The sequence below is a fragment of the Tamandua tetradactyla genome, chromosome 25 (genome assembly GCF_023851605.1).
Source record: "Tamandua tetradactyla isolate mTamTet1 chromosome 25, mTamTet1.pri, whole genome shotgun sequence".
Classification (NCBI taxonomy): domain Eukaryota; kingdom Metazoa; phylum Chordata; class Mammalia; order Pilosa; family Myrmecophagidae; genus Tamandua; species Tamandua tetradactyla.
Genome location: NC_135351.1, coordinates 14,623,816 through 14,695,904, shown reverse-complemented (window position 1 = coordinate 14,695,904; position 72,089 = coordinate 14,623,816). Strand labels below are relative to the sequence as shown.

At 38.3% G+C, this 72,089-nt stretch overlaps 1 protein-coding gene and 1 long non-coding RNA gene across 2 annotated transcripts; both read right to left on the bottom strand.

Moving 5' to 3' along the window:
* Nucleotides 1–17,568: 17,568 nt before the first annotated feature.
* On the bottom strand, nt 17,569–26,776 carry LOC143668890 (uncharacterized). The gene is made up of 3 exons (XR_013168616.1): nt 26,355–26,776; nt 24,470–24,722; nt 17,569–22,732 (listed from the first exon to the last, which is right to left on the bottom strand). It is a non-coding gene; the product is annotated as an uncharacterized LOC143668890 (long non-coding RNA).
* A 5,691-nt stretch (nt 26,777–32,467) lies between these two features.
* TMEM170B (transmembrane protein 170B) lies at nt 32,468–69,648 on the bottom strand. Its single transcript, XM_077143638.1, has 3 exons — nt 69,486–69,648; nt 50,115–50,285; nt 32,468–40,303 (listed from the first exon to the last, which is right to left on the bottom strand). The coding sequence occupies exons 1-3, from the start codon at nt 69,580–69,582 to the stop codon at nt 40,173–40,175; spliced, it is 399 nt and encodes a 132-aa protein (XP_076999753.1). The 5' UTR covers nt 69,583–69,648; the 3' UTR covers nt 32,468–40,172.
* Between the last annotated feature and the right edge of the window lie 2,441 nt (nt 69,649–72,089).

Genomic DNA, 72,089 nt, shown 5'->3' with positions numbered 1-72,089 from the left:
GCTTTCTTCCCTCATCATGTTACTTGTGAAATCTGGTTTTCCCTAACTTTTCCTAACATTTATTTGTGATATCTGGTCTTGCTTCTTGAAGTGAGCAAATGTGCACACATATACTCTCTCCTTGCTTGCTTAACATAGACTTTTTAAAACAAATCATTTCAGAGTAATATCCTCATGCAAATGACATTTTGAACTGCCATTGATCATTTTACATGCATTAATCATGAGGATTTGCTATATACCTTTCTATCCATACATATTTCCTATTTCATTGTCCACACAAGTTGATTTCATATCCCCAAGTAAGTTCTCCAATTCCCTATGTATTCTGAAAATTCTTCCATTAGTGCATTGGACCTGTAGTGGAAGATGTTAATACCAGGTAAATGCAACCTGGAATTAGGCATGCATTGAACAATTATCAGTCATTTATTCCCCAGGTAAATTTAGCAGGGGACTGGGCAGGACACCCCTGACCCCTAAATGCCTGGGGGATTAGAAAACCAACATTCAGGCCAAAGTCATCCAAGACTAAATTCGCTATTTGTTCTGGAGCTGGCCTTTGGCAAACAGCACCTGTATGATTTTCCCTCAAGAGTTTCTGATGGACTCGAGATCCTTAGCAATCCTGTTATCTGCAGATTTCCTAGGCAGCTTCCATTTGGATCCCCAGTGCTTCTCTACCACCCAGAAAGTTTCATTTCCTAGATTGCACAGAAGCCCTCTATAAGGCCTCTCAAGATTGTGCTTTTCTGAAGTCTCACCTAAGCAGAGTGAAGATGCATCATTTTTTAAATTTTTGTACGCTGTGTGGCGGGGGGATCACATGTCATTCTTTTTCCATGTGAGGATCCCGTTCTTGCAGCATCATTTGTTGAATTTTGTTTGTTTGTTTTTGTTTGTTTGTCTTATGGGAAGTGCGTAAGATGCATCACTTTTTAAAATTTGTTTTCTGTGATGAGGTTGCACTAGTCATTTTAGATTGAATCTTTTTTTGTTAGATTAATATGGTAGATGCTGTTGGTGCCTTGCCTATACCCATGAGTCTCTTCCTTAAGCCTATTTTTTTTTTTTTTTTTGGACTCAGTAGGCATGAGCAGAACAAACCTGAAATGATGGAGAACCAATGACCCCAGAAATAGCCTTCCATCAATGATAGATGGAGAATTGGTAGATAGATACTCCAGCTTTCCCATCCCTCCTTTGGGCTAACCCTTACATAACACTGTCCTCTGGAGTTCTCCAGCAGGACTGAGCTCCAGTTGCCCATGCTGACAATTAGCTTGATAATGTACCATTAATTGACTTTCTTCCCCTTCTCTCCTTACTTTGTCTCTCCAGTTCTAGTGTTTTCAAAGATCATCTCCCAAATAAATTACCTCCACTTGAATCCTTATTGCATGGGATGCTTCTGGGGGAACCCAAACCAAGATAAAATGAGGCTTTAAGTAAATGTGATATGAACACTAGTACACCTGAGCTATACAAATACAGTAGAAGAGTGCACCGAACAGTCACGTTGGTGTTTCTGCAGAAATCTGTATTTATCATCAGCAAGGTCAGCTGCATTACTTTGGGGGGCCCAGCACAAATGAAAATTGTTTAAAAGCAGGGAAAAAAAAGTTTGCTAGAGGTACTCTAGTCTAAATCTTCTTCCTTTCATCTGCAGTCACTTAACTTATCATGGTGTTTTTTATTTGCTATTTAATGTAAAGAAAAATTAAAATTTTAAATTATTAGCATGCATGTTACTATTCATCTTTAATTGTGCTTTATCAGTTTCAGATGCATATAGGGGAGCATTTAACTTGTAGGCACAATCATCAAATTACATAATTTGTACCTTGTCACTTATGCATACGTGTGTATTTTGTTTTGGCCAGAAATGCTACACAAAACTAACGCAACCATTTTTCTCTTTTTTCTTGAAAAACATATTTTTCTCAATACACACAAATTCTACTGACAGTCTCAACCTTCACCTCACTGGTGAGTGAAAAAGGACTGAAAGGAAAAGAACTCTGGGTTCCCTATCTTGCTCTGTCTTTGTAGGACTTCATTTTCAGCGTAAGTGTTTGGCTAATGCAAGGAAGAGGATGAGTAAGAGAGGACATGATAGAGTCCCATAGGCACTGGTGTTTCTCAGAATAGCATTGCCTTCTTTACACATTCAAAGCACGTTCTGAGTCAATAGAGAGTGGCCTCTGGGAACTGTCCCCCCACATTTATTGAGTTGTAAACAGTACTCACTTTGGGTCTCTCTCCACTCCCATGCATCCTGGGTCTGATGGAATTCTGAGATCATGCAACATCATAAATGCCATATGTGAATGGGGCAGCAAACAGCAGATACACAGATTGCATGTACCTACTCAGCTCACGTACATGTTCTACCATCTCCTCAGACTTCACTCAGAAGACAAAATTTCAAAGATAAAATTATTATGGATTTCAACATCCTGATGGCAGAGTGTTAGACCAGGTATCTGGAACCTGTTTTAGTTTTTCCTGAGCTGCCACGACAAAATCACGTGATGGGTCGGCTTAAACACTGGGAATGTATTCACTCACCATTTGGAGGCTAGGAAAAATCCAAAATCAAGTTATAAGTAAAGAAGCGCCTTCTCCCCAAACTCGGTAACACCTTGGCATTGGCTGCCAGCAATCCTTGGGGAATCCTTGGCTTCTAGTTCTGCCTCACGTTCCATGGTGTCATCCTCTCCTCTCTTCCCTAGGTCCCATTGACTTCCCACTTCGGGCTCCTCCCTGTGATTTTCGCTGACCATGTCTGAATTTCTTCTGCTTAGGAAGGACTGCAGTAATCTGGATTCAAGCCCAGCCTCATTCGGTTGGACTAAATAACATCTTCAAGAGATCCTATTTATAAAGGCCTCATACCCGCAGGAATGCAGCTCAAGACCATGCACTTGTCTAAATCGGGGTACATAATCCAATCCACCACAGAGCGCTGCTGGGTGCAAGGTTCTAGTGTGGCTGCACACCCGCCCCACCCCCCACCCTCCCCGCCGCCCCGTGAAGCCAGCCCTGATCACCACGTACTGAGAGTGGAAGACCATGGTGTGTTGCACAACCTCAAGTTGGAATCAAGATTCTGCATTATAGTCATGCTTTGACCCAGCTTGTAGACCAGGGGCACAGCCCTAGGTCTCTGGTCCTTTTTGTAAAAGGAGTGTCTGGTACATGATAACTACAAGATCTTACTTCCAAAAGCTATCATTCTACGAGGTGGGAAGGGCTCCTTAAATTTGTTTCAAGCAAGTCTTATTTAAGATCTGGAATGAATTTAAGGAACACGCCTGCCCCTTTCTTGGTGGTTCTCCTAACCACACTGGTGTCACTTGGAAAAGGGAGAAAATCCTGGCGGCTATAGAATGTGTTGGCAAGAGCAAAATTCTTTCTTCATCTTGAGATAAATTCCATGTTTTTTTTTTCTTAGATGCTGAGGGTTCTGCGGGCTTTTCAATCAGTAGCTTAAGCATGACTACACCAACGGACACGCAAACACACACACACACACACACATTCCATTGACTTCCCTTTAGGCCCAAAAGGATCTCAACCCTACGTCAATGCAGGGTGGTCCATGGAAGCTGTGATGCAATGGACTTGCCTTGTGTTCTCTCGTTCCCAGCTGTACTCCCTGCACCTGCCTTCTCTGCTATTCCGCACATTTTAGGAATGTCTGCTGGTTTTCCTCATTGGGCCCATGGAAGAACATAAACATCTTGCCTTTTCCAAAGGAGACCTCTAGTGTGTGTGTGTGTGTGTGTGTGTGTGTGTGTGTGTCTAACTTCCTAGAAACCAGGACTGTTTTCTCTTGCCAGGCGCCACGGCTGGCCTTCCTGTGCAGAAGGTCATTTCAATAAGGACTCAGAGCTTAGTAAGTGGAGAAAAGAAGGTCATTTGCAGACAGGATGCTGGGAAGACGCCCTGAATGAGCCTTGCTGGGCAAGAGACGCCAAAGGGACCAAGAATGTGGGCCAGTCCCCCAGGAAGTTATTCATGAGCCTGCCCTGTATGATAAACAGGCAACAAAAGTCTTTTCTAAATAACGAAAATAACAATGCTCTAAATTCCAGAAAATCCTCAAACAATGACTGGACATTCCTTTCCCCCGATTTGCTTATTTGTGCACCAAGTACTTTCAAAGAAACTAGAAACTGGAGTTCTGACTCAGGTTTCAGACCAGGAATTAAGGGTGCAAGAGGGATGTGCTGGCAAAGCTTTGCTCCCCAGTGAAATTCCTCCTTTAAGGAGAGTGGGTCTCTCTTCTCCATGCCTGCCCGTTGCCCCTGATTCTTGCTGCTTTCAAGAACCATCTGAGACTGAAGGCCACCATGAAGTAGCTTTCAGCCTAGCCAGTAGTACAGAGTCAAAAGTGGGGAGAAGCTTCTGTGGTCCACGCGACCAAGAGGTGCAAATTGGTTGGGTTAGAAGGTGTTTTAACGAATAAACAAAAAAGACCATCCAGGGGAATTAGAAATATATATATACATGTATGTATACATATATAATCACTGTCCCCCACATTAATTGCCTTTTAGTAAGAAACATTCCTCATTAGAATTGCTAAGAAACATTCTTCATTAGAAGGGATAGAGACTCTCATTAGCCATTTTTCTCACTTGATTTGTAAAGTTGAACCTGGAGATTTATTGCAATTCTCCCTCCCCTACCCCACTCATACGCCAGACCCTCCTTTTCCTGCTGTTTTTTCTACAGCCCTTATGATTTCTAATGCTCTATGTCCTTTATTTAATATTGGTTCTTTATAACTTGTTTCCCACACTCCCTTATAATGGAAGTGAACAGGGCAATATTTCTTGTTGCTGTTTCCCTATGTATCCCAGATGCACAAAACAGTGACTGGTACATAGTAGAAGCAGAAACAATTGTTGAATGAATGAATGAATGGACCATCCTCATTTTCATAATTCAAAAGCACTGGATATTTACACAGCACCAGGGAACATTGCCAGTCAGCCTTGACCTGCATGGAAAGTTGGTATTGGCAGGTACTTTCTGGAGGATGGTGAGTGTAGTTCAAACTCCCCAGACACATAATTAATATCTGACAAAAGGGGGGTAGGAGGTGTAGAACCAACAGCATAGATTTTTAGATGGCTTTTATTTTTTTGCATGGTCAGGCACCAGGAATCAAACCCGGGTCTCCTGCATGGCAGGTGAGAACTCAACCTTCTGAGCCACTGTGGCCCTCCCCACAGCATTGATTTTAATTGGACAAAAGGAAGTGCTTGGATCATCTTGAACAAAACACCAAGGAAGACCATGGGCTCTCCGCCTTCCGAAGTCTTTAAAGTCAGTTATCTGAAGGGTAAAGTTTCCATCCAAGTCAGGCTGCACGGAAAGACCAGAATCTGCCAGCCCGTCTTTCTCTGAGTGTCTGTGAATTTCTCAATCCAGTCCAAGGGGCAGGGATTTGCGCCACCTCAACCCCCTGCCAATGTGTGCAATAAGGTTGGTTGTGAAGAGCCCCTGGGCATGGACCAAAGAGAGATGGGGGAGCGGGTTGAGGACACAAAACAAGCAGCACAACCTAAAGAGGGAGCTGGGTCACTTGCATTGGATTCTACCAGAAGAATCTTAATTCCTCAGAGCTTTTCAGCGAGGTTCATCTTGGTAACCTCCAGGTTATTTCTAAAATAAACAGAACTCTTATTTTTTTCAACTCTCTCCATAGACGGGTGGCAGAAGAGAGGCTGGGGTACATGGGGAGCAAGTTGGGGTTTCCTTGGAACTGAGACCTTAAATTCCATCCGGTTTCATAAATCCCTGTCCCACCCACCCCCATCATTGTGCTATCTGGACTCACCTCCTTTCCATTCAACAGGCTGCCTCTGTTTTAAGCTGGCAAGTGGTCAGGTCGATGCCGAAACTGCCTTTGGGTTCTCCATATAAGATGTATTTCTAGGGGTTGTGCATGTGGACCTCTCCTGGGCAGGAGGACCTCCACCTTCTTTGGGCCTTTTGGGGAGGTGAAACATGCCACAGATTTCTGATCTTTAAGACAATAACCTTGTTAAGAATGAGACCACTCTTATTTAGATCACAAATAATCAACTCATGACAGCTAAAAGTGAAGTCAGTGCAAACCTATTGATCATCAGCGAGAACTTGAAATTAAATTTGGAACTGAATTTGAAGAGGGTGAGTTCTGGTTTTCAACACCAAACCCAGAATCCAGTAGCCTCACTTCTGGTTTGGGACATTTCCCATCTTGAAAATGATGGTTATACAGAAGCAGTCAGAGGACAGGTGTTTCAAATCTAAGCCATTTAGCCCAAGGCAGACACCGATCCTTGTATCCAATTCTGAGATGCTGATCGTGAGTCCCTGGGTTCGAAACTCTAGCTGAGGGCTTTTGTTTGGAGAAGTCAGCAGACAAGCCTGGAGACCCTCCAGATACGGATGTAATGGCTTAATTAATTATTGCTTTAATCAGAAGGTTGAAGTTTCTTAAAGGGCAACTTCCTTTCCTTCATTTTTTTCATCCAGTTCACTGTTCTCAAAGCTAACTTTTCTGAGCACAGTTAGGCAGCTTTCCTCTGTTATGAGAGGGCGAGTGGCCAACTAGATCTTCAACTAGCTTTGTAGACTGTAAACAAAATGTACTCTCATTAAAGGAGGGAAATGAAAGCATGTGCAAGGGGGGAGAAGGCTGGACATTGGTATAGAGTAGGTTGACTCAAAGGTTAACTACGCTGTGAAATAGAGGCTAAAATGAGAAAGGACCTTTCCATTAAGCACAGTTTTCATTAGATGCTTGGTCTGCAAAGGAACAGAGATCCTGTGCAAGATAAGATCTCTCCCATGGCCCGCGGACAGCATTGACTTGGTTCACTGGATTGGAGTGAACTCGCCAGAAAAAAACTGAAGGGCAGGGGGGAAGCATCTGCTTTTTTTTTTAAAGAGAGTCTTACATGTAAAATTAATGTACCATGCCTTGTTTTAGAAACATGCACTCAACAGCAATCTCTCTGTTTGAAAGGTTACGATGGCTTCTTTCAAAGAACCACGACCCCCACCCCCAACCCTGACCCCTGTCCCAGCAACATGCATTAAACTGGAGATTGCTTCCAAATACTCCTCTTTGTCCAAGCCCAGGATGCATCGCTTAGAGCAAAACCTTGACAGTAGTTACTTTTCTCCTCTCTGTCAAATGACATTACTCAGCATGGATTTTCAGCTTTCAGTTTTACCCAGGCCTCCCCAGAGCTCCTTTTTCTGGAAAGTTTAAGTTTTCTTTGCAGAGCATTCCCTGGGAGACCGTAACTGTTTCCCCAGCACTGAAAACTTTACATTCTATTTCCAGCCTCTGCACATGATAACCCTTTTGTTCTACGTCAAGCCCTCATGCTGACACTGCGTCCTTCCTCCTTAATAATCCGCCTGTCTTTCTGTATATTTATCTCTGCAGGAATGTGGCTCCAAAGAAAGAAAAGGGTTTATTCCCTGCAGCCCCATTGGCTGTTTATGTCTAGAGAAAGCATTTGCCCCAGAAAGGAACATGTATACCTCTAGGCATCCAGGAAAACAAGCCGGTTCAACATCAAGGCAATCTAGTCAGGCACACTGGGAACTCACAACAGATATATTTTTTCCTTTGTTGGGGAACAGATGGTGCTCATGAGTACCCAGGCTTGAGTAGGGGTGAAAGGAGGGTGTTAAGAGGAAGAAAACAAGTGATGTTGCAATACCACTTTCTTCCTTTCCCAGGGCTCCCCTTGTACCCTCCCCTCTTGGGGCACTGAAGCTGAGAACAGGAGCTGCTTAACTGGAAGCCTCCAAAAGAGAGCTGGGGGGGGGGGGGGGGCGGGGAGTTCTGTTGCTGTAGGTGGTTTGGTGTGCAGCTTCCCAGCTAACCAGCAGGTCCTAGCTGCAGTGTTTTGATGAGTCCTTTAAGGTTGTGTTTACCCATTCCAAGTTCCTAAAATAAAGGGGATGCATTGCTTAATAGAATCTTCAAAAAGGAAGCTTCTGGAAGCTTTAGACTCAGGGGTAGAATGAGTTTTTATGCTATGATTTTTCCCCACAGAGTTTTTTAAAATACGTGTCAAAATTTAAAATGGCAAGTAAAGGGTCTGCAGTGTGTGATGGTAGGAAGATGTTGGGCTTTCCCTTGAACCGTTCTAACCAGGACCAGCAGAAATCAAATGAACACCAAAGCACAGCTTCAGAGCCATCCCGTGCTCTCCCTTTCCCACATCTCTCTCTCTCTCACTCACTCTCTCTCTCTTTCCCAGCTAATGTAAGTTATCCTGGTGTTATTGCTTTTACCAGGGGATCAGGTTTCTCACTGCAAACAAATCCTTTCTTTCTCATGGCTACACTGTGAGAAAATATCTCCCTCAACTCCATGGCCAGCCCCATCCAGCCCAGGTGATTGATGTCCTAAAGCTGAGCAATCCAATATCTTCTGTAGACATTTTGCTGTATTTATGTACAGTCTGTCCAGGCCCAGGTAGAGTGACCTATGCATTCATTTCTACCACAATGTTATGAGTCAGTTGTCTGGCCACTGCCTCAATTGAGGAGGGCAATTGCTTGATGACTCTGTTACTATTTCTTTGTCATGGCATGCTCGACAACCTTGGATGGCTAATATGTGCTCTGGCCCGGCTCTCCAGGGTGGGATACTGAAGTAGCCCCTGTACACGCACCTCTCAGAAAATTCCAGTGGGGCAGCCCAAGAGTTTGGGGACTCAAGTCCTGGCCATTGTCAACTCTGCTAACACTGAAGAAGAGCTGTCCCACACTGGAACCTCGCTGCTTTGAATGTTAACCCAGACTTGGCAGGGCCTTTAGGAAGGGTGTCAATTACAGGATGATCTCAGAAGGACATATTCTCCCACCACCACCTTCTCTCCTGACATAAGAGCTCCTTCTCCCAAGCTCCCTCCCCAAGAAGGGCCAGCCCAGTAAGTGACTGTAGCAGTAGAGAGATGGGGAGAAGCAGTCAGTCCTTCTATGTCCTTTCTCTATATCATTGTTCAAATAATTGAACAATGGAAGGTCCAGATTCAGGAACCCCGTTGACTTCTTCTGCCACTGGAAAAGAGGTCAATAGTCGTGGGGCTAAGGAAGCAAGTTTAGGATTGCCATATGATCCCACAATCCCATTACTAAGTATATACTCAGAAGAACTGAAAGAAGGGACATGAATAAACATTTGAGCACCTAATTCACGATTATGAATGAAAAGCATTATTCATGATTGCCAGTAGATGGAGATGGCTCAAGTATTCATTGATTGATAAGCAGAAGGGTGAACTGAAGTGTATGTATACAATGGAATATTGAATGGCTACAGAAAAGAATGAAGTCATGAGACACATAATGAGGTAAATGAACCTTGAGGACATTATGTTGAGCAAAATAAGCCAGAAATGAAAGTACAAATGTTGTATGGTCTCACCAATGTGAACTAACTATAATGAGCAAACTCTGAGAATTAAATTTGAAAGCATAGGTTACCAGGAGTTAGAAAGTGTGCAGAGAATGTGCAATTGATGCTTAAAGAGTATAGAATGTTCAATAAGGTTCATTGTCAAGGTTCAGAAATGGATAGCACAACATGGTGTGATAGTAGCACAACACTGTAAATATAACTAACAAAGCGGGTGGGAGTATGGTTGAAAGAAAGAAGCTAGAGCATAAAAACTGGGACTGTATAACTTAACAAAACTTAGAGTGGACAATGATGGTGGTTAATTATATCAATATGAGAGTTCTTACATGAACTAGAGCAAACACCCATCACTATTACAAGGTGTTAATAATAGGGTGGCAAATGAGAAAACATTTAATTAATGCAAGCTAAGGTCTATAGTCAACAGTAACATTATAACATTTTTTCATTAATTTGTAACAAAGGCACTATACAAAAGCTAAATGTCAATATTAGGAGGGTATAAGGGGTATGGGAGCTTTTTCTTCAGCAGTGAGAGTGTTCTCATATTGACTGTAATGGTGATGCATAACTATGTGATTATACCCAGAGCTATTGATTGTACACTTAGGATGGATTGTGTGGTGTGTGAATAAAACTGTTAAAATGCTGCTAGAACTCACCCAGGCTTCCACAGGTACCCGACAGCGCACTCATCTGCAAAGGTGTACAGGGATGAAATCAGGCCCATGCCTCCTTTAGCCATAGTCCTGACTCAGTCACATTTAATGACCATTTGTCACCTCTGCAGTGAATGAATGGTTAAATGCAAGCTACTGCCACAAACACTGAAGGGGATGAAAAACCAATGGCCCATGAGTTCTGATAACTCTAAGAAAAGTCAGAGAGTTTATTTGGTGATAATAATAATAATGTGTCATTACAGATTCACAGCACCGCGGGAGCACAAAGAAGGAAGACATGGCTTCCATTGCGAGGGGGGCAGAGGAAGTCTTCTTTCCCCTGGGCCTGGTGAGTAGGGTTTGAAGAAGGGATTCTTATCAAATGAACCAAATAAAAGGTCCTGCAGGGTAGCTGTTCAGCCTGGCCCATGGCCACTGCCTTTGAATTGCTTTCCTCTCTGCACTAATGATGATGTTGATGTATGCAGGAAGGACTCCTGGGAAGGACGACTATTCACAATATCTAATAAGTGTGTGTGCTGGGCTTAGCAATGGGAATGGATGAAACGTGAATGGCTGTGCAGCTGGACTGGTACATGCCCTCTAATATCATACCCACTTCCAAGGGTGCAGCTGGCAGTGGAGACGGGACCAAGAAGTTGGAGAGGTTTGGGTCTGAGGGAAAGAAGGAGGAGAGAGATAAGGGAGGAGGCCACGGTTTGTTACAATCCCTCTAATGTCTTTTTTCTCTCTTTCTTTTGGAAGGGAACCTTTTGAAAATTCCTATGAGTGTGTCTTATATTAATAACTGACTAAAGATACAAACTAATCATTGGCTGATTTTAAAAGAACGTGAAGATTTCAAAAGAAGGCCATGGAAAAGAAGTGCTGTGGATTGAATCATGCCCCAGTCCCCCACCCCCACCCCAGTGGTAGGCATGTTTGGGTCCCAACCCCTGGTCTGGTGGATTTGAACCCATTTGGAAATAGGACCTTTGAGGATGTTATTACTTCAGGAGTACCCAAACTGAGTGGGATGGGCCTTAATTCAACGAGCTGAAGTCCTTCTAAGCAAAGGAAATTGGGCACAGAAAGAGAAAGCCATGGGGGAGGAAAAAAACAGGAAGAAGGAAGTCGAGAACCCAGAAGAGAAAGGAGAAGGTGCCACCATGGGATGGAAAAGCCAAGAACCAAAGGTTGCAGACAGCCGCAGAATACCACTGTCTTCAAGGACAAAGTATCGTCTTACTGATGCTTTGATTTTGGAAGTCTCCTAGCCTCAAAACCATGAGCCAAGAAATTCCTGCTTTTAAGCTAACCCATTGCCTGGGGCTTGTTTTAGGAGCTGGGGAACTAAAGCTAGAAGGTTCTCCTAGGAGGAGGAATCTCCTGTGCAAAGCCTGAAAGTGAATTAACAGAATTCCCTGCTCACAGATGTGCTCCATCCTGCCAGGCACACACATGGGGAATGGATTGTAGGAGATAAATATGAGGTGTTTGGTTGGGTCAAATGGTGGAAGCTCATGAAATAGAGGGAGATATGTTATTTGAGGGTTCTTGAGGCAGGGGGTGATAGGACTAAAAACGTACTTCAAGAAAGCATCTCTAAGCAAAAGTACGTGGATTCATTGAATGAGGAAAAGACTGGAGGTCTTAGCTAAGAGGGAAGAATTAACCTGTATTCTAGATTCTGACTATATGAGTTATTTCATATCAATGGGTTACCAGGTGTTCTAGTTTGAAAGGATGTATGGACCCTAGAAAAGTCATATTTTAATCAAAATCTCATTTCATAAAGGTAGAGGCATCCTTATTTAACATTGTATGTTTGAAACTGTAATCAGATCATCTCCCTGGATGATGTGATTTAGTCAAGAGTGGTTGTTAAGCTGGATTAGGTGACGACATGTCTCCACCCATTTGGGTAGGTCGTGACTGGTTTATTGGAGTCCTATAAAAGAGGGAACATTTTGGAGAATGGAGATTCGGAGAGAGCAGAGAATGCTGCAGCACCATGAAGCAGAGAGTCCACGAGCCAGCGACCTTTGGAGATGAAGAAGGTAAACGCCTCCCAGGGAGCTTCATGAAACTGGAAGCCAGGAGAGAAAGCTAGCAGATGATGCCATGTTCGCCATGTGCCCTTCCAGCTGAGAGAGAAGCCCTGACTGTGTTCACCATGTGCCTTCTCACTTGAGAGAGAAACCCTGAACTTCATCGGCCTTCTTGAACCAAGATATCTTTCCCTGGATGGATGCCTTTGAGTGGACATTTCTCGGCCTTAGAACTGTAAACTAGCAACTTATTAAATTCCCCTTTTTAAAAGCCATTCTGTTTCTGGTATATTGCATTCTGGCAGCTAGCAAACTAGAACACCAGGGGAAAGAGTGGGCATAGGGATAGGGAGTTAACGCTTAAGTTGTTCAAAGTTCCTATTTGGGTTGATGACAAAATTTTGGTGATGGATGGCGGTGATGGTAGCACAACATTGTGGACATAATTAAGAACACTGAATTATATATTTGAATGTGGTTTAAAGGAAACTGTTACTGTATACGCTACTAGAATAAATTTTTTAATAGGACTGTACAACACAAACAGTGAATCTTATTGTAAACAATGGACTGAAGTTAATAGTACAATCATAAAAATGCTCTTTCTTGAATTGTAATGAGTGTACCACCCTAATGCAAGATGATAATAATAGGGTGGTATATGGGAAGTCTGTATTTTATGGACGATTTTTCTGAAACTTACAACCTTAATAAAAATATATATTTTCAAGAAAGGACAGGCTAGAAGAACAAGGGACTTTTTAAAGGAAATGACAGAAGAAGAAGGAAGGGAAAGAATTTGCAAAGTTGGAAGCAACATAAGGAGTGGGCAAAAGAGGGGAGTCAGATATGGAAACTTGGGGAGAGGAAAATGATGTGATATTTCCTGACTGGTGGCATGGAAGGAGAGGAGAAAAGATAAGTTCAGTTTGAGACCTTTGAGTTGGAGGTGCCTGTCTCTAGAAGATGCCTCCTAAGATGGAGGTCAAATTACAAGAGTGATCGGTGAGGAGGGGCCAGCAAACACTCCTTAGGTTTCATCTTGCCTCTGGCCCTCTGCAGATTCCTCCAGAACACTGTCCCCCAGCCTTGGATACCCTCTTTGGCAGACCTCCTTCTCAATGCCACTTTCTTAGGGAGAGCCTTTCCTCACCACCACCATCACCCCTGCTCTGATTTAGGTGTCCTTGGAGATGTCCTCATCATATCCTGTTCCTCCCTTCCAACACAGTGCTTACAACAATTTGTTGTTATCACTACTTTTATGGCTCCTCACCCAACCCATAAACTCTGAGAGAGCAGGACCAAGTCAGCCTTGGTCCTGCTGACTTGAGCTGACCTACAAGAAATACCTGCTGGGTGGATGAGAGGAAGGGAAGAAGGGAGAAAGGGAGTGGGGAAAGGCAGGGAGGAAGAGAGAGAAGGAAGAAGGAAGGGAGAAAATAGTGAAGGAGGGTGGGGGAAGGGAGGGGAAGAAGATGGAAGGGGGAGAGGGAGGGAAAAAGCTGAAGTTCAGGGAAGGCCACGGTGGCTCAGTGGCAGAGTTCTCACCTGCCATGCCAGAGACCTGGGTTCGATTCCCGGTGCCTGCCCATGCAAAAAAGAAAAGAAAAGATGAAAGGCTTAGAAGTGACAATTGAGACATCATCCTCAGAAATGACAAATGAAGGCAGTGAAAAAAGGACAAGGGAGAGTATAGACAGAAAACAGAATATGGGCCAACAGTGAGAAGTGAAGGAAACACGGGGAGCCCGTGGTGACAGGAGTTATAGCAAGAGACTGAAGGTGAGATACAGGACTCATAGGTTGTGTGTGAAGCCTACATTTTTGAGAAGTGTGACCACAAGAGGAAGGAGGAATATGTGATGGTAGCTCAACACTTTCTTATTTTCCCAGTCTGGGGGTCTAGGGAGCTGTGAGGCTGTTCACTGCCTGTGAGAAGAGGTCACAATACAAGAAAGAGAGATGCAAAGGATGGAGCAAGGTCAACGGAGATTGTAGGAAGCTTCAAAACCTAGGTCATGGGTAAAGGGCATTAACTTCCAAGAGAAAGAGACACCCACTGTTCCATAAAGGAGGAGAGGGGGACAGAGAATGGGGCAGGTAAAGGGAGCAGCAGTTTTGAGATGGTTGGAGTCCCCTGAATGGGCAAGGTCATTTGTTGAGGGAAAGGATCCGATGGGAGGGGGCAGTGGAGGTGGGGTGGGGTCTTGATGGGGGTAGGTTTGGAAATCCCTCTCTGGTTCAATAGGAAAGAATGTTATTATGCACCAATCTTACAATACAAGCACACTCCTTTTTTAACAGCTCAACCCTGAGTCTCCAGGGTAGTGTGTCTGACAAGAATTTCCAAGAAGAGGAAGAGACTTTGCGTCCATTCCAAGAATTGTTCTGAGCTGCATGGTCAGGCAGAACAGCAGGGCGGATAGAAGAGCCTGGAAGCGCTGATGGCTCCCACAGGATGCTGGCCCAGTCTGCCCGGCTTTGTGTGACCCCGTGCACTTTCCCTCAACCCTGCAGCCTGCTGCCACTGTCCCACCGAGAGTCTCCAGAGATGTGACCCCAGGAATTCCCTACATCACGGACGCAACTGCACAGGCGCTGGGAATTCTCTATTGTCTTTGGAACTGCTGACTAAATATTTCTACAGTAGAGATAGGCTTTTAAAATCAAAGTGGTGAGAGAAGCACTGACATGTCACCTGTGAATCGGTCTATTAGTCGATTGGTCTAACACTACTTTTTTTTTTTTTGGCATGGGCAGGCACAGGGAATCAAACCTGGGTCTCCAGCTCGGCAGGTGAGAAATCTTGACATTGAGCCACTGTTGTGCTGCCCTAACCGTACATTTTGATTCCTAAAACTGAGCAGATAGGTCACAGAGAAAGCAAAGGCAAAGGCAGAACTGTGCAACCTGCCACAGTAAAGACTTCTAGGCAATTAGATACTGGGTACATGGGATTTTAGGGTGGGAGGGAAAAGAAGACATACAGTGGAATCAGAAAACTTGCCTGCAACATAATTTTACTTGGAGTTGACTTTTTTGGGAAGGGGGGAGGGCAGTGGAGCATTCTGAGAAAGAACCTATTATCAGTGAGTTTTGCAGAGCACAGAGGAGGTTAAACTCAGAGTTTGCTCTGGCAAAGTGTAGCAGAACCAGATTAGGGTCTGGGATATTGGAGTGAAGTCCAGAGGTCTGAAAATTAAATGGAGTGTGGACCCCATGTCCTCACCTGCTCCCCCATCCTACTCTCACCTCCCACCAGACAGCTTCCTCAAGCTCCTCTCCCTCTCCGGAGAAGTCATGTGCACTGAACATGTGATATGCGCTGCCTCATTCCATCATCCCAACCACCCTGGGAGGGTATGCTTACAGAGAGGAAACTAAGGCAGAGAAATAAAGTAACCGGCTCAGAGCGGTACAGATGTTAAGTAGCAGAGCCTGGACTCAGATGCAGGTGAATAGGACCTGGAGTATGTACCCTTTTATTAGAGTTTGCACCACCTACCAGATCCTACTAAAAAGGAAAATAGGAAGGAAAGGAAGGCAAAAGAAGAGAAGGGAAGAGAAGAGAGGAAGGGAAAAGGAAAGGAAGGAAAGAGAAGGGAAGGGAAGGAAAGCAAAGCAAAGCAAAGGAAAAAGAAAATAAAACAATATAGGTATGAACTCTGCTTTCAGAGAAATTTATAATCTAGGTGTGAAGAGAAAATCCAAGCATGATGAGTCTGTGTTCCAGAGAGCCCCAAAACAAAAGAGCAGACCAGAAATGAGTTTGGTTTGTAGAAGATGCTCCGCTGGAGGGGTTCTTAAGAAATCACTAAAGAGGACATCTTTGGTTAGGGCTGGCAATAGTCCTCTTGTAGCTAAGCTCATGGGAGCTTAAGTGATAAGAGGTTGGTAATTAATAGTTGAACAAGTAAGCAAACAAAGGAGGGATTGTTTAAAAGTCAGAACAAACTTGGACAGTTTAGATGTTCTCAGATCCTTATCAACTCAATGATTCTATGGGAGTTGCTTCTTAGGATTCTGAAAACTCATTTCCCTGGATCTCAAAGCTGAGTCATACCTTATTTTCTAAGAAAATTTAGGAATGTCTGCCATTCCCCCAAGCTTGCCAGGGAAAGAACCAGAAACTCTTAAGTGAAGAAGATGTAGGCTCTGTGAACGAACCAGTCCCAGTTTCTCAAACTAAAAGCAGGTATGGACAAGGTGAGAAAAACCTACAAATGGCTTCGAATCAATCCCAACAAATCAGGGCAAGTTGGTCACTTTGCCTTGCATTTTAATAGGGTAGGCGAATTGAGTATAAAGAGTCTTCCTTCTCCAGAGTCTGGCTCTATCTTGAACTTCCCAGTCTATCCAAAGCTGAGTCACTGCCCCGTGCAGGTTGACATTCTCTTCCTTCTTTCCTCTCACTCTCAGCTGCCTCCTTTCAAGCGCCACTTCAAATCTCGCCTTCTCCCTGTGGCCTTAACTGAGTTCATTGCAGCTTGACATGCACAAGGAATCTGGCTGTCCAAGTCAGACCCTCGACGTCATCTGAGATTGCCCCGTTAACTGCCTGCAGCAGCTCAGCATGATTAAGTTCCCTCCCTCCCCATCATTCCACAATGGTACACACGATCCCCTCATTCAGAAGACATAATGAGGAACCCAGTTGACTCTGCCTGCTGAGCCACCATGGCCCATCCTCTTTCTTCTTTTTTTTTTTTTAACAGACTTTATTTTTAGAAAAGTTTTAGGCTTACAGAAAAGTTGTGCAGAAAGTCTATGTTCCTCTTCTCCACCCCAACAATTTCTACTCTTGTTGACATCTTGCGTTAGATGTGGTACCTTTATTACAATGGATGAATCAACGTCCATAGTCCCTGGTTTACAATAGGGTTCGCTCTTCGTGTTGGATTGTTATGGGGGTTTTGAGGAATGTGTAACGTCATGTACCTACCATTATATATCACACTGCCCTAAAAATGTCCTAAGGGGCAGCATCAGAGCAGGTTCCGCCGAGGTTGAGTCCCAGACCCCTCCCTGTGGTGGTGGCCGGGTCAGTGGCTGCAGCACGCTATGCAGTTCTACCCTTGGTCCTTCGTGGATCTCCACAGCTGCAGCCCCTAGCTTTCCCACCCCCTCAACCCCCTTTTCTCCAAAACTCCAGCAACAGAGAAATGTTGTCTTGGAGAAAGAGCAGCACTGTTCAGAAGCCATTTCATTTGTAGCATAAATTAAATTTAAATTGCATTCTATTAACTAACATGTGTGTATTTCTGTAAGCACAGTTATGTTGAAATAAACTTTTAGAAATAAAATGCCCTGTGCTCCACCTATTCATCCCTCCCCCCACTGCACCCCACCTCACAGCAACCACTGATCTTGTCAGTATGTTTTGTTTGTTTGTTTTTTGGCATGGGCAGGCTCCGGGAATCGAACCTGGGTCTCTAGCATGGCAGGTGAGAATTCTGCCACCACGCTACCATTGCAACACCCTCTTTAGTTTTGTATTTTCCACAATGTCATATACCTGAAATCATAAAGTGTGTAGCTTTTTCATACTGCCTTCTTTCACTTGGCAAGATGTATTTAATGTTCCTCCATGTCTTCTCATGGCTTAGTTGGCTCATTTCTTCTTCTTTTTATATTTTTGGTGTGGTAACACACATGCAACATAGATTTCCCATTTTGACCACTCTCAAATACACAGTTTCATGGTGTTGATTACATCCACAATGTTGTGTTACAATCACCACCATCCATTATCAAAACTTTTTCATCACCCCAAATAGAAACTCTGCATCTATTAAACATAAACTCTACATTACTCATCCTTAACCCCGCCTCTGGTATCCTGTAATTTTCTTTCTGTCTCTATGAATTTGCTTATTCTAATTGCTTCATATCAGCAAGGCCATACAATATTTGTCCTTTTGTATTGCCTTATTTCACCCAACATGATGTTTTCAAAGTTCATCCATGTTGTAGCATATATCAGGATTTCATTTCTTTTCACAGCTAAATAATATGCCATTGTTTTATATATCGTATTTTGTTTATCTATTGATGAACACTTGGACTACTTCCACTTTGGGGTTTTTGTGAACAATGCTGCTATGAATGTTGATGTGTAAATATCTGACCAAGTTCAAGACTTCAATTCTTTGGGATTCCTAGGAGCAGTATTGCTGGATCATATGATAGTTCTATGTTTAACTTTTCTACAGCAACTACACCATTTTACATTCCTAGCAACAATAAATAGGTCTTCCTATTTCTCTATATCCATGTCAGCACTTGCTATTTTCTGTTTTTCAAAATAGTCATTCTAGTGATTGCTAGGTAATATCTCATGGTTTTGATTTGCAGTCCTCTTATGAATAATGATATTGAACATTTTCTCTTGTGTGCTTATTGGAAATTTGTATATCTTCTTTGGAAACAAGTCCTTGGCTCATTCTTAGATTGGGTTGCTTGTGTCTTTGTTGTTGAGTTGCAGGAATTCTTTATATATTCTGGATAGTAAACCCTGAACAGATATATGGTTTCCAAATATTTTATCCCATTCTTTTGGTCGTCTTTTCATTTTTTTGATAGTCCTTTGATGCATAAATGCTTTTAATTTTGATGCAGTCCAACTTATGTGCTTTTTGTCTTTTGTTGTTTATGGTTTTGACTTAAAGTCTAAGAATCCATTGCCTAAATCAATGACTTCAAGGTTTTCTTCTAGGAGTTTTATAGCCTCAGTTCTTTTATTTAGGTCTTTGATCCATTTTTAATTCATTTTGTATATGGTGTGAGGTAGGGGTCCACCTTTATTCTTTTGCATATGGATATCAAGTTTTCCCAGTACTTTTTGTTGAAGAGACTATTCCTTCCCTACTGAATGAGCTTGGCTGCCATGTCCAAAATCAATTGAGGTTATTTCTAAATTCTCAGTTCTATTCTATTCATCTATGTGCATAGGCAGCACTACACTGTTTTGACTGTAGCTTTGTAATAAGTTTGAAACTGGGAAATGTAATTCCTGCAACTTCAGTCTTTTTTAAGATGCTTTTGGCTATTTGAGGCCCCTTACCTTTCCATATGATTTTTTTTTTTCATGGGTGGCTCTGGGAATCAAACCCAGGTCTCTGCATGGCAGGTGACAATTCTGCCACTGTGCCACCTTTATGCCACCTCTTCCATATGAATTTGATGATGGAGTTTTCCATTTCTGCCAAAAAGGTTGTTGTAATTTTGACTGGTATTGTGTTGAATCTGTAAATTGCTTAGCGTAGTATTGAATCTCAACAATATTTAGTCTTCCAATTCATGAACATGGTATGTCTTTCCATTTATTTAGGTCTTTAATTTTTTTCAGCATTGTTTTGTAGCTTTCTGTGTACAAGTCCTTTACATACTTGATTAAATTTATTCCTAGATATTTGATCTTCTTGTTGCTATTGTAAACAGACTTGTTTTCTTGGTGTAATTTTCAGATCATTCATTGATGATGTATAGAAACACCAATGATTTTTGCATGTTGGTCTTGCACCTGCCACTTTGCTGAATTAGCTTTTTAGCTCTAGTAGCTTTCTTTTAGATTATTTTGTGTTTTCCATATACAGGGTCATGTCATCTGTAAAGAGGGAAAGTTTTAGTTCTTACTTTCCAATTTTGAAATTTTTCATTTCTTTTTCTTGCCTAATTGTTCTGGCTAGTACTCCCAGTACAATGTTAAATCACAGTGATGAAGGTGAGCATCCTTGTCTTATTCCTGATCTTAGATGGAAAGCTTTCATCTTTCATCATTGAGTAGAATGCTGGCTAATATCTTATATATGTTGTTTATCATGTTGAGGAAGTTTCTTTTCATTCTTAGCTTTCTGAGTGATTTATTATCAAGAGAATTTGCTCAATTTTGTCAAATGCCCTTTCTGCATCTATTGAGATGATAATGTTTTCCCCCCTTATTGTATGAATGAGGGATATTATGATAATTGATTTATATAACTGCGATAGATCCCAGCTGGCCGCAGTGTACAATCCTTTTATGCTGTTGCATCTGGTTTGCTAGTGTTTTGTTAAGGATTTTTGCATCTATATTCACAAAAGATATTGATCTGCAATTTTATCTTCTTCTGATATCTATCTGGATTTGGATTAGGGGATTAGGGTGATGCTGGCCTCATAGAATGAGTTAGGTAGTGTTACCTACTCTTCAATTTTGGGGGAGAGTTTGAGCAGGATTGGTAGTAATTCTTCTTTGGCTTTCATTTCCTTTTTGGTTGCATCTGCATCATTTACCTACCAGCACATCTGATAGCTCTGCTCATCTTCCTATTTTTTCTGTCTGCTGGAAAACACAAAGTTGTAAAGTACCTACGGGTAGCATTTAAACTGAAATCTACCCCATATCAGAGGAAAGTCTGGAGTAGCTACAACATGGGGAGAAAGATATGCCAAAGTCCATGAGCTGTGTTGGGTTTTGTTTCTGAGAATGGTAATCTTCAGTAAACCATGAAGGTGTCCAGGGGTTCCAACTTGATGTGTATTGAGAACATTTTGAGAATTGAGAAATCATTCCACAGGTACATTCCAACTGGCAGGGGCCATGGTTATACCCAGTGCGAGAGCAAAGTTGGCCAGTACCATCCAACTCAGAGAGAGGAACTGCCTGAGTACACAGGATCCAAAATATATACACCACAAGCTCTGATATTTTGACCTCTGGCTTATCCCCCACTCCTTCTCTCTTCTAAGTATTAGTAACATAAAATTATTTTGATAATTTTGCCTTTTAAAGGAGATATTACTCTTACTAAAAGGTCAACCAGCTAAAATTACTTTCCTCTGATTTTCCATGTGCTTTTCTGCATGCTTTCTTTGCCTCTAGTCTTGGAACATTTTCCATCCACAAGGAATCATTTTCCAAGCACTTGTGCCAGTGTTTCTCTTCTTGTTCTTCCTTCTATGCTTTATCCCCTTTGGTCTTATCAGTAACTTACAGAAGGACAAAAAGAAATATTTTATTTTTCAAGAAAGAGAGAAACAGTTCTTTGACATTTTAAGCCACAGAGCCAAAATGGTTTTTTTTGTTTTGTTTGGTTTGGTAAATCTTACTAAAATAGTAAAGGCAGGGATCACTTGATTGCCCTGTGGGCAGGCTGAGTAACCATGTACCCACATAGAATAACATGAAGGGTACCCCAAAATGGTACGTGGCATTCTTATTAGCAGAATCACTTGTTTGGGCCAAAACATGGACAATCCCTGTTAAAAGTTCTCTACTTGGAAAGTCAGGTCTTCTATTTCTGTAGTAGATTCGACACATTCTTGAAAACCCAGCTCAAAGTTGATCTTCTCTGGATCATTTGCTCTGTCTTCTATATTCTCCTCACAACTAAGTTCTATCACTGTGATAGTACTTATTAATTTATAGGCACCAAAGAGTTTACTGAATGAAACGCACTAATCCGTAGGAAGTAACACATTTTTGTCATTCAATCCTGTCCAAGTTGTTCCCTTTGATAACAATTACTGGCCATTCTTTCACCAAACCTGGCAAGACAACAGGCAGCATCCCAGGGCAATGATTAGGGGCTGGGAGGGGAGGGGTGTCCCAGGGTGGGGTGCTGAGCCAGTGCGTTCCTGAGGGGCAGTATACTGAGAAGACATAGTGGCCCCTAAAGACCAATCTCATCTGCTTTGCAGTTATGCACGAAGCTCACCCAGGCTCACAAGATGTCAAATTATCCTCATGACCAATCCAACTTTCAACCTCTTACTACTTTGGAGGCAAGGAGAGTATTGTTTCGGTATTTTACAAATGTAAACTTAAATACAAAAAGCAGCCTGGTTTTTTTGTTTCAAAGTCTTCGTTGTTTTGAGGATATCTTTCAGCCCTAAAACAGCCCCCATGGGAATGTCTCTTAAGAATATAAAATGTGTGCGGCCAGGAGTGAATGGTGGAAAGCGGAGGTGACTAAGGTGTGGTTGAAAGTAAAAAAGAAGTTCTGTCTGTTTTTAGATTCCTTGTTGCAAGATCATTTCCACCCATAAATGCCTTCCTATTATCTCAGTACACTCCTCAGAGTTGGTTGAGCTGTGTAAAAACTATCGAGTCAAGCATTTCAGAGGAAAAAAAGAAAGGGCCGAGGAGGCTGAGATAGAGGGGAAGATACTTGCTGAAGGTCCCAATGCTTTTTAGTGGCAGAACCAGGACAAGCCTCTTCAAGGTTTCCTGTTGGCCCAAAGCCTTGCCCACCACCCAGTCTCCTCACTCAACAGGAGCCGAGTGCTTTGAACTCTTGCAATGATGCGTGCCTCAGTTCACTCAACTGGATCTCCAAGAATCTGCACATTTTGTTTATGCAGAAGTTTTTGTGTAAAAATCACCAAAGGGGTTGTCTTTGGCAATTGGCAAAGAAGCTGCTTAGTCTGTATTTTTTTTAGAGGCAGGGAGAAAGGGTTCTTGTTATTCTCACTTGTGATAATTCTGATAATTGGGTCACCCGGTCAGCAACAGAGACCAAAGTTCAGCTCACATTGGGACACTCTGTAGAATCCTCTCAAGGCTCCAGAGTCTTTCAGCAGATCTGGTAGGAAGGCAGCCACCAGGGATGTGTCATGCTGATTTCAAATATACCATAAACTAGAATCACCTGACTTGCTCAGCTTTGTTACTGTAAATGTCAGCTGCAGCTAGCTCAATCTAAAGGTTAAATTTAAAATATGGATATTTTATACATGTGTATATTAATGTATGTACAAATAGTATACTTTTATATTCTAACTTCATTTTTTTAAATGTCAAAGTTATAGATAAGTTGCTAGAATGATACAAAAAGCTCTCATACGCTTGTGCCCAGATTAACCAGATTTTAGCATTGGATCACATTTTCTTTATCATTCTCTCTATCTCTTTATATTTCTATCTATCTATTTGTCCATCTATCTATCTAGCCTTCATCTGCCTTTCTATCTTATCCATCCTCTAGCTATCATTTTATAATTCACTTGAGAATAAGTTATATACATCATTCCCCTTTATTAACTAAATACATCAATGTTAGCTTACGAACAAAGGATGGGAAAAAAAGAACAAAGACTGATAATCTCCTACAAAACCAGAGAGTAGTTATCAAATTCAGGAAATAAGGCTATAGTGTATTCCAAAACTCTTAGTGTAGTTTTAGGCTATATGGTGTTTTTAATAAAATGAAGGGGGAAAATATTTTATTCACTGTAGAGATAATGCTTGAGAAACTTCCCAGCAATTTACCCTAAGAACAAATAATTTGCTCCATACATTATTTATTGGCATAGATATTTTTAGTGTTGCTTAGTGCTTAGACTTAAAGCCTCTAAAGACATATTTATAAATCCGGGAAGACATTCTGGCCATCCTGCTGGTATCAAGTTGATTTGAAAGATCTGATGTTTCATTATAAATGCAATATCAGTAGGGAAGTCCAAGGGGAAAAAATACAGCCTTTAATAAAGATCTTAGCAGGGTTGGGGCTTCTGGGGCATATAAGAGTTAAAATGCAGGCTAGAAATGCTCTTAATGAAAATATTAACCCAGTCCTCATTAGACCAGGAAATGCACCATGAATAGGCCATACGAGGAGCCAGCAGCCCAGAGTCCCGGAACCAATCATAAGCTTCTATCCTGCCTCAAACGTTCCTCCTTTGGTGGGGGTGGGGAGAGGGGGTGCTGCTCTCTGCTGAGGCAGTGCATATGTGGGTAGTAATTTAATAATGAAATAATATCGTATCAATACCACCTATTTAGCAATACCAGTATTCTATGGATCAAATTGTGTCCCCCCAAAAAAGTCATATTCAAGTCCTATCTGCACATCCTGTGCATGTGAATTTATTTGTAAATAGAATCTTTGAAGGCATTTTTAGTAAAGATGAGGCCAAATTGGATTAGAGTGGGTCCTGATCCAAGATAGCAGATGTCCTTATAAAAAGAGGAAATTTGGACACAGAGGGAAAGAGAGAGAGACACAGAGAGACAGAGAGAAAGCCAAAGATTGGATTATGCTGCCACAAGCCAAAGAAATGCCATGGATTTCCAGTCACCCACTAGAAGCTAGGAGAGACATAGAACAGGTTCTCCCCTTTAAAACAAACCATGCATGGCCCCGTCGACACTTTCCTTTCAGACTTCCGCCTTCCAGAACTGTGAGACAATACATTTCTGTTATTGAAGCCAACTAGTCTGTGCTCCTTTTCACAGCAGCCCTGGCAAACCAAGACACCACACTCCACTTTTCCTCCTTTTTGGGGGGTGCAGGGGACAACCGTGCCCTATTAGGACTCACTGTGTTGAGGCTGTTTCTTCTCTATCTTTCCTCCGAGTCTTTGCCCAACTTCCTTTCTCTCCCTCTGCATTGGCTTTTTTCCTTCTGACTTGGAACCTTGAGTCTTTCCCCATGAAGCCCGTCCAGGGGTAGTCATCGTCGAGTAGAGAGGGCCCTACCCTCTGGGTCACAGGGCTGTGGCAGAGGTGCAGTGTGCTGGGGGCGGGGGGTCCAGAGATGAGTTACCAAAATGGCGAGAGGATGAGGAGCTTCTCTGTGGGGAGAACACAAGACAAGGCCATTGGTCCAGAGCCACATTGAGGTGGGGGAGGGTGGTTAAAAATTAAATGCATAAAACCTCACAGTGCAGAGATAGGGTAGGGATAGAAACAATAGATCAGGGGGGTAATGAACCAGTGTCTGGTTAGTCAGATCTATGTGTTAAGTGCCTTATGGTTTAAAAGTAACCTCACTGCAAGACTTTACTTTTACTTGCAGTGCCCTGGGCCCATCACGATCTCCTTTTTCCCAGTTGACTAACTTTAAAAAGGAAAAAAAGGAGAAACTACAAAGGGAATTTTTGTTCTCAAGCCCTGGGCAAAAACTGCCAGATCGGGGTCAATTGATTTCACCTCCTCAGACCAGGTTCTTTGCATAGGAGTCGCTGACCAGATTGTGTTTCAGGTGGGGGCTTAGGGCTTACTTGTTGAGCCAGCCCAGATGGCTACTCCTGTCTTTCAATAGCTAATGCCTTCCTCTGAATGAAGAAATGCTAGATAAGGGTCTTAGCAATCAAAGCACAGCAACTCAGGTTAAGAAGGAAAAATGCATTAGCACTCAAACTGAGCGTCTATAAAGGTTTCATGAACTAGGTTTGCCTTCCTGGAACATATAATTCCCAGAGGGTCCTAGGTCAGATAAATCCCAAAACCCATAGGGACCAGCCTTTCCAAGATTATCAATTAATTAATCCCCCTATTCTTTAGTGGGATTCTTTCTCAACCTGAAAAAGTCAAAACAGGCTTTGCCCAAAGATCCCTATAGACTGGGAGAAGGATTAAAAGAGAGGGAGGAGGTATAACAGAGAAAATGGGATGTAACAAAAAAGTATGGCTGCTGAATCACTAAATTAATGTTCCTTCTAGCCTCCAGCGTTTGGAACAACTAGAAGGAAAAAATCTGAGATGGAATGGTAGCCCATAAACTCTGGGATCTGTTCTGTAACTACTTGTTGAAGTGTGCTTTGAAAGTTATTACTTTTTCTTTCTTTGCTTTGTATATGTATTTCACAATTCAAAACAAAGTTTTTTTAAAAAGTGCATTAGCAACTCACGTCTCTGTGTCGTGGGCCATGGGACATTGCAAGTACAGGGAGTCTGCAAGAGGCAAGTAAGTGGCCGGGCAGTGTGCCCTGACCAGTGTTGCTGAAAAATGGGGCTGTTCATACTGCAGGTTAGATTGATCCCCAAGTGCATGGCTTTTTTATTTCTGTAGTGTTGACCAAGAAATAACGAACTAAGCTGCAAGGCAACAGAGGTGTTTATTTGGAGCCCTAGAATTGCAATTGGGAGAGCACACATTCAGGTAGCCACCCAAATTGTGTCCTGTCTTGGTGCTACCAGACATGGGTTTTTAAAGGAAAATTAGGAGATTACATAAATTGTTTGTGCTTATTGGATATTTGGGGCGCTGCAGATATCTTTCAGGTTAGATGGTTTGCTGAATCCTTTTTATCTTGTGGTTTGTTTCCTGTGTCCAGAAGCTTTTGAGGAATGCTGTTGCTTGTGGCTATGTATATTTTGGGAGTTTGGGCTATCTGGCTGGGATTTGCATAAAAGGAGTCTCCAGAATGACTTCCCCACTCCATATTAAATCTCTTAGCCATAGTAACTCTATTTTGTCTTACTTCTTTTTTACAGTAGCCATGTATGGTTCCAGTGCTAGAGTCATTTTACAAGTCTTGTATCATTTAAGTGTCACAACAATCATACGGCTACTAAGAGGCAAATGTGGATCCAGGATTCTGACTCGAAAGCCCTTCTTTCCACTATTACCTAGAAAAGAGACATTAAAAATGAGGTTATTAAAGTAGATCACAGTGCCCATCACTCACGGCCCCTCTACTTGCAGATGGGGAGCTGCTGTTTTTTCTTAAAATGTTCCAATGGTCTTCATCTGTCTATAAGATAAAATTCAAATTCATAAGCCAGGTGTCCAGGGCTCTTAAATCTGGTAACTGTTTCCCATATTACCTCACCTGTCTACACATACACATCATGCACATTTGTGTTTTTTTCCTACTTGCTGTACTCTTAGTCTATTTCTGCTCCACTACCTTTAGAAACTCATCCTTCAAGGCCTGTCCTTCTGTCTTCTTGTCATCTGTGAAGCCATCCCCTGCCCTCCCAGCCCCCAGAGTCTCTGCCTTTGCTGAATTGCTGCAGCATTTGGTCTGTGTCTCTCATTTGACATTTGCCAGATGCCACCTGGGATTTCCATAAGAGGGTCCCATTTCCATGAAACTTTGGAGACTGGACCTTGGAGAATGAGTGCCAGGCAGGGGGCTTGGGCCCAGGAAGCCCCAGTACATGCACATTTAGGCAGCACCAGGCATCCAGCCTCAAGCCTGACATCCTAGGGCCAGAGGCACCCAAGTAGAGTCAGGCAAGAGAAGGGACTAGAAGATCAGCAAACCCTAGGAAGCTGGAGAGGAGCAAGCTGGGCAGCAGCGATCGGAAACTTAGGTTAAAATTCAGATATCCTAACCCTGGTTCAGATTTATTCTGATGGGTCAGAGATCTGCGGGATTGGGGAGAGCAGGCAGTACTTTAAAATAGGCTTGGAAGTGCTTTCTAGAAGACCATAGATTTCTCTTATTGTTATTTACATTTTTCAGAGAATTGACGGGAATTAAGCAAAGTCAAATAGGGTTCTTAACCAAGGGTTTTTCAGCGCCTTCAATCTGCTTGTGTAAATGGTGAACTCCTATTCACAGGAATAGAAGGAAGGACGGGAATAGAGAAGGCAAGTATTGTCAAACTTATTTGGTCATGGAATTTTTTTGGGGGCGGGGTGGGTTGCACAGTCCAGGAATCGAATCCAGATCTCCCGCATGTAAGGGGAGCATTCTACCACTGAACCACCCGTGCACCCCTGGCCACGGAATTTTTTTTCTTAAGGGCCTCTCCCAACTAGTGTTCTTTAGAATACACATAATACACACTATTTGCATTTAGTCTGCCCATATTTCACTGTGGTATAAAAAGTGGGAAGATTGGGAAATCTGAGAGAGAGAGAGAGATCAAGTCTTATTTTACCAAATTTATCACTGAATTTAAAGCTAAAATTTTGATAGTTTTGGATAAAAGAATTAGTCCAGACTGTATTAGTAGCAAGATAACCACAGAATTCTTTAAGGTGCCCATAACAAACTGGAATCCTACCAAATGATTTGATAAATTTCTCAAGTTGACTGATATTTTCCAATATTTTATACTGAATGGATATTTAAGAATAAACCAATTCTTAGCTATTTTTAGCTTGTCCTTTTAGCTTATGGAAAAAGCCCTGCTTTAGTGACAGAATTTACTCTGAGGCTTATTCTTTTGGCACAGTTCTTTTGAAAAAATCATTATCTACTTCATTTCTGTCTTAGCGCTTTACATACTCTGCATGTAAAGAAATCCTTTGACACTTGCCTCTCTCTTTTAGAGAGTAAATAAAGACAAAATCTTTACCTGTGTGAGATGCAAATGCATTTCAATGATATGTATAACGTGATATTAGAAAAGCGATACAAATTTTAATGGCAACCAAAAATTCTTTTGGGGTTATTCACCAATTTATTATCTCTGCCTCTTGTCACCTCCATTGTGGAGAAGTTGACATACTGTCGGGCCCGTCTTTATTTATGGACAGCACTGTAATCTAAATTTCAGTTCTTACTTTTAATAGCTCCCCCAATAGTCTCAAAAACCACAAAGAGATTCCTGATGTCATGGGTGGATGTGTTTTTACTTGATCCTGATTCTAAGGCTAATCGGCATACTGTTCATTTTTTCCATAACACCGAAGACCTGTTGCTGCTACACTTCAGAGCCTCACTTGCAAATGTCCTTATGATAAGTTCTCTTTCTTTTTTTCTTGTTTGGACTCAAAATATCCAAGAAAGCTATGTTTTGTTTTGAATTGACAACTTTTCCTGTCCAGATGCACTGAATCACTTAAGGTGAAACAAGAGTCTCACTTTAAATGCTGTTTTATCAAATACATAGCCTGCTTAGTTAGGTTCGATCTTGGGAAACCTTAATTAAACATGGTGGTACACCTATTAATATGGCCATTCTATTCCCCACTGGGCCACAGCACCGATTACTGAAGTTTGTCAAATGTCAGGTTATTGCCAATATTTTAACTTATCAGTGAGATCTCATGTGAGTGTATTTGAGCCTTTCTGAATCCTCTCTAGAAAGCCCGAAGCCAAAGCACGGTGGCTTAGGAGAATGAGTGGGTCATGTGTGACCTGGGAAGTGATCAGTTTCCAAGTTTCTTTGAGGGCCCTGAGGATTTCCCGAATGACAGACAACTAGGCTGCTGTGGCCATTTCAAGTCTGCTGTTAGTGTTGGCACGTGCCCAAACGGCTCTTCAGTTCTCAGTAAAGGCCTTTGTTTAACCAAGTAAATGGCTTTGATTAAAAAAAGCTTTTGACCTTCCCCCCAAATAAAAACGATTGTGAGAATTGAGATTATAGCTATGAAAATGGTCTGAGAGTAAAAGCTGACTATCAACATTATTACAATCACGATCCTATCAATAATATAGCCTTTATGTTTTTGCTACAGATACTTGTAGGACAAACAGAAGTTATGGTTTAGAATTGAAATTTTCATTTCCTCTCATTCACTTTGCAGAACGTCCCCAACTTAAACAAGCATCAAATAAAAAATCTGGAGGTGGAATAAAGCATAGAAGTACAATGGACATGGTAAGTTTCAAGTTCACAATGCCAGTGGTACTGGTCTAAGAAAGTCTAAGGATAACAGATTTGTACAGATGGTGTCCCATTCAGAGTTTCAACTTAATTTCTCTCCATGTTTACTGGAGAAGAAATTGGTATAGAGAGATTAGATCTAATGAGAGGTCTCACATGCACAAGGGGTCAGAACTGGGAGAAGACCCAGGACTGATACCTCTCCCACTAAGTCAGCATGCACAAGGCTTTTGAAAATCTGAAATCTTTGAAATGTTGTAGTTCCCTCAACCTTGCATTGTCTCCCACCCCTGTACCTTCTCCTGTTTTCCATCTCTAAGGAAACATGTGTGTTGCATATCACACCTTGAAGTGATTCACCCATACCAATTCCCACCGAAATTAAGAAAAGAGACAAGAGAGGTGTCGTCTTGATGAAATTTCTTTGGCCCTCCTCTTTTCATCTCAGGTTCAGTTCTGAATTCTTTCTAAGACCTTGAGGGCAGGAGCGAGTATTTATCTCCATGCCTGCTGTAGACCTCACTATGTAATGAGACTTGAGTTTTTAAATCAGAAACTCTAGAGCTCAAAGACTCCTCTGATTGGAACTACTGGTTTCTCTCTGTGAAACAATGAACAGTAAATAAAGGTAGAGAAGTGCAACTGCAAGAGGTTCTGAGGTGGTTGATGACTATGTGCCCAGTTGACAGGAGAGTCACGACTATCCTTCAGGGAGACTTAATTTATGTTGGCTGCTTTGGCTTCCTCATCTTGCATGTATTTCGTTTAAAGAATGTGAGGAATTTGCTAGCTGAGCAAGTTTATTCATTCTGTTTTCTAACCAGGCTCTTTTCCACGGAGGTATGTAACTGAAAAATTCCCTCAGCAGGCTTTGATGCAAAATCAGCACATAGTTCAATGGGAGTTTAAACCTGAAACAAATTCTCTCTAAAAATGCTCTACGTTCTGTACAAAGAGTCTGGCTCGGAATTTGAAATAGTGGCATCTGACCTTTCTATCAAAGCTTGTAGCAAAATCTAGAACCCCATCTTTCCTCTATGTGTATACAATGTGAGAGGAAGAGGCCAATGGGATAAAGCAGAGCACTGGCTGAAAAACCAGTCCATTCAACAGGAGATAGAATCCCCATTTTACTGATAAGAATACTGAGGATCACAGAAGTTAACAACTTGACCAAGTTCAAATATTAAATGGCAGAACAGGAATTTAAAAACAAGTCTCATGGTACAAAAAGGCTGGTTGTGTTACGTCGGCACACTCCCTTTTATCCCAGCAAGTTGACCAATTATGTAACTAACTGTCACAGAGTATTGACTATAAATTAGAAAAAAAAAAACGTTATGTACATAGACAACTACTTTAAGAGCTGGAATGACTGATTTTAGAAAAATATATAAATCAAGGTCCAGAATAGTGATTTACCAAAATCATACACCTGATAGATGTGGTTCTGATTTGCAAAAAGCCCCTGAACACTGTTACCTTAATAACAGTTAGAAAGTTAAATTTGCTAGTGATGATAGAGAGACCCTTGATTTTTTTTCATGTATTTAAATTAATTTCCGTTTCCTATGGAAATGAGTCTGAAAGTACGTACTGAGTGAGTCTAGCTTCACAGTAAAAACGAATAGCCAAGCCAAAAGCAAGGGGGAAAAATAAAATAGAAGAACCACTGCCCCATCTAGTGATGAAACTCTCGCTTTGCAGGAAAACCACCTGATGTAATTCCATCTTGCAAATCAGTCCCTGGAACTCAGAGCCTGAGCAATTTTCATACTGGCCAGAATAAAAATATGCAATGACAATGAATAGAAAATAAGAGCACATAGGAGCAGTGTCATGGCATGGGTACTTCTGTTGACAATTCCAATTTCTACTCCTCAAAAATATGCCATAGGGTCTGTTTACTTTTCTCCTTGTACCCTAAAATTTTAGGTACTATTTATGAATCAATGAGGTTTCAACTACAATATACAGATGACATAAAGATTTAGTCAATGAAACTGAGGTGTTCTTTCTTCAAGTCTGTAGGACTCATTTTAGATCATAAAGGCTCAGCATAAGACCTAAATAGCTTTCTTCTAGGTTACCTCTTTGCTCTTGTAGGTAGCAATGAATATGAAATTCAACGCTTTCTTTCAGTACTCAGCAAATATCAAAATACCCAAAGATAATTTACCTAATACATAAACAGTACAAAAATACTGCATCAAGAACCAAAGATAATAGAATCAAATTAGAAAACCTCTTTGAAATCTGAAGATTTATATTTTGCTCAAGAACTTTTAAAGATTTATGGTCCGAGGAAATGCATTAATTTTACAATTCTTATTGTTGAATGAAAAACTTACCTAAACAAAGAAAATAGTTTTCAATTTAGTAATCACTTAAAATAAATGTAATTGTGAAAAAAAGAGCTTAATTCCATAATGCTTCCACCAATCTTTAAAATTAAGCCATCTTTATTTCAGCAGTTTATAACGTTTATAGCGACTGACTTGTTCAGTCCCAACCTCTTCTCAGGTAGGGTAGATAGCTGTACCTAGTTGGACACCTAGTACCATCCCTCAGAGATCACGAATAAAAATTCAAAATATACTTAAATTTGACAATATATCTCCTGAGTTTACAAATTTTCATAACTCTGTAAATGCTTTATCTTGTCTTGTTAGTAATGAGATCTTATCTCATTACATGTAAGAGCTCCCAGAATATTCAGTGGAATACAACAACATAATAGGGGAAACCCCAGGTAATCAAGTGAGGAAAATTGCAGCTCAGCAATCATTAGCTGTACGACCTTAAGAAGATTCTCACCGTCTCTGAACCTCAAATGCTTCATCTGTAACACTGGGATAAAGTGTATAACTTGAGGGATTACCTTAAAAGTTAAATAATAGATATGAGGTGTCTGACACATAAGTATTCAATAAATGAGTCATTTTAATTAAAAGTGATAGTATACCTTAAAAAAAAAAACAAAAAAAAAACAGAAATAAACTGCTTATGTGGCCTGGGACTGGACCTTGGCAAAACCATAAACTAAGTCTTCCTGTTCACCTTTTGAGCACGAGCACCCCCTCCAAAATCCAAATGGAAAACTGGCCCAGAAAAGAACTGACAAAAGGGTAAGAAGACATCTGAGCCTTCACCATGTGAACTGAAGAGATACGTCATTAAGAGTGAAACACCCATAAAGCTTTTAAAGACAGGTTTATTTATATATAAGTGCATGAAATTGAATACAGAAACTTTATTAAAATACTGTATATTACAAATTTTTAATCCAATAAATTCTGTGTAATGACATTTAAGTGCTGGATTCACTTTTAACAGTTCTTTTGTGTGTGTTAGTAAAGAGTTCACCCTGTATATTACAAAGAGGAGAGCAACATACAGACCTCAGAAATGGTCCTGTTACTAGACACTGGATGATATATTAATTGTGCATCTTTTTCTTTAAAGCAATGACTTGGAACCTAGACCTTGTTTTTGCAGACCCAACTTTCTATAATCAAAAATAACTTGCATGTTTATTGCTGCCCTTTGAAGAAAATGAGTGGTGAAAAATAATTTTAAATAAAGATCAACATCTCTGAGGCTAAATGAAGATGCTTACTGTGATTAAAATACTTAAAATTCACTGCAAAATTTCTGTTCTCCAGGAAATTTATGTTATATACACAATGAGATTTGTACATGAATTGGGAAATAAAAAATTGTTTATAAAATTAAAAATCAATAGTATACAATATTTACAGCTTGTTACGTATTATACATAAGCCGTTTTTAAAATAATTCCTCAAAATTAAATCATGTAAACATGCAGTATATACTCATACAGTGTAGTTTATAGTCTTAACAGACCGGGAAAACTATGTTCACATAATGTAGGGTACCTCATCAAATATGCTTCTGTTTGTGTGCATTATCCCTCCAATGTTCATTCTCCTGTCCTTAAGCATCACAGTACATAAAGTATTTCTATAGTAAAAAATAAATCCCTGATGATAAACATATTTCTAAAGGTTACATAACGGGTCTGCCCTTATACTACAATACAAACTCAACTATTACAGTTCATACTATAATCTCCATAATCTAAAAGAAAATCTTAAAATCCCACGTTTCATTTTCTTGTCTACATTTTCCCCATGTCATACTAACTTGAAAAAAAATAGAGAAAAATATCACATCATGAATGTAGTAATGAATGTAGCGTACATCTGTCATAATTGATGGCTAAGTAATTTCTACCATGAGATATGTTTCAATTACACCATTCCTAAACTCTTAATTTCAAGTCCAGGTAACATGTACAGTGCCAACACATCTGTACCAATCCTGAATTTAGGTAAATTCACTTTGCAAAACTATCTTAACTTTCAAGGTACAACAAAGGCATCATTTAGCTTTTAAAAACTGCACTGTGATTTACTAAATGATTCCTCAGTGGTCTGAGAGTTAACACAATTTGAAAGTGATCTTTAAATACCTATCAGGTAGATTATAGTTTTACTATTAAATAAAGACATTTTAACTTTAAGTTGATCCCCTCGCTCCAGATTGACCAGAGTCAGGGGCTAATACTTACGGTAAAATCATACGAATCTTATCAAGTTATATGACTTAAATGAAAAATCCTGTGGAATTTCCTGTTTGTTCATCCAGATGTATAGCAGAGTTCATGACTGAATATGTATCCATGTGTGTTTTCTGTGTGGGTATTACGGAGAAGACCAGAATTTTAAAAACTTCCACCATTGTAAATGCATCCAATATCAACTTTAACAATTAGACTATAAGTACAATTAGAATTTAAAGTAAATAATTTTTATTACTATTCGAAGAAATGTCTTTATTTGGCTTTCTATTGAGAAAACTTTAAAAAGGTTCCTTTCCAAAGAGACTTAATGATGATGTGCAAATTCTTTCAATTAAAACCAAAGGGAGAAAAAAAAAAAACCAAAGAAAACAGTAGCACTCTCAAATTAACATTCATTTAAACAGGGCTCTAAAAAAGTGATACTTTTTAGAAACTACTAATAAATAATATATTTAGAAGAAAAGGTTTACAGTTGTGGGATTCAGGTGATTATGCATTACAGTTTGTCCTACATATTTACGTAACGTTGCTCTCTAGTTTCAGTGAACATACCTAAACACATTCTTGAAAAGAGGACAGTACTGTTGTGGCTGAGGGTAGATGTAAAAGGCTGCAGTACATAATCTAAATAAGATGTAAGAGGTTCATGCTCTTTTGACCTGCCCACAGCATTTATTTTTCAATGAGATTACAGCTGCCTGCATAATCTTGGATGTTAACAATATACTCTTCTACATCAACACTTCTGATTCTATCCACAAACCACACATCTATTTAAATTATAAAAATATAAAATAGTGAAATTTGTGTGGAAAGGGGTGGAAGATTTTCAAGAAGCTGCTAAATTAGTTCTCAAAATCAATAAAGGGTTATTGTGTAATTTCAACATATGCAATGAATGAATGTAAAAATGTGAAGCTGGGTCCTCTAAGCTCAGGAGAAGAAATAATTGCAGTTCATAGTTCGGCACATTCAGAAATTTGAATGTTTCCACTAATTTAGTAATATATTAACTAGTACATCTCCATATCTTCTGAAGATATTCCATATATTAAGGATGACTTCCCTAGAAACAAATTCACAGATGTATTTTTAGACAGCTGATTCAGTAACACTTGGCAGTCAGCCTCTTCAACAACACTTAATTGCCTACACAGACCACAGATCCTTATGTGAGAAGAGCAAAATTGACCACCAAGAGAAAGATGTACTAAGATTTCACAGCAAGAAAAATATGACTTCAAAATGCTTTGTGGTAAGTTACATCTCACAAAGAAACATCATCTTGATTACCTCTGCTATAAAATGGTACAAAATGTTTGAAAATTTTTATTATATTTAATCAAACAATGTCCTTTTTATCCTGGTGAGTCTCCTTCCAAGATGCTATTTAAAAGGGTGGGAAGTTAAGAGAGATTATGACCATTTGATTTCTGGTCACTTTTAACCATTGAGGTCCTTACCCCAATTATTAAAGGGATAGTAATTCACCCAGTTACCCAGCAAGTGATGCCAAACGTCTCTGCAATCTATACCTACTAGAATTCCTTCAGTATTGTTTCCCCTTCTTCCCATCTTAAAAATAAAATACAGACTGTTTGAAGAGATTTTGATTGAGAATGAGAGAGAGAAAAAAGTGAAGCTGTTTGAGAATATTTCAGCAAGTACTCTTACCATCTCTTATTACCTCCTGAATTCTAAAATGGACATACATTTAAAATATAGTATTTCCTTTCAGGTTAAAAAAAATAGGGCTTAAGTACTGCTGGGTCCATGGAAGGAAGGGCTTGGGAGACAATGAAGACCCAGTCCTACTTTCTAACAAGATTGAGACTACACTGCAGAGCCAAAGCATAGGAGTGGCAGAAAAGAGATGGAGATATGGAGGAGAGAAGGGCTATATCTTACTCTTCCATCACTAAATAATCACAATAAATTGTAGATAGGAGAAATTCAATGAACATTGGCTACGGGAAGTAAGTAGGATAAGGTAAAGGAGTAAAGGCTGACTAATTACCCTTTTTCTATATTAACCAATGGTAAGCCAAACCCATAATTTAATCCCGTTTGCCCAAGCCATTTCTACTGCCACCAACTCCCAAAAATATTCTTGGATCAATATCTGATTTAGAAAATAGAGAATGGAAAGGAGATGAAGGAAGCAAGATCACTAAAGAGAATTCTTGGTTTCCTTCTCAAAAGATATGTATAGAAAGTGTGCAAAGGAAGAAAATAGAACAGAATCTTATGAAACAGATATTCAATTAGTATTGCAGGAAGTAATTTTTAAAAATTCAAATGACTATTGAGCCTTTACTGTTAAATATATACTGCTTTGCCATTCATAAATAATCCCATATAATCCTCAAAATAACCACCTGCAGCTCAGAGAGGTTAAGTAATTTACTCTAGATCAAAAAGTTTACAATTAGTGACCAAGCCTGGATTCCAATCACCATGTCCCAACAATTTTATCTCAATTTCTGAAATTTTTTTTAGTGGCTGCTCTTGGAAAATCAGACTGAGGGGTGGGAGGGGCAGGACTTGCACTCTCAACTAAAATCAGGACACAAAATATTGTTCCAACCTTTTCAAGATTTAAAATAATCTTACTAGCTCCTGGTGAACTCAAAGGCAGGGTCACATCTTGGTCATCCTTGTATTTACTTAAGAAAATTCTTGGTATACCACTTTGTACACAGAGCCAAAAAAAATGTTTACAAAATTGAATTTGTCGACATACGGAGGCATTAGCATGGTAACCCAACTTTTCTTCATATTAGAGATTCCCTAAAAACCTTTTCCAGTAACATTCTTTGACTTTAAATTACCCCTGTTCCTTACGTCACAAATAAATTATATACAGGCCAGCATATTTCTTTATTTCTCTCAATTAAAGAACAAACAAAACCCTTATACTTTTTTGGGCAATGCTGCAAATAATAAGAAAGCGTACTGGATAAAACTATAACACTGTTTAGTAAGCATTAAGGACCAAAAGAGGAATAGTTAGGCTGCAAACACTGAATACAGACATCATTAAGGTCCTCCCTTATTCCAGGCAACCAACTGGACTGTCCCATGGGGCAGATTATTTGTACCTCCCTCATTTAAAGATATTAAGCACTATTTGCAGCTTATAGAAGAACTGCTGACTAATTAAGATCTATGGTCATCTTTAAACAGTAGGTCAATTAATAATTAGTCTGGGCACACAGAAATCTCTTCTTTGGGGAAGTGATTCATTGTCAACAATATTTTACTAAATATATTTTTTTAAATAAAGGAATTTAAATTGCAGGGCATCTCCCCACCTCCTTCCTCCTTGCTCTTTGTGGCAAAGAAAATTTACTGCTAAACCACATACAAATTTCAAGAAAGAATAACCCAAATATATCAATAATGACTTTGTCATCCCATAAATACAGGCTCCCCAGCACTATTAAACCAAGAAAAATTTCCCCAAATTCAAAAATCTTAAAAATCCTCAAACCTATCTGAAAGATCATTCAACTGAACAAATCAAATTCTCTACTAGAATATGAAAGTGTTCATTGAATAAAAGCTTTCCAATTAGACTGTATTCATATATAGCAACATTATATATAGGTATATAATGATACATATATGCATATATATATAATTAAACGTTTCTTGTCTCCATAGGAAAAAAACACTAACTTTTAAAAAAACCTCAGCATACAAATAGCTATTAAGACAATTTCATAAATTCACACTACTCAATTGCATTTCAGAACATCAAAATGGTGACAGTTGCACAAAATCCCAATGGAATAAATGAAAAGAGCAAAGAATAAAAAAATCTGCCGCCCCCCAAACTTAAAAGTACAAACATAAACAAAAAATTCATAACTTAAAAGCAACTTGGTAATAAGATAACTGTAAGACACTTACAAACTAAATATTAACCATCCAATTATACCTTTATTCTGAGTTAACAGTAGTTTAAACCTCTTTGGTCCTTGCACTTGTACATGTAAGGTGTTTAAGTTATTTTCTGGTCAATGTTAGATTATGAACCATCTGTTCCACACTACCTTACCATGATAACTTTCTTAAATAATAAAATAATTGCATGTTAAACTTTTCATTTTGTAAATCTGAAACAGTTTCAACACGTCCTTGGTAGTTTCTTTGTCTTTCTGTAGAATAGCCACATAAAGGATGACCACAATTCAAATCTATTAGAAAAGGATAAATCAAACTGAATTGGAAAACTTATGCCTAGATTTAATTTGATAAAACATTAGGGATATAAAGAACATGTGAAAATAATTTCAGGCTTGCACAAGATAAAAAGAATAATTTTTAAGGTTTAACTCCAAAGATTCCAAGAATGCATAGTTGCTTATTGTATTGTTTTGTTTTGTTCTTAAACAAATTTCCAAACAACAGTGTGAAGTAAATCCCCAAAACTCATCATCCTGGTAAAAGTACCCACTCATCCACAAATCCACTTTGTTAAGTTGTTGATATACTTTGGTTTTTGATGGAGAAAAAGTGGCATGGGCACAATGAAATTCTTAAATCTGAATGGAACCTAATAAAAACTTACTTTTTACCAAGTCAGGTTATAAAACAATGAGGCTACAGTGCACAGATTATTTTTTATGGATTGTCCTTAACTTCATATTATCTGCAATGATTCTTCCTATGCGTTAACAGATTTATCATTGTACCCGGTACAAAAAAAATTTCATTAGGAGACAAACTCAACCAGGCTCTGCATTTTTCCTGCTTCCTCTATATTCTTACAAACAATTACATATTTCTAAAACCTCTCACACTGTTTCATAACAAGGACCTCTCAATTTCTAATAAATGTCATTATAAAGTCTACCTAGTAAACTTGAATAACAGAAAATAATATATAAAAAATTAAACAACTGAAACAAGTCAAATATACATTCAGTACTATATCGATATGCTGATTGATTTTCAAATTCTGTAATTATTTACTATATCCTCCAACTTCTATTTCACAAAAGTGTGATGCTGTCACATATCCAATGTAAGACAGTTTATTCTCTTCCTATGTAACATGTTATTTATCTATTAATGAGGCTCTTTTGTTTTCACAGCCTAATTTAGGCCACTCTTTAAATATACCTAATACTCCAAAATGAAAGATTGTTCATGTTCTGTCAAAATTCAAGATAAATGCAACAAGTAACATAATTCCACTGAGATACTAATTATAAAGATGTTTTGTCCATGAGATACACGGCACAAACTTTCTTTAGAAGGGTTATAGAATGCAACATGCATTTCAGACCTTTTTTCTTACAAAATTTATAAGAAAATTTTCAAATTATATTTTTATGACACACAATCTACAATCCATGTGTGTGACCCATAAGTTTTTGAATTATATAAATAGAATATTTATGCACGAGGGAAACTATTAAAAGGGTGTTAAGTCAGTGAAAATTATGCACCCTATAGATCTAATTTTAGTACTTAAAACTGTTTAGCTAGTTTCCATTAAGTATTATTTCCACATTAAATAAATTAAATAACAATAACGCCTAAACATAGGAAAGCCCTAAATCCCAGACACACTCAACATTAAAAAACAAATAATTTATCTCATATTGAATGATTCAGTATTCAGAACTCATACGGGATTTAGTTTTACAAAACAAAAATCTTACTATATTACCTGAATTCATGTCAAATATGTTCACAGCACTCATCTACATCTCTACTTGCAAATTGTTACATGATCAATATTTTAAAAAAAGGAAAACGTTTGGCACATATATCAATTCTTCAAAACGTCCCTGTAATTTAACACAACACTGTTAAGAACAATGATTTCAACACCAATGTTAACCTGATTGGCAGCTAAACAAGGTGCTTTTTCTTGTAGCTTCACATAGTGTATCAGATGCACCTTGCCTGGGACAGAGGCACGTAAGGTGCAGTGCAGTAGTGCAATCACTTGAACACCAGAGGGCAATCTTTCCACATAGCTCAAAGCTGTACGTTTTGAGCTGCTCATTTCACATCTTGTACAATTTCATTTCCACTCGTTAACGATGCCATTTGTAGGGATCCTACGCATCTGTATCCTCATGTGAAGTTAAGACATTCCAAAGAAACCTCAAAGCGTAGCGAGAATCCTTGAAAAGGAGATGATTAGTGTCAGCACAGTCTGTCCAGCGCCCCAAACTAGTGCTTCCAACGGGGCCATGTTCTTCCCAGCTACTCTGTAAATGCCCGCAACTGCTGCACCTACATAAGAAACAGGGGAGAGAAAGGAATAACACATAGGCTCACTTGAAAACACATTAAATGGCTGTAACTTAATATCTCTTCATTTTATTAAAGTGGAATAAATCATCACTGGTTCTCATTTTAAAAATTATGAAAGAGTTTCGTATAAATTGGTAAAAGTTTGGCTTTATTATAGCACATCTGAATCAGTTAATTGAAAAACAGATTTTTCTACTTAACTGTAAGACAGATACTGATATACAAGTAGCATGTTTGACATTAAATATGTTCATAATGAATGACTAACTCATTACTGTACCTCTCACTGGGGCATACAATTGGCCAGACGTCATCAGCATTTGTATAAAAAAACAACACAATATATTGACACTTACCCATGATAATACAGAAAAAGACTATACAATTTAATGTACTTTCTAAATTATTAAAGAAAAATTAATATAAAAAGTTACTTTTTCATGTGAGTAAAATGAATTGATATTTAACATCAAGTCAAATATCAGAGTATTTGACAATTCATTTCTCAATCATATATAAAATATTTATTGAACTTTTACATAAAGGTTACAACTATGAAGTTATTTGGAGACTAGTATTACTTGACATCTAATAAAAACAGAAGATAAACTTGACATCTGTTCTATGAAAAAATATTTAGATAACATGCTTTTCCCAGAATGAGAGAATCTCAGAGTCCAAAGAAGACTCAGAACTCATCTGGTTGAAGACTTCATCTTATTAATACAGTATATATAGTAAAAAATAATGTGGTAACTAAATGGCTGATTTTAAAAGTAATTCAGAATCATAAAGGAGGACAGATTTAAATTATAATTTGCCATTTCAGAGGCTGAATTGAGATGATCTTAAAACTATTTCTAAAGATAAAACTGGCTTCATAGAATAGTCAAACAAAAAGAAATAAGGAAAACAGAATTATTCCACGGTACTAAATTGACAATTACTTGACATAATAACCTATTAATAAAAATTAATTTAAAAAAGATTAACTTTTTAATTCACTTAAAAGCTCCCAAATAAAAGTTACTGAATTCCTCTATAAGAGATATAAGTCAATATTAAATAAAACTCCTAGTTTAGATTAGGTACCAATATTTACCTAATCAAGTAATATACTCATTTTCATAATTGGTCATATCCCCAAATGTTAGCATTAGATGGCATTCTTAAAAAATTTTTTTAATTCCTATACCTCCTTTGTTATAAGAAATGATGTTAAAATCACCCTGATACTTTTTTTTCCCAGTTCAGTCTAGATTTCCGTAACTATCTTCAAATTTAAAAACCACAATTTGGCCTTCAACTCTCTGAAGTTAAGTTTTCAGTATCGCTCCAAGAAAGAGAAAATCAAAGCAATTACTAGCTCAGATTGTCTGGGAAATGGCAGTCAAATCTATCAATTCAAACTTCCCATGACACTGAGTGAAGAGCCTGGGGTTTGGGAGCTAGACCCCTGGATTAAAACCCAGGCTATGTTATACCTGCCTCAACTGTAAAATGGTGGATGTGAAGATTAAGAGATTATACCTGTAAAGTGTGGTCAACAGGTTTCGGCTAGTAGTAATAATAGCAGTAAATGATAATTCAATAAATGGTGTTTAGCTATCTTTAAATAAAGGAAAGAAGGGGAAAAAAGTGGTGGGTGACATGGATGTGGAGAAAGCAGAACCTTAGGCACACTGCTTTTTGGAATGTAAAATGGTGCAACTGTTGTGTAAAACAGATGGTGGTTCCTCAAAAGTCAAACAAAGAACTACCATATGACCCAGTAATTCCACTTCTTAGGTACGTACCCCAAAAAACTGAAAGCAGGGACGCAGGCAGATATATGTATAACAGTGTTCACAGAAGCATTACTAACAATAGCCGAAAGGGGTAAGAAACCCAATTACCCATCTGCAGTTGAATGGATAAACAAAATGTGGCACATATACACAATGAATATTATTCAATTATAAAAATGAATGAAGTTCTGACATGTCGAGACATGGGTACCTTGAAGACATTGTGTGGGGTGAAATAAGTCTGACACAAAGAGACATAGATATTGTATGACTGCATGTATATGAAAATTCATAGAAACAGAAAGGAAAGTTCAGGTTATCAGGGGCAGGCGTGGGGTGGGGACTGGGGTAGGGAGCACAGAGTTAATGCATAACAAATACAGGGTCTCTGTTTTAGGTGATGAAAAGGTTTTGGCAATAGATACTACAATGTGAGTATGATTAATTTCACATATTTGTATGCTTGGGAACAGTTGAGATGGGACATTTTATACTGCTTATATGTTTCCACAATATTTTTTAAAAGTGAGAATGACTGAAGAGACAATGACAATTAAATGCAATACATGATCCTGGAGAGAATCTAATAATGGAGGAGAAAAGGTCCCAAAGGATATTGGAGTACTGAAAAAAAATGAAATATAGACTATATGCTTTATACAGATGTTAAATTTCTAGAACTTTATAATTAATGAGAATACTCAAGTGAATATCCTTGTTCTAAGGATATTAATACCTGAAAAAGTATTAAGTGGTAAAGGATCATGATGGATACAACTGATGTTTAGAAAATAGACATAGAGACAGAAATAGAATGAAATAACAAATGTGGCAAGAAGTTAGACGTTGATAAATGTGGGTATCTTGGTAGGAGTCATATTGGAGTTCTCTATATTGTTTTTGTATTATGTCGGCCACTGTCCCGTAAATTTGAAAACTATTTCAAAACAGTTATAAAAAAAGACTGAAAGAAGTTATTTGCAAAGTCCAAAACCAAAAGAAAGACCAGTAACTCTAACATATAAGAAATACCTGCAGTTTACTAAAAGGAAACAAGAACCCAAACGAAAAGCAAGCACAGAATTTGAAAAAGCAATCTGCAGAAAAGGAAACATAAATAGATAAACATAAGAAGAGTTGCTAAAACTGATTAGTATCCAGGGAAATGCAAATTAAACCAACAATGAGATGCCACTTTACACCTTTAGACTGGCTAAAATTAGACAGCTGTATAATGCCAAGTAATGGTGTGGATGCTAGAACATAAAAATCTCACTCCCACATCAATGTAAAATATTTTCATGTCTCACTCTTAAATAGTATGAGGGTTCTCATACATTTGTGGAAATCCTCCAGAAGAAAGAGAGGGGTACAAATAGAAATATAAGAAAAAGGCATCATGGGAAAAAGGATGATGGGAGAAGAAAAGAACTTAAAAGAAATACCCTTATTAATTGATATTCTTAAAGATAAGAGAAGATACTGCATCCACCAAAAAGAACTAGATGGAATGGAAAAGGATCAGAGAACAAGAAAAGGCTTTTAAAAATTAAGTATGATAGTTAAAATTAAATTACTTTCAATGGATGGTAAAAAAGATAAAGCCAAGGAAACATCTTAGAACGCAGAACAAAATAGGAAAAAAGTTCAGTCTTATAAGGTCACTTAAGAAAAACTAACATCTGGGTAATCAGTTTTCCATTAAAAGAGAAAGAGAACAGTAACAATAATTTCAACAAAGTAAAAAAGAGTAATTAATAAAAATAATACTCTTTCTCAATATGACAAAGAGCATTTCTGAAAACCCTACGACTAACATTCTACTTAAGGGTGAACACTTTCCCTCTAAGATCAGAAATAAGACAAGGATGTCTACTTTCACCACTGTTACTCAATAATGTACTAGAAGTTCTTGCTAGAGTAGTTAGGCAAGAAAAAGAAATAACATGAATCCATTTCCTTTCCTTCTGGAAAGGAAGAAGTTAAACTTATCCTATTTACTGATGATATAATCCTATATACAGAAAATCTTAAAAAAAAAATCCACAAGAAAGTTCCTAGAGCTAATAAATGAATTCAGCAAGTGACAGAATACAAGCATAATACCCTCAAATCAGTAGCTTCTATTTATAAGCAATGAACAATTGGAAGCAGAAATCAAGAAAAAAAAATCCACTCCCAACAGCAACTAAAAGAATCAAATATCTAGGAATACATCTAACCAAAGATGTAAATGACTTGTACACCGAAAAGGATAAAACATTGCTAAAAGAAATCAAAGAGATCCTAAATAAATGGAAGGACATTTCATGTTCATGAACTGGAAGACGAAATATCGTTAACATGTCAATCCTAACCAAAGCAATTTGTAGATTTGATGCAATTCCAACTAAAACTCCAGTAACCTTCTTTGTAAAAATTCAATCATCAAAGTCATACAGAAAGGTAAGGGCCCAGAATAGCTAAAGCTTTCTTGAACAGAACAAAGCTGGAGGAATCACATTTCCTGATCTTAAAACTTAAAACAAAGCCACAAGTAATCCAAACAGCATGACACTGGCACAAGGACAGACATATAGATCAATGGAATCAAACTGAGAGCTCAGAAAACCACCGTCCCATTTATGGCCAATTTATTTTATTTTATTTTTTGCATGGGCAAGCAGTTGGAATTGAACTGGGGTCTCCAGCTTGGTAGGCAAAAACTCTGCCTTCTGAGCCACCATGGTCCATCCGATTTTTTTTATTATTATTTTAAATATTCTTACTGACAAATAGTCACACACATGCAGTCCATATATGGTGTACAATCAGTAGGTCATAATAACATCACTTAGCTGTGTATTCATCACCATGATCATTTAGAGCATTTGCATCACTACAGAAAAATAAATAAAAAGAAAAATTTATATATCCCATACCCTTAACCCTCCCTTCTCACTGACCACTAGTATTTCCATCTACCCATTTATTTTACCCCATACCCCTCCTATTATATATCTGTTTATTTAGCCATATTTATTTACTCATCTGTCCACACCCTGGATAAAAGAAGCCTCAGACACAAGGTTTTCACAATCACATGGTTCACACTGTAAAAGTTACATCTTTATACAATTGTCTTCAAGAATCACTCACTCCATGGGAGAAAATATTTGGAAACCACATATGCAATAAACGTTTAATATCCACAACATATAAAGGTCTCCTTTAATTTAACAACAAAAAAGACAAATACCCAATTTAAAAAATGGCAAAAGACTTAAATAGACATCTCTCCATAGAAGATATATAAATGGCCAGAAAGCACATGAAAAGATGCTCAACATCATTAGCCATCAGGGAACTGCAAATAAAAACCATGAGATACCATTTCACACCGATTAGAATGGCTGCTATTAAAAAAATGGAAAATAAGCGTTGGAGAAGATGTGAAGAAAAAGGAACATTCATTCACTGCTGATGGCAATGTTAAATGATGCAGCTGCTGTGAAACAGTTTGGCGGTTCTTCAAAAAGCTAAATACAAAACTACCGTATGTGTAAATTCTAAGCATAGAACTACCCAGCAATTCCACTATTAGGTATATACCCAAAAGAACTGAAAGCAGGGACTCAAACAGATATTTGCACACCAATTTTCATAGCAGCAGTATCACAACTACTAAAAGATGGAAACAACCCAAGTATCCATCAACTGATGAATGGATAAACAAAATGTGGTAATCCATACAATGGAATATTATTTAGCCATAAGAAGGAATGACATCCTGATAACAAACAACATGGATATCATGTTGAGTGAAATAAACCAGACACAAAAGGACAAATATTGTATGATCTTAATGACATTAAACAATTAAAATAAGCAAACAGAGTCAGGATCTAGAATATATGTTGTCAGGGGACAGGATGGTAATAGGGAATGGGAAGTTAAGGCTTAAAATGTACAGGGTTTGTTTTGGGAATGATGGAAATGTGCTGGTAATAGATGACAGTGACGGTAGCAAAACTTTGTGACTACAAATGATAGCACTGAAATATACATTAGAATATGAATAAAAGGGGAAATGTTAGATTGCATATATATGCTAACACAATAAATTGTTTTTAAGAATCCATGGAACTATACTATACAAACATGGAATTCTATGTTAAACTATGGACTTTAAAGTACAATTATAAAAATGTGCTGTCATCAATTTCAATAAATGTTCCAAACAAATGCGAGGTGTTAGTGGTGGAGTGGTGTATAGGAATCTTGTATTTTATGCACGATTATTCCGGAAAGCCACAGTTTCTCTAATAAAGAAAAAATAATAATAATACAAGTCCTTTTAAGCATTCATACAACATTTTATGCACTAGCTCATAAAAGCAAATCTCAACAAATTTCAAAGTGCTAGAATCATACATATTATTTTCTTTGATTAGTAGCAAAATAGAATAAAAATCAATAGCAAAGGTTTACTTAGGGGAATAAACATGCATTTGGAAATAAAAAAACATTCATAACACCTCACAAGTCAAAGAAGATAGCATGATGTAAGTTAAAACTATTTTAGAATTGAGAGATAACAAAAACATGTAATAAAGCTTGTGAAATACAGCTCAAGAAACACTCAAGAGGAAAATTTTGACTTTATGTGATTATTTCATAACAGAAGAAATAAAAACGTAATAAATTCCATGGGGAAAAAAGGTATACAAGTAAGAAAACACTTAATATATTACTTATCTGTGATAAATATTTACATATTCATTGTAATGTACATAACATTTAACTAAAACAAATGATATAATAACCTATTTTAGGAAAGCTGGAAGAAGGGAAAAGGGTGTGTGATATAAAAGTAAATTCTTGGCCACATTAACAAGACACATATAATGTCTAAAATTGATACACTAAGAAATAGTGCAAGCACAGCATTTAGAAATATGGAGATAAATATCAAAAGAAATAGCTAGAACTATTTATAGTGGTTGTCTCTAATGAGGAAGATTAGGCTGACGGAAGGAATAAAACAAAAACTGCTATTTTTCATTCTAAGTTTTTGAGTTTTATATTTTTAAATTATACTTATGCATCACACTGTGGGGGAAAAACACATTTTAAAAATTTGATGGAACTACTCACAGCCAAGAGTGTAAGGAGGTATGATGACTAAATATTATGTGGTATCCTAGATGGTATATTAGAACAGAAAATGGACATTACGTAAAAATTAAGGAAAAAGTATGACTTTAGTTAATAAAAATGTATCAACACTGACTCAAAAATTGTGACAAAAATACTATACTAATGGAAAATGTTAATAATTTGATAAACGGCTGTGGGGTGTTTGAAAACTCTCTGTACTACTTTCACACTTTTTCTGTAAATCTAAAACTATTTTAAAATAAACAGTTGATTAAAAATTTTTTTTCCACAGAATCCATAAGAGAGCTGCTAAACTGGCTGATATTAGGTTCAGAATATCAGATAAGGAAATACATATGACATAAAATATACTTTCAGGTTCATAGAGGATCAGGAATGTAATTTCTTTTCAGAGACAAAAGCTCTCATGTTAATGAATTAAAAAAAATTTCCTGGAGATCAGTGATCATAATTTTCTCTATAACTCACTTTCTCCCAATTGTGATATTAACTATCATACTAACTAAAATGAAAAATCATTCTATTATGGAGATAAAATTGATTTGTATCTATATTTAGTCAATTTCATATTGAATAGAGATATTCAACAGCCATTTGCAGAACTGAATGTACAGCTATAAATATTAAGGTACTCACAACTTGCATCAAGAAAATAAATATATTAAATGTTCACATGGCTAGTTTTCTTAGTGCAACTGTTTGCAGGTCAGTTAGAAGAAATTAAAATGTTACTGCTAACCTGGGTACAGATTTTTACTTATAATTGTGTCAGATTAATATTTTTAAGAATTTTAAGATATAAACATTGCAATTTCTAAACTCACTGACTTATTTAATCTTGACATTATTGAAATAGGTTATGTATACACACATATCATTGGAGATAAATGCAAGTAGAACTATATTTCTCATGTTCTCTTTAAAGTTTTATAATAATTTATGCCAATAAATACATATATACACTCTACTTACAACTCTTAAATAAGTTGTTCCTTCTTCCTTTCATAATTACATGTGACCCACATAAAAAACACTGGCAGTCTCCTTCATGTCTCTGTGACACTAATTTGGATTTTTCTTTTTTTTTCCTTTGCATATGTCTTACTTCTACCCACAACCTTGACTCTAGTTCAGATCCTGGCCTCAAGTTAAGATTACAGATAATGACTCTTAATTCCTTTTCTCCCAGCCCCCTCCCCACCCCCTACTTTTTTCCTGCCCTCCCTCTCTCACCCATTATTTCATCCCTTCTTTTTTCCTTCCATCCATCCAACCAATAATTATCTATTACGTTCTATGTATTATTTTATTGTTGAGATGCAAAAGTTATGAGATGGACAACATTCCTGCTCTTTCAGAGTTTTCTGTCAGCTCTTCCCTTTACATATACTCCACATTCAACTATAAGACATTTTTTCCCATTAACTGCTTTGCCTCTTGCCAACCCCTTTCAAAAATAACCACTTCCTTTCCATGGCTTAAAGATAAAAGTCCAAACTTTCTATCTGGTCTTCTAAGACCCTCTAGGCTCTGGCAATATTCTACCTTTTCCTAATATTCCACTACATATATCCTGTGTTTCTGCGCAACTCAATTTTAAATTCTATCTATGGAAAAATGGAGGCATTATCATATGTTAAAGTTACAAACTTAATTCAGCAACAACAAAAACGACAACAAAAAAAACAAAGATAACACAACAATTCAATAGTAAATGAAGAAAAGATGAGAAAATAGTTTTCACTATTTCTCACCACAATTTCATGATTGAATTATTAAGTGTCAAAAAACAAGACTATACCCAGAGTTATGGGAATAAGCCTTTCCTCTCAAGATAAGATATTACAGTCACTCTGGGAAAAGGGTATACCTGTGACAGAAAAGGAGGGAGGTCTTTGAACTGTAGAAGGAAAGGACTTCCTCTTATCTCTGGGCTAATAACCAACTGGAAATGATTAAGCCCCTCCTGGAAAGTCCCAAAACAGATCCAGGAACAGGTGTGAGCTGCCTCAAATATACGGAAGGAGGCCATTAATAAAGAGCAATGTTAAGTCTCTATTATTCATTGGCATCTCTCAATCAGCAGCAGCATACTGATGCAGCCAGTTTCTGAAACAACCATATTCGGGAAGCAGCTATGGCATCCTCCAGTTTTAACAAGATGTCTCTAAATTCTGGTCCAACTAACAGCAATAGAAACAATCAGACCTAATCTTAGAATCTAAGGCTGGAGTTGGTGCCTAAGTACAGCGTCAAGAGGATAAGAAGAAAAGGCCAGATGGAATGAACCCAAGGGACTTGCATGAAAATGTACATGAAGAAAACCCACAAATAGCTAGAAGACATTCTAAAGTGGTTAATTTCTAGCGAGCAAAGGAGATTTGTATCACAATGATGTATGAATAAGAAGGGAGTGCAATTTTATTTCCTAGTCACAGGCAAATGATATCAAGGAACTAAGGGCTATATTTTCACATTTTTATAACAATTATCACCATTACATTTTTGTACCTACCTTTCTCATTTACTAGATAGTCAGATTCTTTAAAGCTGAAACTGCAATCCCTATTAGACATATTTTCCCAATGAAATCTTTTACCCCTTGACAATTCTTACAAATTTTTCTATTTCCCACAAAGCATAATGTACTTATATAGAAGTACAAAAATTAACTGTTCAATGAAGAAACGAACTAAAATTTACCTTCTAGGTGAAGTGTGTTTAGTGATGAAAAATATTACATATGAAAGATTAAACTAATGTTACATTTACAATAGGAATAAAGTTACCAAAATCATACATGCAAATAAAATTATACCCTTAAAAAAACAAAATCAACTTACTAGTAATCATTGCTCCAGTTACAGAAGCCAGAAATCCGATGCTGACTGCAACGACAGAGATTACTCTTCCCTGCCTATGCCTCTGTAGCATCACAAACATCAGCACTCCTGCAGCACCATGAACAAACAGAGAGGAGAAGAGAGCCCAGAGAAAGATCCAGTACCACATCTCTGAAAGGAAAAGTAAAGTGTTAATAACTCTGTTGAAAAACATCTTAGAAAATTCAGTTCAACAAACAGTAAACAATCACAGCTTGGGGGAAATATTAAATGAGATAATGAATAGAAAAATCCTCATACAGTACTTGACACATAGCAGTGCAAAATAAATTTTAACAATTATCATCAGTACTAATGCTTGATGGGGAAGTAATTCCTTTCATAATTTCAGAAGGTTAATTTAAGGCTGTACCCTAGTGTTAAGTAAAATAAAACGGCTATCAGCATTGGCATTGCTAAGAAGGACCCCCTTTCTGAGAAGGGATTTTCCAGAAAACAAGAACAATTGAGCTGCAGGGGCTTTCTGAGAAAATGGAATGTACCCCCACAGGGCTGCTGATAAGCAACACCTAGTGACAAACCAGTTTTAGTCCAGTAGAGATGGCTTATGAGAAGGGACAAACATAGCACGCTGATCAATGTATATCTGCACCCCACTTTGTGCAATCCTCCCAAGCAAATAAAATGTTAATTTAACGTCAGCCAGTCAGAACATTTCTTTGTTTGCTTCCCTGCTCACTCTACATGAGTTTCTCCTTTCCATTTCCTTGGCAGAGCTTCGTTCTACTTTATGAATTGGATGCTGCCCTATTGATGAATTGCTCAACGTTGTAAGATCCTAAATTTCATGAAAAGTTTTAAACATTTTCTCCTAAATGTCCCCTATTATATAGCTATCATCCATCATTATGTCTACTAAAATGCTGATATAATATTTGCAAACATCTTGGAATAAATTATATGTTAATTGCCTCACTGTCTGATGTATAACTGTTTATTTTCTACATTAAATATTAGTGTTAAGACATTTAAAAAGTACCCCTTGATTCAAATCATCACATAAATCAGTCAATCTTTTACCTTTCATGAGTTTAAGAATTTCAGGTAATTCCATTGCTGGCCCTCAACTTCACAGACTAAAGAATCAGTTAGAATTCTGTTTAAGTTCTTTGTCTCTGGTCATTTTAATTGTCTTTAACCAAAACTTTCCAAGCTCTGTAACTCTTTTTTCAATGAATCTTCACTGTTCTGCTGAAATTTCATAGACCAAGTTGATGAGCACATCTGTCATTTTGTGTCTCTAGCATTCCTTCCCTTTCCTTCTGGATACCTACCTCAATTCACTTAGCTACCAAAGCTAATTGCTATGTGTTTACACTGACTCCCCATACCTGGATGAAATTAAATAGGGTTCACCTGAGAATTCTGGAGTTCGGCTTAACTGAACTTCCTTAGCCTTTGGACAGCCACATCATTACAAGATGAAAGCCATGATATAGAGAAAAAGAAAACTAGATTCATCAGAAAAAGACAAGAGACAACCAAGTCCCTGATTCTAGTGATTTCTAAGGCCTGCCACATATCTATCTTAGATTCTCTGCATTATCCCAGTCTCCTTGTAATAAAACCCATGTTTTTAATTAATTCAGGTAAGGTTTCTGCAATTTATAGTTGAATGAGTTGACGTCAAAAAGTTTAGTTCTCATCTTGAAGATCATTCTTGGTATGCAAATATTCTATAATTCTAAGTATCTCATCTGCTATTTCTGCTTAGTATTTGTGCTCTTGTATCAAGCATAAAATAACAGCCTGTGATAAAATAAAAATAGCAAAATGGATTAAAGCTTATTCATCCAAACATACCAAAATATGGTTATAAATTTAAAAGGTAACTATTCTAAGTCAAGACCATATATAACTAAATATGTAAAAAACAAAACAAACAAAAGGAAGGAAGGTGTGATAATGTAAGGCAACTTGAGGGGTCTTTGTGATGATGGGATTGTGCTGTATTTTAACTGTAATGGTGGATACATACACAAGTGATAAAATTACATAGAGCCAAATACCTAAAAACAAATGCATACAAATGAGTGCAAGTAGTACTAGAAAAATATAAGGTTGGTAGAGTGTATCAATGTAAATATCCTGGTTGCTATAATATACTAGTTTTGCAAGGTGTTAACAGTGATGTAAATTGAATAAAGGGTAAACACAGGATCATTCCACATTATTTAACTACACGTGAATCTACAATTATCTCAAAATAAAAAGGTGAATTAACAAAAAGGGAAGGAACATATAGAAAACAAACAAAAAAAATTATTTTCACATCGTCAAATTCTTAAGAAAGGATTTTGATGATTTGAAATCTTTCATTCTAAAGAAGAGACATTTGATATATTTTCTAATATGTATTAACATATCATGCATGCTTTTCAATGGCATAAGAGATAGATGCTGGTGATTAAGAAAACACTAGACATCCTTCTACAGGTTCTTCTCTTCCAACTTCCAGGGAAACAGGGCTTTTCAAGTTGTCACTCCCCAACAAATGGCTTCAATTTAAAGTAAATGCATTAAAGATAAAAAAGCTTAATTTGCTCAGAGGATATTTGTTTCTTGTATTTGGGGTACAAATATTTGTATTTGTTACAGGGCTGCTGTAATAATAAATTAACAGGAATTTATTGTCTCCTAGTTTTCAGAGGATAAAAATCCAACATCAAGGCTATCAGCAGACCATGCTTTCTCTGAAGTCTGTAGCATGCTGGTGGTATCTTGTGAGCAACCCAGACCTCAATCTCGACCCTGTTATAGGGTACTCAATCTCCTTCATCTCCTCCTCCTAACTCCACTGGCATTGGACTGAAAAGAACTTGAGAAATATTTCAATTTTTCTTGCTGATGAAAAATTGATGATGGCTTGGATGATGAAGGTGAAGTAGAAGTGATTTCTGGTGTGGATAGCTGGATAAATGATAATGCCATCAGGTTGGAAGCATGGAAAAGTACATTTAGCACATCTGCAATACCGTTCAAATGTTGGTGAGAAGTAAGGAATAAAAATCTCAAAGCAGGAAAACGTCAAATAGAAAAATATGAAAATCACCTATACATTTATATTATGGACTATGCTTTTTGTTTTGTTTTTTAATTTTTTAATTTTTTTTAAACATAACAACATACAAACATAAACATTCTTACCATACGATCATTTTATTCTTGGTATATAATCAATAATTCACAATATCATCACATAGTTGTATATTCAACACCATGATCATTTCTTAGAACACTTGCATCAATTCAGAAAAAGAAAAAAGAAAAAACTCATACATACCATACTCCTTACCCCCCTCCCATTGACTGCTAGTATTTACCCCACCTCTCATTGATTGCTAATATTTCCAATACATTTTAGCCTTTGTTTCTCCAATTTTTTTCTATGCCCCTTATCACTCCCTTTCATTGATCACTAGCATTTCAATTTACTAAATTGCTTTAACATTTGTTCCCCCATTATTTATTTATTTTTAAACCATATGTTTTACCCATCTGTCCATACCATAGATAAAAGGAGCATCAGACACAAGGGTTTCACAATCACACAGTCACACTGCGAAAGCTGTATCACATTATACAATCATCTCCAATGAAGACAGCTCTACATCTTCAAGCACTTCCCTTCCCTCCAGCCACTCCAGTACACCATAAACTAAAAAGGGATATCTATATAATGCCTAAGAATAACCTCCAGGATAACCTCTCAACTCTGTTTGAAATCTCTCAGCCATTGACACTTTATTTTGTCTCATTTCTCTCTTCCCCTTTTTGGTCTAGAAGGTTTTCTCAATCCCTTGAAGCTGAGTCCCAGCTCATTCTAGGATTTCTGTCCCACGTTGGCAAGAAGGTCGGCACCCCTGGGAATCATGTCCCACATAGGGATCCCTCCCTATGGGCAGCTGAGTTTGCTTGTCATGTTGGCTGAGAGAGAGGCCACATCAGAGCAACAAAAGAGGTTCTCTGGGGTGACTCTTAGGTCTAATTTTAAGTAGGCTTAGCCTATCCTTTGCAGGGATAAGTTTCATATGAACAAACCCCAAGATTGAGGGCTCATTCCATTGTTTTGGCTGTCCCCACCTTGTGAGAATGTCAGAAATTCTCCACATGGGAAAGCTGGATTTTCCCCCTTTCTCGTCATTCCCCCAAGGGGATTTTGCAAATACTTTTTTATTCACTGTTGAAACCACTCTGGGATTTATCAGAGCATCACTCTGGACAACCACTCTGGGATTTATCAGGGTATCACTCTGGACAACCTACACAATCTCATGCCCTACTCAAGGTTCACGTATTTACGGTGTTCAATTAAACTGATATTATGGACTATGTTTTAAAATGCAAGTGTATAGTCCTCCAGTGATTTTCTTTGTTTCAATTTGCAAGTTGCCAGAAGGTACTATACCAGAAATGGAATGGCTTTTTAAAAGGGGAATTTATTAAGTTGCAAGTTTACAGTTCTAAGGCCGTGAAAAATCCAATTTAAGGCACCAAGAAAAGGTTACCTTCATTCAGGAAGACTGATGAAGTTCAGGGTTTCATTCTCAGCTGGAAGGGCACACGGTGATGTCTGCTAGCTTTCTCTCCCAGCTTCTAGTTTCATGAAGCTCCCCCAGGGGTGTTTTCCTTCCTCCTCTCCAAAAGTCTCTGGCTGTGTGGGCTCTAACCCCTCTTAAAGGGCTCCACTAAGCAACTTCCCCTTGAATGGGTGGAGACACATCTCCACGGAAACCATCTAACCAAAAGTTACTACCCACAATTGGGTGGGTCACATCTCCATGGAAACAATCAAAAAGCTCACACACAGCAATACCGAATGATGACTAAAAGGACATGGCTTTTCTGGGGTATATAACAGATTCAAACTAGCACATTCCTAAATGCATGATATATCAATTTTAAAATCAATGATTACTAAAAGGTTGGAATTATTAGATTTAAATTTTAATCACAACTTAGGATGTACAAAACTAAAAAGAACATCACTACCTCCCTAACACTGAAAAAAAGATACATTTTAAAAATAATAAATTATCTTCAGCCCATCAAAGCAGTAAGGCTGCCAAGTAACCTGAATTACTACAAGGAGAAAGAAGACATGTGAACTATCTCACCTGTGGCAAAACACGAGAGGAAGAAATTGCCACTATACAAGTAGGTAAAAAGAAATCAGCAAAAATTTTAACGTGTTGTTAAAAGTCAAGTGTAGGTTAATGTATCAGCCTTGAAAAACTGAGGACCACAGACACGAGGAAAATTCATACTCACTCTCAAGCTCTTTTCTAGGGATGTCCAGTGGGCACTTTCAAGAAGTCTGGGACTGGGGGCGGGCCGCGGTGGCTTAGCGGGCAAAGTGCTTGCCTGCTATGCCGGAGGACCTCGGTTCGATTCCCGGCCCCAGCCCATGTAACAAAAAACGGAAAAACAAAATACAATAAAGCAAGAAAATGTTTGGAGATGTTTCCCTTTCTTCCTTCCTTCCTTCCTTCTATCCTTCCTTCCTTCTCTCTGTCTTTCCTTTAAAAAAAAAAAAAAAAAAAAAAAAAAAAAGAAGTCTGGGACTGGGCAGGAGAGTGGAGAGGGTCACCATCCCTGGTGTGTAGTAGACCTCGGGATGTAATCAACAGTGTTAGGGAATACAAGAAACTGCCTGTTTCTTGGGATCCCTCTCTTATCAAAGCAAACACCTAAGCCATTGAGGGAGGGAAGTCAATCCTGTCACTTGCAGGGCATAAGAAAAGACCTACTGAAGCTCCAGCTCAGGAAAGGCTAGAAGAAAAAAACCTCTAACCCTTGGGAGAGGGGCAGAAAACCATCCAGGACCCAGGATCCTATTCCAAGCAGAAGTCTGTTATTGCTGAAGGATGGACAGGTAACTGCTCACCAAGACCAAGCACAGAAAGAAAGGAGAGTTTAGCTGTCATGATTCAAAAATGCAGGTTAGGAATGCTGAAAAAGTCAAACCTTGGAGACAGGGCATGCCAAAAACTAAAACTATACCAGAACAGCAGAGAATTCTCTCTACTCCATTCATTAATCCAGTACCAAGTAACAAGCAGAAACAGTGTACCACTGGGGAAGACAAGAGCATGGACAGAGATCTCTTTTGTGGGTCTCTCTAGCAGAGATAGCTAAAAGTTGATGATGGAGCAAAAACACTGAGAAAAACAGTGGGGCTCAGAGCCCCAACACTAAGCACTAGGCTACAACAGCAACCTCTACAGGAATCTGAAGCCTGTAGTGCCCTGTGTGTAACCACAGAAACAATAAAATTCAAACTCAGCCAACTCTTCAGTAGATTAAATCAATTCTTAACATTATTGGTCTGACAAAAGAAAAAGCTCATTTCCCGGCATACATAATATTTACCTCAATCTCCATAGGAAAAACAACCTATTGTCAAAAGACAGGCAATAAAAATAAATCAGTCTATGGTTTAATCCTGAAGAGCTGTGGACAAAGCCGCAATCTCCTCCTCTTTGGCACTGCTTGATGTGTCCCTGATCAGAGCTCTTCATTCCACAGACTTGAAAGCAACAAGACAGATTACTCTTTTCTGAAGCATATTTACAAATAAAATCTCTGGGAACTGGAGGAATAAACAGAACCAGACTCAGAGATGACCAAGATCTTAAAACAATCACAGTGACTTTACAATAACTACAACAAAAACATCAAAGGCTCTCATGGAAAAAATGGACAAACAAGAGAAAAGATGGTGTAATTCATCAGAGAGCTAGAAGTTCTAAGATAGAATCAAATGGAAATGATAGAGATGTTTTAAAAACTTGACAGCAAATATGAAAATTTCTTTTAATACACTCATGAACAGACTTAACACAGTAAAGGAAAGAATCAGTGAACTTAAAGACAAGCCAATAGAAATTTCTCAAACTGAAATATGAGGGAAAAAAGAGTGGGGAAAAAAGAAGATGGAGAAGGAGAAAAAGAGACCATCCAGGAGTTCTGAAACAATTTCAAATGACTTAATATATAATAATTGGAGTTCGAGAAGGAAAAGAACAAAAGAATATGGAAGAAAAATATGAAAACATAGCAACTGAAAATTCTTCAGAAATTATGAAGAATTTCACATACCAGAAAGCCAACATTTTTGGAGAACCCCAAGAAAGATAAATACCGCCTAAAATAACCAAAAAACTACAATAAAACAAAAAAGCACATATACACAGGCACCTCAGGAGTTAAATGACTGAAAAACCAAAAATACAGACAAAACAGTAAAGACAGCTGGAGGAAGAAAAGACATTTCACACAGAAGAATAAAGATAAAACTTAAAGCCAACTTTTCATCAAGAACTATCAAACCAGAAGACAAAAGAGTGGTATCTTTAAAATTCTGAAAAGAAAGGGGAAAAAAAAAACTCTACAAATCTAGAAATCTATATCCTGTAGAAATATCTTTCCAAAATAAATGCAAATAGTTTTTTTTTTTAGAAAGAAAAAAAAAAGCTGGGAGAATTAATTTCCAGCAGACCTGGGAGTTCTTCAGATAGAAAGAATACTACAACAAAACTTAGCTCTACAAAAGAAAATAAATACCAAGGAAGTTTAAAATGAAGGTAAGCATAAAAGACAGTTTTTCTTATTTTTAATCACTCTAACATTTTAAACCAGTTTAGAAATATATTTCTGCACTTTTCCACTTGAAATTTCATTTAATATAGGAAAAGTTAAAATATAGATATTTAATAGCTATTTGCTTCCATTTTCTGCTACTTAAGACAGCAAAATCACTAGTTTTTAAACTTAGTTGACACCTCCAAGAGTTGCTTAATATATTGTCTCTCTTAAACATTTTGTGGCAATACATTTACTATCCACTTAAACTAAATTGTCTTTTTTACTTGTTAATTATATAATTTCAAACTGTAAATCACAATACTCATTAGTAAATAATAAAAGAAAGTTCTTAGAAAAACACACTTAATTTTAAATGATCAGAACACCATTTGCTTTAAAGAAATCAGGGTAACATTTTTTATTTAAAATAGATCAGAATTATTCTATATTTAAGTCAAAGAACTATCCTTCTTTTTAAAGATGCCATTCAATTTGTTTTTGCTCATAACTGATTAGTTACAAAAGCATATTAAATGTCAAAACCTGAATCTATTATTAAGTTACAAAAAAATAATTATACAACGGTACTGTTGTATACGTTTTAATAGTTAATACTTACAGGGCCTCAAGCATCTTTAATTATACAGCATACAAAAAATAGCACTAGGGCAGGCCATGATGGCTTGGCTCAGCTGGCAGATTTCTTGCCTGCCAAGCCAAAGACCCAGGTTTAATTCCCTGTGCCTGCCCATGCAAGAAAAAAAAAAACAAAACTAAGTCAGTATAGGCATATTTTTTTTAATCAGACACTTACCTAAAAAATATTCTCAATAGTAGATAAAATGTTTTACAAACTCATGATATATTTCCAAGGAATTATACTGAATGTGGAAAACTGAACTTTTTTCATCAGTAAGCATAACTTATCATAATAAAACTTCAAATATAACAAATTCCTAAAATTAAATCTGAATAAGAAGCCAAATGAATGACAGATCAGGAAATAAAAGCAAAACCAGGAAAAGCAATCTAGAAATATTCACACTTTATATATCATTCTGACAATAATTCCAAGGAAGGATCTATGCTACAATGGGATAAAAGAATCAATTTCAGAACTGGAAGGGAGCTTTAGATATTGAATATACTTTCCTAAACCATGTTTAAAGGGGCCCTAATCCTAAAACCTATTAAATGATGTTTAAAGAACAAGATTTTCTTAGTCCTAAACCACACTCTACAAATTAGCAGATTAAAGGTCTGAAGAAGCTACACTTAAAAAGTTTAACTTTCAAGACTAAAGAAACAGGTTTATATGCAAATTGAAGAATTTTTTTCTTAACTCATAGTAAAATGTATAAGCTTTTAAAAACACTCATTAAAATCCCTACATCAGCATTTCCTTATATCAGTATGAAAACTGTGGGCAAAAGAATGTATCATAGATGAGAAAACTGAGGGCAGGGAATATGTGACTCGCCCAAAGTAAAAAGCTAGCTAATAACAGTCAACGGTAAAAAAACAGCTGCTTGATTCATAAATTTAATGACCTACTTCTTCTTTAGAAACTTTATTTGCAGACAGAAATCTAGCAGAACCCCAATTACCCAAGGGGAAAAAAACAGCATTTTCAATAACTGCTCACTTACATAATTATTTACATAAACATTTAAAATGTTTCATTTTACCACATACTTCAGGTTTAATACACTGAGCCACTTAGAATATTTAAGTTACTATTATTTAAAAGGAATTACTCTTTATGTCTGTTAGCCCAATAATAAATAAAACATACTTAAAAGATAAATTTTAATACATTCTTCTAATGGTAAAACAGTCACTTAAAAAAATGAGGCGCACTTCTAGTTGACCAAGATGGCAGCATAATATGCTCCAGGGTGCCATTCTCCTACAGAATCTTTGAACAATTAGGAAAATCTGGCAAAGCCATCCTCCTGAGAACTTGGGAAAACAGTTAAAGGGCTGCAGCAACTGGGCAACAGACTAATTAAGAAAACATAGCTTCAAAAATGGTAGAAGAAACATGAAAAAGTCAGAATGGGCATAGCCCAGACAGCCCTAAAGAGTGGGAGAAAGATCAAAGGTGATGGTGGAGTTATACAGAGACGGTTGGGTTTAAAACGTGAGTATGACTGCTAAATCATTATACTGCCATTTCTTTCAGTCTCCAGTATCTTAGAGTAGCTAGAAGTAAAAACCTAAAATTGTGGGATTGTAACCCATACCAAACTCTGAAATCTGTTCTACAACTAATTGTGATGTGCTTTGAAATTTATTGCTTTTTTTGTATATCTTTTTTTTCACAAAAAAGAAAAAAAAAGTCGATTGTGATGATAAATGCACAGCTATATGATATTGTGAATCACTGATTGAACACTTTGGATGATTACATGGTGTGTGAATACACACCAACAAAAAATATTTTTAAAATGGCAGGATAAGCTCCCGACACCCTACTTGGCTCTTTTCTTATCTACTCCCCAGTGCAGTGTGGAGGCAGCCTGCACTCCTGTTGTGGGTCCCCTGACCCAGTTCCAGATGAAGCAGAGTAACCCCTATGTGAATATTGGAATGTTGTATTTAATGCCAATATTTGGTGCCAGGTTCTGAAAGGAACCAGGGAAACTCATCTCTGGTTCACCCTCCCAGAACGTGCTATGTAGGAAGAAGTAGCTTGCAGACAACTAAAGCAGTATAAGAAACAATTAAGTCAAAGTGCCATGGGGTAAAGAATTACCAGCTTCAAGGCATACAACAGAGCACACTGGGTGGGGGTGGGGGTGCAGGGTGTGGTGGAGAGTCTATTTCATAAGGAGAAGATGGGACATAGGATTCCTGTAAATGTAGGAATTTCTAAAGCCATGAGCAAGCACAAGCCCAGGACAAAATGAGGCTAAGAAAACACAAGACGGGACCTTGCACTTCACCTTCAGCTTATCATCTTCATAAGAGGGTTATACTCTGAAAGAAGAGCACCTGCCAACCCGGGGACAATTTACAAAGCCTGTGAAAGGTGTTTTTTGCCTTGGTTCGTATTTCTTAGCTCCTGACATTCAAGGCAATCTCTATCACATTACTAGCTGGATATAAACTTAAAGAACAAATAGCTCAAGGACTAAATTCCAGAGTTACTTTAAAATATTAAAATGAACAGAGTACAAGAAAAGATTACAAGACAAAGAAACAGGAAATGATGGCCCATCCAATGGAACAAGATAAAAATACAGAAACCATCAATGAAGAAGACCACATTTTGATTATACTGGACAAAGACTTTTAATATGCTCAGGGAAACAAATGAAAACATAGATATTAAAGGATCAGGAAAACAAGGAATCAAGGAATGAACAAAAATAAGTGTGCTGGTTTGAAACTGTATGTACCCCAGAAAAGCCGTGTACTTCTAATCCAATCTTGTGAGGGCAGACTTACTGTTGGGTTGGACCTGCTGATTAAGGTTGTTTCCATGGAGGTGTGACCCACCCAATTCACCGTGGACCTTGATCCTTTCCTGGGGCCCTTTATTAAAGAAGACTCAGAGCCGACAGAGAGCAGAGACAAGAAACCAAGACACAGGTATTAGAGATGCGGAAGGAAATGTCCCAGGAGATACCAGAAGCTGAGTGAACCATTTGAAACCAGAAGCCAAGAGACAGGGCCAGCAGACATCACCATTTGCCTTCTCACATGACCAAGTAGTCTGGATGTGATTGGCCTTTCTTGAAAGTAGCCTCTTGTTGATGCCTTAATTTGGACATTTTCTCAGCTTTAGAATTGTAACTTTGTAACTTAATAAATCCCCTTTGTAACTGTTTCTTACAATCCTGCAACTTGAGCAAACCAAAACAGTAAGAATCTCAATAAAGAGCGGACATTTTTTAATGGAATCATAGAGAAATTCTGGAATTGAAGACCATGATAACTAAAATGAAAAATTCCAAAGAGGGTTTCAGCATCAGTCTGGAGCTGAAAAAAGAACCAGTGAACCAGACGACAAACAACTGAAATGATTCAGGGTGAAGAGTAGTAAGAAAACAGTCCCAATAAAGATTAAGTGCTGATTTCTCATCAGATATCATGGAGGCAAGAAGGCAGTGGAACAAAATATTTAAAGTGCTGAAAGAAAACAATTAATAACTAAGAACTTTATATCCAACCGGACTGTCCTTCAAAAATAAGGGGGAGTTTAAGACATTCCCAGATAAACAAAAGCTAAGGAAGTTTTTCACTATTAGATTTGTCCTGCAAACAGTGCTAATGGGAGATGTTCAAAATAAGCCAGACACAAAAGGGCAATATAAAAAAAAGGACACTAGACAGTGGATCAATGTGGCCTAACAAGAAAAAGACACCCCATTAATGTTAACAGTATGAGTATGGGTAGGTATGCCAGTACTATTGTATTTTTTGGTATGTACTCCACTTTTTTACTTCTTATTTTGAGTCTAATGAGACCTGTTTCAAATATGTTCTACTCCACTTTCATCCTGTGACTAATTTTACTGCTAAAATACTAGGCCATTAAAAACACATAATTAGTCTGTCACACCTGATATAATCATATATATTAAATAAAATAATAAATTAAATGGCCACTTTAATTAAAGGAGTGAGAAAATAACATGGGCTTTGCATGGTATTAGACACATAATGAGCATTCAATAGGGAGTCATTATTAGAATTATTCATCTGATATTGTGATAAAGTCAACATGCTAGGGCTCCCAGCTCTTCTCTTACATCTAACCATTCTAATAATTCTAATTTTCTTCCCTCGTTCCAAGTCCTTCTCCCCAACCAACCCTTTCCTCCTCTCCCACTTAGGCTTGCTTTCTTCTAGAAAACCATTCCTAGTAACTGACTCCTACTCATGAATTATTTTATGTTACCTTCAACCACTACTCAAATAATAAATGTGTATATACTGAGGGTTAACTACTAAAGAATCAAAATGATAGCTTAAGCAGTCCCAAGACTTATTCACAAATTTCTTTAAGTTTAAGAAATATCATTTGGATCTTGGACTTGATATTGCCAGGTGATACAGATTTACGACTCTAAGATAATGAGAGGGGAAGAAAGTAAAAAATCTAAGGACAACAATTTTGATTTAAAAAAAAAATTACACTAACTTCATTCTCAAGAAGATATACAAAAGCCTCCTAAAAAGTTAAATCCTATAAAGTAAAAATCAGAGCAGTACTTAATGATTTTCTCTGTATCATAGAAGAGTAAAGAATTTTTCACATATTAAAAAAAAGAAAGGTAAATTTGGGGGTCTGGCACCAACACTGAAAAGTAGCCCCTATTTTTAGGGCTACATTTATAAAACAAGTATCTATAAGGGGGCATTTGGAATTATTTACATAGACAAATTCATCCACTATAACAGAGCATTTAGGAAGAGGAACTTAAATTTAATGATAAACTTAAATACAGGTGACACTGATAGAAATATACCTGCCTGGGAGCACTACTAAAGAAAGGTGCTTAGCTATACAAGTATGAGGTGTGAATAAGCACAAATATGTAGAGTGGATACCAATCTTAGTTTTCTTTTTATTTTACTGACGATGAACATTAACACTAAAATGGCTCAGCAATCATAAAGCCTAAAATGAAACCATAATAGTAGGCATATACTAAAAACAGAAAAAGTAGTGTGTATATGTATTAATTGAAAAGATTTTTCACCTTCATTTAGTTTAATTTCCAAACTCCCAAAACTTATTACCAATAGGAAGGGGAGCACCCGCATGCACATTTACGGCTGACACAAGAGAGAGGTCACAAGACTGAAATCAGTCTTTGCCTTTTTCCCTGGGGACCAATTTATCCTTTTCCCAATGGCAGTCCAGCGCTCTGTTTATCCAGGGGTTTAGAGACCCTCTTTTCTTCTAAATAAAAATTCTTCTTTAAACCCCAGGCAACCAAATTTGGGTCAAAACATAAAGCTGGGAGCCAAAGTGTTTGAAGAAAAATAAAAGCAAAGCAAAAGAATATATTTAATTCTAGATAGCAGAAAAAAAGTCAAGTTATCCCTAATAAACTGAAAGAGTATATACAATATTGACTCTAATTTTAAATAGAGAGGGGTGGAGGGGAGTTAAAATATATTCAAAGAAAGAAAAACTATTTGTGAAAGAAAGAAAATTACAAGCTTAAGATGTGTATACTCTAATGGTAGGGAAAAACAAAACAACTTAGGAATCCTGTGAATTACACAATTTGGGAAGTGAAAGATACAGAAAAGAACAGTGGCAATGGTTATTAAGGGACAGAGATGGTGTCTGGTCTCCAGGTGTTAAACTGTTCCATATGGAATCCCTCTAGAGTGACTTCCATAAAGGAAAAAACAACATTTAGCAGGTCAAAATTCGTAAGATTTCTAAAACTAGATATATAATAAACATAGAGCACTTTTACATAGGCAATGTAGTGGCGAACGCATAACTATGTGATTATACCAAGAGCCAGTGATGATACACTTAGGATGGATTGTGTGGTGTGTGAATCAAGCTGTTAAAAAAAATAGGAGATGATAAGGGGTAGCGGATGTTTTGGGTTTTCTATTTTATTTTATTTGTTTTTGGGGGGGGGTGATAAAGGCGCTCTGGGATTGATTTTTGGTGATGAGTGCACAGCTGTGTGATGATACTGGGAGCAACTCATTATATACTTTGGACGGATTATATGGTCTGTGTTAAATATCTCAACAAAATTGCACTTAAAAAAGTAAAAAAAGGGCGGGCCGCGGTGGCTCAGCGGGCAAGAGTGCTTGCCTGCCATGCCGGAGGACCCCGGTTCGATTCCCGGCCCCAGCCCATGTAAAAAACAAACAAACAAACAAAATATAATAAAAATAAGAAAATGTTTAAAGATGTTTCCCTTTCTTCCTCCCTTCCTTCCTTCCATCCTTCCTTCCTTCTCTGTCTTTCTTTAAAAAAAAAAAAAAAAGTAAAAAAAAAGAGAGAACACTTTATCCTTCTAAAAAATGTTCTAAAATAGACTACCATGATGGCTGCCTGTACCTCTGAATATACTAAGAAAATACTAAATTCTACATTTTAAATGGGTGAACTGTATGCTATTAAAATAACATCTTAATAAATCTTGCTTAAAATTTTAAAAATAGTATATATGGACTTGAAAAAACTGTCAAAATCCACTACCTAAATCTAAGGGGTTATCATTGTCAACTACAAGTTAACTTCAAGAGAAAATGTAATTATAGTTTTTACATTAACTGAGTTTGAGGCATCTTGGTACCTTGTTTATGATACATAATTAAAATTTTAACATTACAAATTGAATGAAAACCAAAAACAATGCCTTCTGACTTAAGAGTATGGTGTTATCATAATTTCAAAAATGGCAATGACTCATTTATTAACTATCAGAACTAAGCAGGTTATTCTTTGCTTCAATGTCTGAATCTGTAAAATAAGGATAAACAATAATCTCTCACACCCATTAAAAAGATCAAATAAATGTGAAAGCACAATACTTAGCACAAAAAAGTGTAATCAACCCAGGTTCAATTTCCGGACCATGCATCCAAAAAGAAAAAAAATGCCTATTTAGTAGGCATCTGTAGGTTTTAAAGGTATAAGTACTATTTATAGAAGATGTTTAAAGAGGTCATTTTTTTTTTTTTTTTTTTTTTTAAAGGAAAGACAGAGAGAAGGAAGGAAGGATAGAAGGAAGGAAGGAAGGAAGAAAGGGAAACATCTTTAAACATTTTCTTGTATTCTGTTTCTCCGTTTTTGTTACATGGGCTGGGGCCGGGAATCGAACCGAGGTCCTCCGGCATAGCAGGCAAGCACTTTGCCCGCTGAGCCACCGCGGCCCGCCCTAAAGAGGTCATTTTTATTTAACAATGTATTTATTCCAAGAGACGTACTGAAAAACAATGCAAAGTAGAAGGCTTAAACTGTACAACTTTAAAATTTATATTCTGGGTAGTGCATTTCCTAATTAAACTTGTATAGTCAGTTTAGTCGAACACCGTAATACATGGAATCAATCTTAAAAAGGGTATGAGATGTTGTTGGTTTGCGCAGGTTAGTGTGATGCCCCAATATATGCAGAGTAATCTGGGTAGTGAAAAAAAGAAGTATCTGCAAAGTTCTCTTGGGGACTGGGGAGAGAGGAGGAAATCTTCAACTCCCCATTTGGAGAATTTCTGATATTCTCGCAAGTAATAGGGACCACCAAATCAATAAATAGGTCGAGCCCTCGATCTTGGGGTTCACCCCAAATGAAACTTATTCCTGCAAAGGATAGGCTAAGCATGCTTAAAAAGAGGCCTAAGAGTCACCCCTCAAGGACCTCTTTTGTTGCTCAGATGTGGCCTCTCTAAGCCAACTCAGCAAGTGAACTCACTGCCCTTCCTCCTATATGAGACATGACTTCCAGGGGTGTAAATATCCCTGGCAACATGGGAAAGAAATCCCAGGATGAGCCAGGACCTGGCAGGTTATTAACCTGGAGGTTATTCTTATGCATTATATAGATATCCCTTTTCAGTTTATGGTATATTGGAGTGGCTGGAGGGAAGTACCTGAAGCTGTTTGATTCTTAATGATGGCTGTATAAAGATATAACTTTTTACAGTGCGGCTGTGTGATTATGAAAACCTTGTGTTTGATGCTCCTTTTATCTAGGGCATGGAGAGATGAGTAAAAAATATAGATAAATAAATAAATAAATAAATAATGGAGGGACAAAGGGTAAAATAAATTGGGTAGATGGAAATATTAGTGGGCAATGAGAGGGTGAAGCAAGGCATTGGTATGTATGAGTTTTTTCTTTTTATTTCTTTTTCTGGAGTGATGTAAATGTTCGAAAAAATGATCATGGTGATAAATAGACAAATATGTGATGATATTGTGAGCCAATGATTGTACACCATGTATGGAACGTATGCATGTGAAGATTTCTCAACAAAAATATTTTTAAAAAAAAGGTAACAAAAACATAATGGTTGTTTAGAACATATTTTCAAATTTCTAACTAGAAATCTAGCCTTGGACAGTAATCTCAAAGAAGAATGAGCAGTTTATAACTTAAAATTGGAAATTATATACTTCATAATTTTATTTTTCATTATAATGAAATGTTATTTCACATTTTAAACATAAATTTTACATTATAGCAATTGGTGATAGTGATGGGTGGATTTGTTTCACCACAAATGTCTAAAGGAAAAGGCAATTTAATATAATAAAACCTGTCCTTAAAAAATATGTATATTTTGCAACTGTTAAGTATTACTTTAAAAATTCAGCTCAGTAAACATGCACTGAGTATCTATTATGTGGCAGGTACTATAATGCTAGGGTTCAAGAATTCAAAGATGATTAAGACAAGGATGACCATCCTCAATAAGCTTAGCGTACAAGAGAAAAATTTAAATTATGATGTAATGGAAAGTATAATAATAAAAGTATGTTTAAGGAGAGGTAGCAGAATGAAACAAATAATTAATTCTGCCTGAAGGGTGTCAAAGATGAAGTGACTAAAGCAGCCTGGTAAAAGGGAAAAAGTCAGAATTCTGTAGGCAGACTTGGATTTGAAGCCTAGCTTTGACATTTACTAGCTATCTGACTGGGGGCAACTTTGTTCACCTCTCTGGGCTTCTTTGTCTTCAAATCTACCGTGAAGAGTTATTTTAAAGATTAGAGATAATATATGTAAAGTGCCTGGTATACAGCAGGCACTCAGTAAATGGGAGTTTTCTTGTTTTAGAAAGAATTGAATTTGTGTTTAATAGACCAAATTCTAATTATCTAATTATTCTTTGATCAGTGATGATCAAGCTACATATAAGATTACTAAGGTCTACCAGGATGAGGACAGCCACAAGGAACCAGACCAGAATCTTGCAGCTTAATGATTTTTTTAGAAGTGATGTGGTATAATCACCTGTTGGTGAACCGTATTTCTTAATGTTTCTTTCTACATTTTTATTCTGACAAAATGAACTTTGTGCACTTAGGACACTAATTATTTCCTAATAGATGTTACCCATTCCTCAATTCCTCTGTCACTAGTTTTTGGATGTTCAGCATATCTTTTATATGACAAAGCCCAGTGAGCACCTAACCAATTACTAAGGACACTGGGAGAAAATTAGGGCTACCCTAGATTCAACTACTATTACCAATCTAACAGTTAGTTTACTAGGGAACTGAAAGCAACTATAATGGTTAGACTCATAAAATATATTCTAAAAATAATGTTAAACCTGGCTAAGAGATAAGTTACATTTGCATGTACTCTATGGTTCCCAGAACTATTTTTTCCTAAATAGTCTGTGATAAGCTAAATTCGTCACTGATGTATACAAATATACTTTTTCATTAAATCCTTACTTTTGTTTCACTCCAATAAATATAACTGATACAACATTTAAATATCAAATAGTGCATCAATACAAGCAAAGCCATCAGTAAGATAAAACATTCTTTTCCCAAATTAATTGAAATGGAATTTATTTCAACATAGTTTTTCACAACTATAAAAGATGTCCCTGACCTGCACCATCATTTAAAGTCAGTTTGCTACAAACTAAACAACCACAGTTTAACCAGTTTATGAGGATATCATGAACCAGTCCAGAATCCACATTAATTTTATAGTTTCCACATTCAATGGAACCAGTTTCCTTAAAGTCATCTTATATATATATATTTATATATATATATATTTATACATACACATCATTGTATTTCTAACCACATCCTTATTTTGTAAATACTCTTAACCAGTTCAACATAATGCATTTTGAAATACTAATGTTCTAACAAAATTAACTGCTTTATACATTTCCTAGAATTAAACCCTGAGTATCGTTTCAATTCTGTTCTCCGAGGGGTCACCAAACTGTAACTGAATCTCTTGTAAACAAACACTACCCTTTATAAAGTACCTTTTAAAATTTAGAACTCAAGAGTATAACATGGACATTTCTACATCAACAAACCAAAAGTTTCTTCACAATGCAAACCTATAAATTCAATTAAAAATTTGTGTATCACTGCTCACTTTTAAAATTCGAAATTAATGTGAAATATTAAGCCTTAATGATGGGAAATACATAAAATTATCAAATGCCACACAACCAGCAGCCTGAGGCCAGAGGGAGAGACAACAAAAGGGAATACGGGGTGGGGGTGGGGTGTACGGTGGTTAAGCGAAAATGCTTAGAACAGACTAGACCTTGGCCCACTCCCTGACCCACACAAACTACTTAATTAGTCATCTATCCCGCCAAAAACATTAATAAGAGTTGAAGCAAATAGAATATTGTAACCAAGAAATTTAAGTCCTGCATTCGGTTTGAAATTTGCCTGAAAAAGAGCCAAATCAGAAAAATACCTAAACAGCAAAAGGCGTGGGAAGTGTAATTAAGTCTTAGCTGCACCACCGAGGTAGGGCCGTGGAGAGCCCTCCGGATGCAGGGCAGGGTGGTGCGGGGGTCATCCATTCTCCCCCAGCGTCTCGGGAGCCTCAGTACCCCGAGAAGGGGGCGGCGGGCGCCGGAACCTCCGGAACACGGGCAGAGTGGATCCCATTAACACCACCTTCGCCAGGACCCGGGACCTCGAGTGGGTAGTGCGCCAAGGAGCCGTCCCCTCCTCTGCGGGGAGAAAGCAAGGGGGACTCCGCATCCCTGTCCCAACCCGGGCGCATCAATTACCTGTGAGGTTCCTCAGCACCGTCCCATGGGCCCAGAGGCTCAGGACCTGCTGCACCGACAGGTTGATCATGGAGTTATCGCCCCCCTCCGCCTTCATCTTCCCCCGGGGGCGCCCGCCGCCCTCTTCTCGGACTCCGGGCGGCGGCGGCTGGGGGGCACTGGGGGCGGCGGCGGGTGCGCGGGTCCTCCAGGCCGCCGCCGCCGCCGCCGGGGGAGGCTGCGGGGCGCCGGGCCGGGCGCCGCTGCTGCTGCCGACGGGCCTCTGGGGGGTGCCGCTCAGCGCGTCTCCAAGGCAGCCCCCTGCCCGCCGGGGAGACATTGAGGACGGCGGGCGGGGGAGGGGAGGGTCGGGCGCTCTCCCCGCACGGCCCCGGGGCGAGGACTCGGAGCGGAGGAGGCCGCCGCTCTCCTCAGGGGCCGCGCCGCGGGGGCCGGGCCCACGACCAGGCCGAGGTCAAGCCGGTAGATTCGGGCTGACGGGCAGGCGGCAGGTGCGGCCCCCAACGGGGCCCAGTTCATCGCCGGCGGAGGAAGAGGGAGGCCGGAGCGAGGGGGAGGCTGCGGCGGCGGCCGCGGCGGCACCTGCCGCCCGCCTGCCCGCCCCGCGGCCGCGGACACTCGAGGAACCGCCCCCTCTGCCTGCGGCCGCCGGCCGGCCTCTCGTGCGCGCGCGTGCGCGCGCGGGATCCGCCCCCGGCGCCTGCTCCCCCCCTCCCCCGCTGGCTCCCGGGAACCCGTGCGCACGCGCACTGTTCCCCGCCAATCGTTCCACCGCGCTCCGGCACAGGTTGACCCTACGGCCCCTCCTCCCCCGCCCCTCGCTCGCGAGTGCGCGTGTCTGTAGGCGCTAAGCTTCATCCCGCAGTGGGGCGGTGAGAAGCGAGAGCAACGTCACTAGCACCACCGCCGGTCCTCGCTGCTGATTGGCTGCTCCTAGGTAACCACTCCCACGCCCTCCCCAGCGCCAGACATCGGAGCGCGCCCTGAGAGTCCTGGAGGCTCTTGCACACCCCCCGGCTTCGGGGGCCGGACGCTGGAGTTGGGATCCCGCACTGGAGGTGCAACCCTGGTTCGCCGAGTGCGCGGGGTGGGAGCGTGGGAGGTGGGTTCGCGACAGTTAAGACCTTTGCCTTTAATGAAAAGCTTGAATAAAAACAACTCTTTTTAAAAAGTAATATCTCAAACATTTTAGATTTATTGGTTTACGGCTTTTTTCCATCTGAGAGAGAGTCGGGTGGCCTGGATGGGTCTCCACTCGCAGTATATAGTCGAAAGCCACTAAAATAGAAGGAAATCCGCTTAATCATTCATCTAGTCCTTCCCACAGCAAGAATTGGGTCCTCCCGTGGTTCTACTATCCCTAATGACTGGGCAGGTGTCCTGCTCCTCAGGGTCATTGGTGGGTCGAGCTCTTTTTTCGTTGTAATGTTCTTTTTATTCAAACTGTAAAAAAAAAATGGATTAGGCATCTCTTCCTATGGTTTGCTGTCTTATTTTAAGTGCCCAGAGTTATCTGCAGAGTTGTCTAAAATTCATTTACAGATTAATCTCCTCCTCAACGTTTGAAACTTTGTAGCTGGACACACAAGGACCATACAATCACAAACATGAAGGTTTTTACTAGGGATCGTTTTAACTTAAATTTAAGAATAAGCATTAGATTTTTGTGCTAACGTACATATGCTCTCGGCCACTCTACCTCCTTTTCAACCCCTCTCCCATTTGGAAAGAAAATTTCTAAAGGAAAGTGAAGAAATCCATGGTGTAGCCAAATCATCCAGGGTATTTGGGAAAGCACAGAGGAATTGAATCACCCGTAAACTCGGTGCTCTTGGTGCCCATTAAAAATTATATATTTATATTTATATTCGACGAAGAGGTCCTTATGTCACAACACAGTAAAAAGAGATTGAATTGCATCTTTAAAAAAAGAATTGAACGGGGGGAAAAGAAGTATAACAAATAAGATATCAGTAGCTGAGAGAGTTCAAGTACAGTTGAGAGGCTGCTCTGGAGGTCACACTTACAAAAGCTTCGGTAGACATTGCTACCTATCATAAGTGCCAAACCCCAGTCAAAAGCACTCCTGCTAATCCTAAAAAACACCTAGGGCGTTATATAAGATTCTACAAAGGTTCCAGAAACCTACAACCTCCAGATTGGGTCCCTGGACCAGATGAGTCCTGAAATCCGGAGGGGGCCAGGCCCTTTTTTTTAATCAACCATTTCCATCCTTCTATTCCATATTATCAACAGCCCCTTCCAACATGAAAAAGTTAGAATAGGCATACCCTAAATACCCCTAAAGAGTGGGAGAAAGATCAAAGGTGATGGTGTAGTTATGCAGAACATAGGGTTTAACAAATGGGTATGATTGCTGAATCATTATATTGATATTTCTTTTAGTCTCCAATATCTTAGAGCAGCTAGAAATAAAAACCTAAAATTGTAGAATTATAACCAATACCAAACTCTGAAATCTGTTCTACAGCTCATTATTGTGATGTGCTTTGAAATGTATTGCTTTTTTGTATATTTGTTATTTTTCCCAAAAAAGAAAAAGTGTAAAACAAACCCAGATGAAAACTATAACTTGGAGTCGAT

What these genes read in the sequence shown, in the direction of transcription:
- TMEM170B (XM_077143638.1), bottom strand. Translation starts at nt 69,582, where the DNA reads ATGAAGGCGGAGGGGGGCGATAACTCCATGATCAACCTGTCGGTGCAG. An exon ending in GGTGCTGAGGAACCTCACAG is followed by an intron (nt 50,286 to 69,485) that starts GTAATTGATGCG and finishes TTTTCCTTTCAG; the next exon opens with AGATGTGGTACTGGATCTTT. An exon ending in AACTGGAGCAATGATTACTA is followed by an intron (nt 40,304 to 50,114) that starts GTAAGTTGATTT and finishes TTTCTTATGTAG; the next exon opens with GTGCAGCAGTTGCGGGCATT.